Here is a 72,089-nt window from a genome sequence, read left to right on the forward strand (position 1 = left end):
TGTGTATCTTAGAAAGGCAGTGCGAGGCTAGGTAACAATGTATGCCCTAATCATTAGGCTACCAATATATCAAACATGCCATATATCGTCTTATGTACTTAAAGGATAATTCCAGTGTGATTTTGACCTAAAGTGTGTTGAAACATGATACCGAGTGTGAATGTATGTCTCATAGCTCACCTCGGCTTGTCCCCTGCACTCAGAAATCTGGCGCTAGTTAGCCAATGCTACCAACAGTGTTTCGTTGTGGTGCCTCGGGCATCGGCCTAGCCATGCAAATAAATCACTGTTTTACACCATTTACGAGGCTCAAAGTAGCTCCATACTTCATTGGTAGACTTCCGAGGGCCTTGACATTTAAAACGAGACATGGAGAACTTTGAAAAAGCACTGGTAGTTTATTTACAAGACGATTTATACAGACAGTACCTTAAGGAATTTTACCGTTCGACGCCATCTTGAATTTAGTCACGATAAGTCGAGCGACGAGTACGAACGAACAGGTGTAATAAGGGATCAGATTCCAAAAATAATTCCGTGGAAATGCATGAATTCCAGTTGGGGCTACTGGAAGCAACTGAATCCATGCATTTCCACTGAATTATGTTTGGAAGCCGAGGTGAGCTATGAGACATACGTTCACACTCGGTATCATGTTTCAACACACTTTAGGTCAATATCACACCGGAATTCTCCTTTAACATTGTGGTGAAAAATAAAGTACTTCTCAAGATTGTACATATGCTTCATTACACTGAAGCAGTTGAAAATATAAAATAAAGAGAGAGTCGGGCAGGCTCAAATAAGAATGTATAGCATAATAATGAAAATGCTGAGCAAGTTTACCTGGTTAACTACCTATCAAGCTTGACTTCCTTACAGAACCTTTACAATTGAAAACTGACTTTAACAAAAAGCTGCCATTTTGACTGCACACACAAGCATTCCAAAAGGACCCTAAAAAAAAAAAAGTAAAAAGATATCTAAATAAAGTTACCTCCATCATAACTGTTTAAGTGCTGCACAGTACTATGTTAATGTAAACAGCAATATCCATTATTTTCTTCCTTTTGAATAGTCTGATCAAGGCTGCTTTTTGTGGAAATGGTCTGTGCGCTCGTGACATGTGACTTCAACGCACCTGGAGTTCTGAAAGTGCAAACGTACTGAGGATGGAGACAGGGCAACGGACTAGTGCGTCCTTGATGGTGGCAGAACAGGTAGTGCTTCAGAAGACTGGGACTCTCAAATCCACACAGTTTACATTGCATTCCAAACCTGCAAACAGACACAAAAAATACAGTTAAAATGTATTTCATTCAATAATCCTGAAATAAGATAAAACACGAATTCAATAACCAAACACATCTTTGCAAAAAAAAAAAAAAATCTTACTGCAAGTCTGTGTAAAGTAACTTGTGAATGAAAACGCAGTCCTAGTATGTCCTGCTTACTATGCAATGGAATAATAAAATTAAAATGTAAGCATCTTTTGTAAAGTTTAGCCCCGTCTTTCTGGGACTGCTGCAAAATAGTCCTCTATATCAGTGGTTTTCAAAGTGGGGGCCTGGGGGACCGCGAGGGGGTGCGAGGGGGGCCTCAGCAAGTTGGAAGGAAAAATAAAAGCAACAAATAAATACATTTGAAAAATATAAAATATACCTTTTACTATGAGGGTTGTTATACAATGCCATTATAATAATGTGAGGCATATCTGAACATTATATTTCCCATGATAATGACTGGGAATAATAGTAGAGTGATAGCTCTCATATAACAGAAAGCCCCAAATACAATTTTTACACACTGTATGCTCCATAGCGAAGTGCTTGTGGCTAAAATAATTATTAGGATTAGCTTAATGTATTTTTACATTTGCCGTATTATGTCGATGGGTTTAATAACACATCAAGGGGGTCCTTGGCCAGAACCTAGTGGTATTTGGGGAGCCTTGTCATGGAAAAGTTTGGGAACCCCTGCTCTATATGATCATAATACACTTACAGTGAAAGTACTGTTTGATTTGTAAGAGAAATAACTTTCCTTGCTGGAGATTAGATGTTTGACTTGCTAAAGTCATGCTAATATTACTGACACAACTTTTTGCAAACCTTCCTAATGTTAAATGTTGCTATAGAAATTGCAACCTCTCAAGAAATACATTCATTTAACATCTCGAATACTTTTAGTAGGCCTACACGAAGTAAACACTTCATATACCGAATAACATCGCTATGTTTCCAGAAAATTCTGAAATACAGTGCTATCATTAGTTAGTTGACGTTAGCGTTAGCATTAGCGTTAACGTAACGTCATGCCTCCCGCCACTTTAAGGTCACTATTCTAAGATTTATTTAGCAACGTCGTTAAGGTAAACCAAACGTACACGCGTTGTTACCAATGTCAATTAGTTCATTCTAAGAAGACTTTTAACACCGAAATTACTAAAATGCTTATATTTTCATTTGGTAGTGAGCTAAACGGGAAGCAAAGACTGCAAGCTTGGCTAATATATAACGGCAGATGTTAGCAAGCATTGAGCATTTGACGCGAAGCTCCGGTTAGGAAAATCTAATTTATTCTCTAACTACAACTTTACATAGCAATAGTTTCTGTTCAAACTATCCAATATAAGGTCACATCAGTGGACAAAGGGCAAAAGTAGTGGTGTCTCTTACCTTTACGCTTAACCAACAGCCAATATTAGTAGCAGCACTGAAATTCAGCAGCCATTTCCATCCTTCGATTCGGCAAGAGAGGGAGAAGATTTGAGCATGCGCATTGACAAAGTACGGAATGTCAACTGTGTCAACGAAAACTGAAGAACGCAATTCAACACAACTTACTTTCCCAATGCTCTTGAACTTCAGATGAAGAAAAATAATTCAACCCATGTTTAGAAGTGATATGAACTTTTCCTAGGTATATTTGTTCATTCAACATTGCATCCTGATTTCAGTTTACAAAGTTCTGTTTTTTACAGTGTGAAAATGTTCCGACTGAGCGTATGCATGCAGCAGTTATTCCACCTTCTATCGCATTATCTGGGTGTGTTAGTCTAACTTAAATTCCATCTTGGGGCAGCCATGGCCTACTGGTTAGCACTTCGGACCTGTAACTGGAGGGTTGCCGGTTCGAACCCCGACCAGTAGGCACGGCTGAAGTGCCCTTGAGCAAGGCACCTAACCCCTCACTGCTCCCCGAGCGCCGCTGTTGATGCAGGTGCACATAGGCATACCTTGGCAAATAATGGTCTAAAGTACTCATATGTCATTCTATATTGATTTGCTTTTGAACACAATTTCACAAGACCTGGTGCTAGGGCTCAGTTGTGTTTCTAAGTCCGACCAAGTGACCTAGAGGGCCGAAATGTGGTCAGTTCAGAGATGCTTGTTATCCGGCAGAAAGAAAAAACAATATTCTAGCCTCTGTGTCAGAACATCACACAGTCCTTATGGTTGTTTTCCAAGAAACTACAATGTCTCAGCTTTCCAAAGACGTCAATAATTTGATTATAGGCCAAACTAGGTGGGAACAGTGGCCTCTGAAGCAGACGCTGTGCAATTTCAGGCAAAAACTTTAATTTGGTATTTTAAAGTCAGGTTTTGGACCTATACAAAAAAATTTCCAAGTGTTACTATCAAACATATTGATAGTAGAGAAGCATCATAAATGTATGTATTGGAAAATCTTTTTTTCTCTCACAAATTTCATGTATTAAGAACCCCACATACTGATAATAACTGGTGTCATTGTGGAGAAGCTTTTTTCAGAAATGTTGAAATCTTAAAAAATAATTACCTAATGTGGAGAGAAGAACATTCACTGACTCTGGCAGTTCTATATATTTCATAATTGAAATGTTAATATAAAAAAATTGTGAAGTTTTTATTATTGTTATTGTTTTTTTGTTTATTTTTTGCTTAATAAATGGTTTAACTAAGGATTCTGTTTCTTTGTCATTATTTCATTGTTGATATTTATTATGACCGCCACTAGTATAGGGATTGTCATATAGGGAGTTTTTTTTCTTTTCCTGTCATCTGTGTCCTGAATTTCTGGTCAACGATTGGCACACCGGGGCACATGAAACTTGGTGGTCATGTAGCCCCACTAGACTTTTACGGGAAAAGTGCGTCAAAAACACACACATTCTTCTTTGTTACATTGCTTCGCAACGCGAGATGAGACTACTATTGCATGACTGAGCAGAAGTGAGGCTACTATTGCATGACGGAGCAGAAGTGAAATGAGGCTTTCCAACGAGACTACGCACTTTTTTTTTAAAATCATTAAATTGCGCTCAATGGTGTTTTATGCCCTACACGTCGTCTTCCAGGCAGCGCTGCCACCGTCAACTTAAAGGCACCTTATCCTAAACCTAACCTTAACCCATGCCTATAGCGCCTTCCAGGCAGCGCTGCCTTGAAGACAACGTTGGGGGCTTAAAACACCAAGAAACTCAAAGCGTATCATATTTACAGTCTATACTGCTCTGCGTTCACCTGTGCACCCATTACTCTTGTTTGAATTACTTGCGAACCCGTGACCGGAGAGATATGCCACGTATGTCAGATGAAAGGGGAAACACAGAGCTATCAATTGATCCCAAGTACATCCTTCTAGGCTAGAAAATAGACAAAGTGACAACAAAATAATAATTTCATATAGCTTGACTTACCCATGTTTTTTGTGTTTTTGTGGCAAAGCATGTTCATAGTCCCCCAACTTTCTTGATATATGTGGTTTTAGAACATCTGTGATTTTAACTTGCATGGTAACTCTTCCAGGTATATCAGAACACCAAACTTTAATGCTGCAGAAGATTCATGGACATAATGATGAACTCAACCTGCAACATAAAGGACGTTTCTACCACTGCACAGTCTGCAGGAAGAGTTTCAGTGCCCTGAGTGAACTTAAGAAACACCAGCAAACACACACTGTTGACTTGAATTTAAAGCAGAACACTGCAAAAAGGCCTCATAAATGTCCGGAATGTGGAAAAGCATTTCCAACACAAACACGTCTTGAACTCCACATGAGAATGCACACTGGAGAGAAACCTCATAAATGTGCCCAGTGTGGAAAAGGTTTTTCACAAATTTCAAATCTTAAAACCCACATTCTAACACACACTGGAGAAAAGCCTCATGAATGTACCCAGTGTGGAAAAGGTTTTTTATACAGTTCAAGTCTTAAACGCCACATGCTTACACACACTAGAGAGAAGCAAAAGCCGAATACTAACAAAGGCATTCATCAGTCTGTCCAAAAGCTAACACACACTGGAGAAAAGCCTCATCAATGTGTCCAGTGTGAAAATGCATTTAAAACATCCTCAGAGCTTAAAACCCATATGCAAATACACACTGGAGAGACGCCTTATCAATGTGTCCAGTGTGGAAAAACATTTCCAACACAAACACGTCTTAAAGTCCATATGAAAACACATACCAGAGATAAACCTTTTAAATGTGCCCAGTGTGGAAAAGGTTTTTCATACAGTTCAACTCTTAAAACACATATGATAACACACACTGGAGAGAAGCCTCATCAATGTGTCCAGTGTGAAAAAACATTTCCAACACGAACACGTCTTAAAGTCCATATGAAAACACATACCAGAGATAAACCTTTTAAATGTGCCCACTGTGGAAAAGGTTTTTCATACAGTTCAACTCTTAAAACCCATATGCTAATACACACTGGAGAGAAGCCTCATCAATGTGCTCAGTGTGGAAAAGCATTTATAAAGTCCTCCGATCTTAAACGCCACATGCTTACACACACTAGAGAGAAGCAAAAGCAGAATACTAACAAAGGCATTCATCAGTGTGTCCACATTCTAACACACACTGGAGATGAGCCTCATCAATGTGGCCAGTGTGGAAAAGCATTTAAAACATCCTCAGAGCTTAAAACCCATATGGAAATACACACTGGAGAGACGCCTCATAAATGTGGAAAAGCTTTTACACAATTCTCCAGTGTTAAAAAGCACAGGCTAGTACACACTGGAGAGAAGCCTAATCAATGTAGACACTGTGGGAAAGCATTTAGAAGTTCTTCAATTCTTAAACGCCACATGCTAACACACAATGGAGAGAAGCCTCATAAATGTGCCCAGTGCGGAAAAGGTTTTTCACAAATTTCAAATCTTAAAACCCATATGTTAATACACACTGGAGAGAAGCCCCATAACTGTGTCCAGTGCGGAAAAGTTTTTTCACGATTTTCAACTCTTAAAAAACATATGCAAATACACACTGGAGAGAAGCCTCATCAATGTGCTCAGTGTGGAAAAGGTTTTTCACAAATTTTAAATCTTAAAACCCACATTCTAACACACACTGGAGAAAAGCCTCATAAATGTGTCCAGTGTGGAAATGCATTTAAAACATCCTCAGAGCTTAAAACCCATATGCAAATGCACACTGGAGAGAAGCCTCATCAATGTGCCCAGTGTGGAAAATCATTTAGAAGGTCTTCAACTCTTAAACGCCACAGGCTAACACACACTGCGGAGAAGCCCAAGCAGAACACTAACAAAGCCACTCATCAGTGTGACCAGTGTGGACGTGTTTTTGCCAATCTGCGAAACCTTAAAAACCACATGTTAATACACACTGGAGAGAAGCCCCATAACTGTGTCCAGTGCGGAAAAGCTTTTTCACAAATTTCAAATCTTAAAACCCATATGTTAATACACACTGGAGAGAAGCCCCATAACTGTCTCCAGTGCGGAAAAGCCTTTTCACGATTTTCAACTCTTAAAACCCACATGCTAATAATACACACTGGAGAGAAGCTTCATCAATGTGTCCAGTGCGGAAAAGCTTTTTCAGTATTTTCAATACTTAAACGCCACATGCTTACACACTCTGGAGAGAAGCCCCATAACTGTGTCCAGTGTGGAAAAGCTTTTTTTAAATTGTTATATCTTAAATCCCACATGCTAACACACACTGCTAAGAAGCTTCATAAATGTTTCCACTGTGGAATTTTTTTTTCACACGTTGAACATCTCAACACCCATATGCTTGTACACTCTGGAGAGACACCTCATAAATCTGTCCAGCGTGGAAATGCTTTTACACAAGTCTCCAGTGTTAAAAAGCGCAGGCTAGTACACACTGGAGAGAAGTCTCATCAATGTGCTCAGTGTGGAAAAGGTTTTCAAAAGTCCACAAATCTTAATCGCCACATGCTAACACACACTGGAGAGAAGCCCCATAAATGTGTCCAGTGTGGAAAAGGTTTTACACAAATGTCAAGTCTTAAAGTGCATATGCGAATACACACTGGTGAGAAGCCTCATAAATGTGTTCAGTGTGGGAAAGATTTCACACAAATTTCAAATCTTAATTCGCATATGCTGAGGCACACTGGAGAGAAACCATATAGATGTGCATACTGTGGAAAAGCGTTTTCATTCCATGTGAGGCTCAAAGCCCATATGCAAACACACTCAGGAGAGAAGCCTCCCGAATCTTCCAAATCCATTGTCACATCACACTCTGGAGAGAAGCCTCCAGAATCTTCCAAATCCATTGTGACATCACACTCTGGAGAGAAGCCTCCAGAATGTTCCAAATCTATTGTGACATCACACTCTGGAGAGAAGCCTCCAGAATGTTCTAAATCCATTGTAACAACACACTCTGGGGAGAAGCCTCCAGAATGTTCCAAATCAATTGTGACATCACATATAGGAGAAAAGCCTCATGACAAGGTCCAATGTGGAGAAAGACTTTCATGAGTTTCAAATCTTTGACACCACATGCTTGTGCACAGTCAGTACGTATACAGGCAGCTACAGCGCAACACTTTGGGGGCATGAACATGGGGGTGTAGTGCCATAGCTGCCTGGAAGATTTAACTGTTGGCTGCAGCGACTCAAGCCTGCTAAACCGTATAGACTATAAACAGTTATAGCTCGGCTAAGTGATTTGACCGGACTACTGTCCTTGTCCACGTATACATCCACTGGAGGGGAATCACTTTATTGACTGAAGCATGTATGTTTTACTCCACTGTGCTAGGTGGCAATATGCTCCCCTTATGTTCAAAAACATTCTATATTACCATATTTTCCGGACTATAAGTCACACTTTTTGTTCATAGTTTGGCTGGCCCTGCAACTTATAGTCAGGTGCGACTTATATACATAAATATATATAATTTAACATGTTTTTAAATGTTAGTATGAATAGAAATGAACCCTACATGAAACATTACCGTCTACAGCTGCGAGTGAGCGCTCTAGGCTTGTGGAATGAGATCTGGAGCTTGGTGAGCTACAGGTCAAACATTTTTTTCGTACTTAAGCCCAAAAGTTAGAGGGGGTTCGGGGGTGTCACTACTGGTAAAATGTATTAAATATTGTTATGTATATTAACAAGTTCTGCACACTTTCAGTCAGAAATTAGAGCTTGCACTATGCTTAAAACATGTGCATAAATCCTCAAATTTATGGACCGGGACTCTATTTATAAATAAAAGCTGGCCCCCAAATAGCCTACAAGACGGGGTAATAATTTCTGACATTGTCTCGATTTAACTCAATGAAATAAGAGCTCTTCTTAATATTCTATATTGTTGGTTGGTTTAATACTGTTGCCAATGAAATGTTTTTGTCCTACACTGGGTCTCCAACACGTCAATCTCAAGCTACCAAACTAGACTACATTTAAGCACAATTGTTACCACAAGGCATTCCAGTCTACGATCCAGTCTAATAAAAACGTAAATCATCCATAATTAAAAAAATAAACTCAATTTAGGCTACCTTAGGCCTACGCAATGCAGTTTCCATTACAGCGCACATTCAATGTTGGCTGTAGACTGTTTGACGCTTGAGGCTATAGTCTTTCTACATGGGTTTAGTTAATGATCGGACTATAATAAGACCACACTTTAATAGTGGTTGGCGTAAACTGGGACATTTTAGCGTTCTGATAGGCTTTTGTTGAGACTCAGGACACGCAACTCAAAATGTTATTTTAAATGCTCATATTTTTCTCTTTCGAGCTCTCTCAGAGGTAGCCTGTCGAGCATTTTAATCTGCTGGCGGTTTGTCCCTCCATTGCATTGCATTCTCCACATTTTTAGCTACATTTCCATGTACCACAGCATCAGCATTTTTGTTCTGTGAATCCTTTGTAAATTGCTTTACAATTACTGTAGGGCCCTTCTCCTTCATCATCGCCCAGCTTGCTTGCCACCATTCACTCCTTCTCTTCATTAAGATTCCTGGTAGAATTCTCAATCTTTTTGGACTCTGTGTCCAGTTATATAGTCTCTGTCTGTTCTTGGTCTTGGATTTTGTGAAATATATTTCTAAAGATGCAACCTATAGTCCTGTGCGCCTTATATATGTTTTTTACCCTCTTCATGAGGCATTTTTTGATTGATACGACTTATACTCCGGAGCGACTTACATTCCGGAAAATACGGTAGCTTGATTTGCTTGCTAGTTAGTGAACTTTTCATCATTAGTGCAACACAGTTAAGTAGTTGCAATTACTTGTTGAATGTTGTTGTATGACATTCTGGGGGATGTAAATTCCTTGTGATTATGTAACATTGTAGCATAAGGCTTATGTATTTATTTTTTTGCTAACCAAACTGAAAACGTTCCGACTGAGCGTATGCATGCAGCAGTTATTCCACCTTCTATCGCATTATCTGGGTGTGTTAGTCCAGCTAACTTTAATTCTGTCCTATTTCAGTCGGGCTAACATGTTAACATGCATTTAATCATTTTATCCAATATTAGTTGTGCAGATGTATAATCCATCTTATACACACCAATTGAATTGAAATAGATATATTTTTGTGTAATTATTCCATATTTAGTGTAGTCATTCTATATCAGAAACACTGACATACAATCCAAATGCAAGCATTAAACTTCAAAGTGTTACCTTTCATTTGAGACCAAGATTATGCTTCTACACATAGGGGTTCATAGGCAGTAAGCATTTGATTGTCAGTATGCATTTTGGATAACCCAAAGTCCTATGGGGAGTTTTCATAGGGCATTTTACAAAACACATAATAATAATATAATAATAATAAAGCTTTATTTGTATAGCACCTTTCATACACAGAATGCAGCTCAAAGTGCTTTACATTTGAAGCATGTAACACAATAATAGTCAGTCAGTCATTATCAATCACTTTTCTTTGCTGTTTATGTTATACTCAGCAACATATCAAAAATATAGAAAATGACGTCATAAGACTGGCAGCCTTAACCCTCTTACCCCCCACAAGCATGCCATATGGCAACTGTGGCAAGGAAAAACTCCCATATTCCAGGAAGAAACCTTGAGCAGAACCTGACTTAATAGGGGGAGCCCATCTGCTTCTGGCTGGCTGCGCCCTCCAATAGTAGCAGATGTAGAATAATCTGAAAATGTAGTCTACAGGATAAGATGAGTTAACTAAAAGCTTTCCTGTACAGGTATGTTTTCAGATCTTTTTTAAAAATATTTACTGAACTCGCCTGCTTGATGTACAGAGGCAGGGTGTTCCATAGTTTGGGGGCATAATAGATAAACGCAGCTTCTCCACTTTGTTTGTGGAGCACTTTGGGTACGATTAAAAGATTAGAATTGGATGATCTAAGTTTCCTTTGTGGTTGATAAGATATTAAAAGCTCAGAGATATATGAAGGTGCTATGCCATTCAGAGCTTTGTAAGTAATTAACATAACCTTAAAATCAATTCTATAGGAAATAGGGAGCCAGTGCAGTTCAGCCAACACAGGGGTGATGTGTTCTCTCTTCTTAGTCTTAGTTAAAAGTCTAGCCGCAGAGTTCTGTATGAGTGCCAATTTCTTTAGATGTTTTTTGGGAAGACCAGTGAAAAGTGCATTGCAGTAGTCTAACCTGCTAGTGATAAAGGCGTGAATTAGTTTTTCTGCATCTTGTTGAGTTAAAAAGGGCCGCACTTTGGCAATGTTTCTCAAGTGGAAATAGGCTGTCTGAGTAACTTTACTGATATGGGGCTTAAAACTTAACTCTGCATCTAAGATGACACCGAGGCTTGTTACTTTTGGCTTGACCTGGTGTGCCAAGTTCCCCAGATTACTAAGAATAATATCTCGCTTTAGTTTTGGTCCAACCAGAAGTACCTCTGTTTTGTCATCATTTAGTTTCAAAAAGTTTTTGCTCATCCACTGATTAATGGAGGTTAGGCATGCAGTGAGGGAGCAAAGGCCATCTGGGTTAGTTGGCTCCACAGAAAGATACAATTGGGTATCATCTGCGTAGCTGTGGAAGTTTACATTATGCTGACTTATGACGTTTCCCAATGGAAGCATATATAGAGAAAATAGCAGGGGACCATGGGCATACCTTGGCAAATAATGGTCTATAGTACTCATATGTCATTCTATATTGATTTACTGTACTTTTGAACACAGTTTCACAAGACCTGGTGCTAGGGCTCAGTTGTGTTTCTAAGTCAGATCAAGTGACCTAGAGGGCCGAAATGTGGTCAGTTCAGAGATGCTTGTTATCCGGCAGAAAGAAAAAACAATATTCTAGCCTCTGTGTCAGAACATCACACAGTCCTTATGGTTGTTTTCCAAGAAACTACAATGTCTCAGCTTTCCAAAGACGTCAATAATTTGATTATAGGCCAAACTAGGTGGGAACAGTGGCCTCTGAAGCAGACGCTGTGCAATTTCAGGCAAAAACTTTAATTTGGTATTTTAAAGTCAGGTTTTGGACCTATACAAAAAAAATTCCAAGTGTTACTATCAAACATATTGATAGTAGAGAAGCATCATAAATGTATGTATTGGAAAATCTTTTTTTCTCTCACAAATTTCATGTATTAAGAACCCCACATACTGATAATAACTGGTGTCATTGTGGAGAAGCTTTTTTCAGAAATGTTGAAATCTTAAAAAATAATTACCTAATGTGGAGAGAAGAACATTCACTGACTCTGGCAGTTCTATATATTTCATAATTGAAATGTTAATGTAAAAAAATTGTGAAGTTTTTATTATTGTTATTGGCAGGGGGGGTCATATTTATGCATTTTTTTGTTTATTTTTTGCTTAATAAATGGTTTAACTAAGGATTCTGTTTCTTTGTCATTATTTCATTGTTGATATTTATTATGACCGCCACTAGCGTAGGGATTGTCATATAGGGAGTTTTTTTTCTTTTCCTGTCATCTGTGTCCTGAATTTCTGGTCAACAATTGGCACACCGAAACACCGGGGCACATGAAACTTGGTGGTCATGTAGCCCCACTAGACTTTTACGGAAAAATTGTGTCAAAAACACACAGCCGTTCTTCTTTGTTATATTGCTCCGCAACTGTTAGTTGCAGCGAGATGAGACTACTATTGCATGACGGAGCAGAAGTGAGGCTTTCCAACGAGACTACGCACTTGTCTGTACAATCAAGAATGCAATTTTTTTTTTAAATTATCAAATTGCACTCAATGGTGTTTTATGCCCCCAACGTCGTCTTCTAGGCAGCGCTGCCACCGTCAACTTAAAGGCACCTTATCCTAAACCTAACCTTAACCCATGCCCATAGCGCCTTCCAGGCAGCGCTGCCTTGAAGACAACGTTGGGGGCTTAAAACACCAAGAAACTCAAAGCGCATCATATTTAAAGTCTATACTGCTCTGCGTTCACCTGCGCACCCATTACTCTTGTTTGAATTACTTGCGAACCTGTGACCGGAGAGATATGCCACGTATGTCAGATGAAAGGGGAAACACAGAGCTATCAATTGATACCAAGTACATCCTTCTGGGCTATAAAATAGACAGTGACAACAAAATAATAATTTCATATAGCTTGACTTACCCATGTTTTTTGTGTTTTTGTGGCAAAGCATGTTCATAGTCCCCCGACTTTCTTGATATATGGGGTTTTAGAACATCTGTGATTTTAACTTGCATGGTAACTCTTCCAGGTATATCAGAACACCAAACTTTAATGCTGCAGAAGATCCATGGACATAATGATGAACTCATCCTGCAACATAAAGGACGTTTCTACCACTGCACAGTCTGCAGGAAGAGTTTCAGCGCCCTGAGTGAACTAGAGGAACACAGGCAAACACACACTGTTGACTTGAATTTAAAGCAGAACACTGCAAAAAGGCCTCATAAATGTCCGGAATGTGGAAAAGCATTTCCAACACGAACACGTCTTGAACTCCACATGAGAATGCACACTGGAGAGAAACCTCATAAATGTGCCCAGTGTGGAAAAGGTTTTTCACAAATTTCAAATCTTAAAACCCACATTCTAACACACACTGGAGATAAGCCTCATGAATGTACCCAGTGTGGAAAAGGTTTTTTATACAGTTCAAATCTTAAACGCCACATGCTTACACACACTAGAGAAAAGCCTCATCAATGTGTCCAGTGTGGAAATGCATTTAAAACATCCTCAGAGCTTAAAACCCATATGGAAATACACACTGGAGAAAAGCCTCATAAATGTACCCAGTGTGGAAAAACATTTCCAACACGAACACGTCTTAAAGTCCATATGAAAACACATACCAGAGATAAACCTTTTAAATGTGCCCAGTGTGGAAAAGGTTTTTCATACAGTTCAACTCTTAAAACCCATATGGTAACACACACTGGAGAGAAGCCTCATCAATGTGTCCAGTGTGGAAAAACATTTCCAACACGAACACGTCTTAAAGTCCATATGAAGACACATACCAGAGATAAACCTTTTAAATGTGCCCAGTGTAGAAAACGTTTTTCATACAGTTCAACTTTTAAAACCCATATGCTAATACACACTGGAGAGAAGCCTCATCGATGTGCTCAGTGTGGAAAAGCATTTATAAAGTCCTCTGATCTTAAACGCCACATGCTTACACACACTAGAGAGAAGCAAAAGCAGAATACTAACAAAGGCATTCATCAGTGTGTCCACATTCTAACACACACTGGAGACGAGCCTCATCAATGTGTCCAGTGTGGAAAAGCATTTAAAACATCCTCAGAGCTTAAAACCCATATGGAAATACACACTGGAGAGACGCCTCATCAATGTGCCCATTGTGGAAAAGCATTTAGAAGGTCTTCAACTCTTAAACGCCACATGCTAACACACACTGCGAAGAAGCCCAAGCAGAACACTAACAAAGCCACTCATCAGTGTGACCAGTGTGGACATGTTTTTGCCAATCTGCGAAACCTTAAAAACCACATGTTAATACACACTGGAGAGAAGCCCCATAACTGTGTCCAGTGCGGAAAAGGTTTTTCACAAATTTCAAATCTTAAAAGCCATATGCGCACACACACTGGAGAGAAGCCCCATAACTGTGTCCAGTGCGGAAAAGCTTTTTCACAATTTTCATCCCTTAAAACCCACATGCTAATAATACACACTGGAGAGAAGCTTCATCAATGTGTCCAATGCGGAAAAGCTTTTTCATACAGTTCAAATCTTAAATTCCACATGCTAACACACACTGCTAAGAAGCTTCATAAATGTTTCCACTGTGGAATTTTTTTTTCAGACGTTGAACATCTCAACACCCATATGCTAGCACACTCTGGAGAGACGCCTCATAAATCTGTCCAGCGTGGAAATGCTTTTACACAAGTCTCCAGTGTTAAAAAGCGCAGGCTAGTACACACTGGAGAGAAGTCTCATGAATGTGCTCAGTGTGGAAAAGGTTTTCAAAAGTCCACAAATCTTAATCGCCACATGCTAATACACACTGGAGAGAAGCCCCATAAATGTGTCCAGTGTGGAAAAGGTTTTACACAAATGTCAAGTCTTAAAGTGCATATGCGAATACACACTGGAGAGAAGCCTCATCAATGTGTCCAGTGTGGGAAAGATTTCACACGAATTTCAAATCTTAATTCGCATATGCTGATGCACACTGGAGAGAAACCATATAAATGTGCATACTGCGGAAAAGCTTTTTCATTCCATGTGAGGCTCAAAGCCCATATGCAAACACACTCAGGAGAGAACCCTCCAGAATGTTTCAAATCCATTGTGACATCACACTCTGGAGAGAAGCCTCCAGAATGTTCCAAATCCATTATGACATCACATATAGGAGAGAAGCCTCATGACGAGGTCCAGTGTGGAGAAAGACTTTGAGTTTGAAATCTTTGACACGACGTGTCTGTGCACAGGCAGCTACAGCGCAACACTCTGGGGGCATGAACATGGGGGTGTAGTGCCATAGCTGCCTGCAAGATCGAACTGTTGGCTGCAGCGTCTCAAGCTAGGTAAAACTGTATGGACTGTAAACAGTATTAGCTCGGCTAGGTGATTTGACCGGACTGTCCTTGTCCAAGTATACATCCACTGAAGAGGAATTGTTTTGTTGACTGAAGTATGTATGTCTTACTCCACTGTGTTAGGTGGAGATATTCTCCCCTCATGTTCACAAACAGCAAAACATTCCATATTAGCTTGATTAGCTTGCTAATTAGTGAACTTTTCATCAGTAGTGCAGCACAGTTAAGTAGTTTCAATTACTTCTTGGACATTGTTGTATGGACATTCTGGGAGATGTAAATTCATGTATGAGAATGAGCAACTTGTGATTATGTAGCGGTGTAGCATAAGGCTTAGGTATTTTAGCTTGCTAACCAAACTAAAAATGTTCTGACTAAGCGTACTGTATGCATGCAGGAGTTATTCCACTTTCTATTGCATTATCAGGGTGGGTTAGTCCAGCTAACTTAGATTTCAGACGGGCTACATGTTAACATGCATTTAAAAGGTCAGGTTTTGGACCTACACAATAAGTAGTTTTTTTTACAAGTGTTATATAAACATATTGAGGGTAGAGAAGCATCATAAATGTATGTAAAATGGAAAATCTTTTTTTCCATCACAAATTTCATACAGTAAAAACCCCACATACTGGTGTCTATTGTGGAGAAGCTTTTTTCAGAAATGTTTGAATCTTAAAAACCCATTTGCTAATGTGGACTAGAAAGAAGAACATGAACACTCACTGACATTTCAGAAGTAAAATGTTTATATTTAAGTTTGCAAAACATTTTAAGTTTTTATTATTGTAATTGGGAGGGGTTGTCATATTTGTGTATTTCTTTATTTTTTTTGCTTAAAATAAATGGTTTAACTAAGGATTCTGTTTCTCAGTCGTTCTTTCTTTGTTGAAATATATTATTATTTATATTATTATTGATATTATTTTGCTTAATATAGGTGTTTGAAATTATTGTTCACTAATAAAGTAGTGTTAATATACTGTAAGCTACTTTGGACAAAAGCCTCAACCAAATGTACTACAGTATTGGAAAGCCCCGTGGATGTAGAGGTTCCAAAAGACAAGAAAGTCAGATCAGTGGTATTGTTACAATATAGATATAGTTCACCAGCGCTATTGTTACAATATAGATATAATTCACCAGTGGTATTGTTACAATATAGATATAGTTCACATAGTCAGCGGTATTGTACAATCTAGATATAATTCACCAGTGGTATTGTTACAATATAGATATAGTTCACCAGCGCTATTGTTACAATATAGATATAGTTCACCAGTGGTATTGTTACAATATAGATATAATTCACCAGTGGTATTGTTACAATATAGATATAGTTCACCTAGTCAGTGGTATTGTACAATATAGATATAATTCACCAGTGGTATTGTTACAATATAGATATAGTTCACATAGTCAGCGGTTTTGTACAATCTAGATATAATTCACCAGTGGTATTGTTACAATATAGATATAGTTCACCTAGTCAGTGGTATTGTACAATATAGATATATTTCACCAGCGGAATTGTTACAATATAGATATAGTTCACCTAGTCAGCGGTATTGTACAATATAGATATAATTCACCAACGTGGTTGTGCCCCCAAAACCCAAATAAGGAAGCGGGTGCCGATTGCGCAGCCTGAGTCTCGTCGTAAGCAAGCGGGCTAGTTGAATGGCCTACTCCAGGGGGATATTCTATCAACCTCGCTAATGAAGGCGGCGCTTGACAGAAATAGCCTGGCTTGAACTAGTGTAGACTTTCACTTGGGGCTGAAGCTGTTCCATTAACTCAAGTTAGCGGCATCTTGGCCTCGTTTATTCAAGCGAGGTTTAAGTCAGCTTCATCTCTGCTCGTGCACGAGGTAGAACAGTAGACCAAAACAGTAGATTGACGAAAAGAGGATATATGTCGTAAAATTAAGACAATAGGCTACTAGACGATTTCTATTCGATTTGGCAAGCGCCATCTACAGGATTTTCATCGAAAGTCATCAAATTTAACATCGAGAGAAAAAAATAGATTGCCTACAGAAATTGGAGAATAACGAAAGCATAGGCCTACATTTAAAACAGCAATGCTAATGGTTTGAAATCAATTGCGAGTTTGATTGGCTTCACTGTTGAACACATAGACTATAGGCTACAGTCTATGCTTGAACAAAACGAGTGAATGAATAAATAGTATAAACTCAAAAACAACTTATAGATATGCATATGGATATTCAAAACTATATATAGCCTAGCTTAGGCCTACATTCTTAGATTAAAAGAGTTCACTCCAAATTATTGTCTAGGTGTAGGTGGTCATAAAAAGTTCAAGTGTTTGAAATAAAATGATCTGAAATGCAATGGCTTTCAATTTAATTTATGCCTGGTATTTAATCTGTGTAGCACACAGTTGATTTGACATTCATGAACAATCGTCGACACATGAAGAAGTTTTAATTATTAGCTGCCTAGGCTACAGAATTATCCTTTGGCTTGCATCAGATATAATATAGCCCACTGGCAAAGCTGTCACTGAACAGCCTACCAAATGTGCATGACCCTTTATCAGCAGTAGACATATGTCTTTCATCAAAGATTATAACTAAAAATGCCATTTTCAAGGTGATAAACTATGTAGCCTTATTATTTCGTATGGGAAGCGAACCTGCGAACACGCAAGAATGTAATTCCTTTACTATGCCATCTCGCTGCATGTTACACCACCACCGAACGTAAGTGACGCTGAGTAGCAAGAACCACACGCATGTGAAGTTAAAACATTTTTAATCGCATAATCTTCATACATTCTTTGGAGCTAGTGAATGTGTAAATCCATGCTTGTTGACACTGTCGGAAAAAACATTTCTAGGCCCAGAGGTGGGCACAAATACATCAAAAACTATTTTGTTACAAATTACAAATACTGGCTCATGAAATGTAACAAAATAAAATACAAAATACTGATGTGAAAAATGTATTTAATTAAAATACAAGTAATTAGTAATTTGGAAATACAAAAATACCCACACAATAATCATGGTATACTAACAAGACATATTATTGAAAATGTATCCCCAAGAGACAAGAAATACTATTTTTTGATTGGCTGGCAGGGGGCTATTAATTCTGTACATTGGGGCACCTATATAGTAGATCTGGTAAAAAATGTAATCTCCATCCCATATCAATGTAAACAATGATTGAACTGACAAGCAGGCTTCGCAACAGTGGAATCAACTGTAACAAAGCAAACTACCCACCATCATTTTCCGTAACCAATGAAAGTAGTACAACAAATTGAACAGGTAGATTAGTAAGTTAAAGTAATTAAATACGTATTTTAAATACATATAATTGAAATACTGCCCATGTCTGTCTAGGCCTACTTCTATTTTTGAAGTTGTAGGCTACAGGTGACGAGAGCAGGTTGACGGAACCATCTTTCTGGACTCGTTTTCCGACTGATTGGTTTTCTTTGCAACACAGCTTAATTTAGCTTGAAAGTAAACCTGCTACGGACCAGGTTAGTTCTGTGGCATAAATTCCCATAGTTACCAAGCTGGGATTCACGTTAACCACACTAATGGAACGTAATTCTCGCTAAAATTAGCGAGGTTTATCGAAATAAGCCAGGTTTGGCCTTTAGCGAGGTTGATGGAATACCCCCCAGAACTAGCTGTTGTGACATTGTTGGAAATTTAATTGATTAATACATCACATAAACTGTTATTGAGTGTTGTTGAAACATTGAACTTGTGTCCTCGGAACCAAATCAGACAGCAAGCAGCTTTGGAGTTTTGGAAGTAGGCTGCAGGCAGCTGGTGGATTCATAACTGGCATGCGTAAGGTAACGGTAAGGTAAAAGCAAAGACCGAAATGCACTGTTGAAACACGTGTATGAAACATATTAGCCTACATATGCAAACACAGATCCGGTATAAACACTGCCCCCCCTCCCCCTCCCTGAAAATAAATCTCCCGTTTTTGGAAAGCTAAATGTTGACATGCCTTAAAACAATGAATAAATAGTTTTACATACAGAATTCACAATGACAGTCAAATTCATGGTAGCACATACATCAAAACTAACTATTACAAAGTCCCCTCTATCTATTTATTCATTGTAAGGCTTTAAAACTTGCATGATACAATTCATGATCAGTGCTCTTCACAAGGCTGTATGGTTAAAATGACACCGAAATAATCACCAATAATACAGCATGGCGGCTACAATAAAAGGACTTACTTGGGATTAGCACAGCTTCCCTGACTCCCGAGTAAAGAAAAAGTTGTGAGTCTTCCGGACCACTTCTTACAGTAAACCTGCACTAACTAAGCCTGAGATACCAAAGTGCAGAAAATATGTAACCACCACCAGTATGAAAGACAGACAAGCATACATTAGTCCCACCTTGGAACGTCACAAATTGCAAAGACAAAATGTACTGAAGGCTATATGCTTATAATTACACAAGGCACATAATTATAGCTACATCCACCAAACAAAATGTACCATACAACTTGTGGTCATGTGGACCAATGGCAACAACATGTCTGGCATGCAACAATGCTTAAGCAAAAATTGCCGTATGAATGAGACAAGACTCCAGTAAACATTTTGCAATAAATATCAAAACAATTTGGGACTGCTGCTGACAGAAAGGTGTTATCTCAGGGTCAAGGTGGTTCAAACAAGATCTTGCAGAAAATGGGCCAGTTAAGGTGCTGCCACTGGATTTAAATTGAGCAGCCAAATAAGTAGCCATACAAGTGGTTGCCACTCTCACTAGACAAAATGGCTACCTACCGTGAACAGAACAGAACAAAATCAAACAAAAACAAACCTTGCTCAAGGGCACTTCAGCTGTGGCCTTGGTCAGAGTTCGAAACAGCAACCCTTCGGCTACAAGTCAGAAGCGCTAACCAGTAGGCCACGGCTGCCCCCAAATTTATTAAATATTGGATGATATTCACTCAAAATAGTTTGGCTGTCATGTAGGCTGCTTACTTCTTTAGACAACCAAAGTGAATTGAGACAGAGCTGTAGGCTAATGCACTATTTGGTCAACACAAACCAAACCAGAAAGCCAAGATCCACACGGTGGCAGTAGTGCACAGTTTTCAGGTTGCTTTGCCAACCACAAGAAATTTCTTTATCTGTTTAGTGGGCAGGAACATTTTTACTCATGTTGCTGCAGCCGGAATCCACTACAAAAAGACCGTTTCCACACTATATCAAACAGGTTTGTATCAGACACTTTTTTTGTTACTCCCTCCCGTCCATACCTACATTTAGCTTTCCAAAAACGGGAGATTTTTTTTCGGGGGGGGGGGGGGGGGGGTCGTCAGTGTTTATAAACACTGCTAGTTCTGGAGTAGGCCATTCAACTAGCCCGCTTGCTTACGACGAGACTCAGGCTGCGCAGTCGGCACCCGCTTCCTTATTTGGGTTTTGGGTTGCCAGGTTTTAGCCTATGACAAAACGGTTGAAATTGAAACTAAGTGATCTTGTATGTGTAGGGTGTATTTCATACACATTCTGGCAACCTGAATGGATCAATGATTTTAAAATGAAGTTTGATGGCCATGCAAATTACGGGAGTTTACCGGGAGAAATAACAAAACGGGAGGGTGCTGGGAGATGACCTTGAAATACGGGAGAAACCCGGGAAAAACGGGAGTGTTGACAGGTATGCATTATGTCCAATATTCCAATATGTGGTTTAATGTTCTGCATTTCTCATTAGTGGGCCACTTTGACACTAAAAGTAAGATTCTATGTAATGACTGTATGATATCTGTACTGTCCCTGTGTATATATCAAGGTAACCAGTTGTTTCAAAATATTCAGATAAACGGTGAATCATGGCCTACTGAGTGAAGACAGCGGCATGTCCTAAAAGTTATATAGGTGCTAATAGTATAGCGGAGAGCGCGGCGGCCTCGCATGGTGATACTTTTGCTGATGAGGGTTCGAATCCAGCGCGACACAGATAATCGAAATTAGGTTACTTTAAAAAAACATTTTTCGCGCTGGAAAATGTTATAGTAATGTAGTTCTCAGGTATTCAGTTCATTTCAGTGCAGTTTTTATTGAGTTGCGACATGCAAAGGCCAGTAAAATGTTTATGAATATGTAGCGAATCTGTCGACGTGGGTAGCCGTCAGTTGCTGTTGATAGGTATACATGACATCTAGACAGGCTCGGAAACCAGTAGGTGGAAAAACCAGAAGGGGCACAACGCAATCAGTCTGACACCTATTTCCCAATAGCCCAGTGTTAGATAAACATTACTACATACTTAGCTTGCTACATTATATAAATGTTTTCACATACCTTGGTTGCACAGGGGAATGCATATCCAAACCGTAACAAGGCTGTAGTTTTATCTGGACGCCAGGGAATCTCTCTTAGCCCGACGCTAAAACTATTTTATAGAAGCTGGCATAGCCGCCAATGAATCGTTAGCCACTCAGCAGCTAGCTGGGCACCATGACGTCAGGATGCTACCGTAGCTGCGGAGGGACAAACTTCACACAGACCGTTATCACTCTGCCGGTTACACAAATATAATAATGGCGATGGATGTGAGGAGTTGGCTGTAAGTTATGTTTCGTAGTTCCTGACCGCCAGGGCAGCCACTTTGTAGTGGATATATCTCTGTTGCACCAGCCACAGACCGAGAGTTGTATACCAAAAACGTCACTCCGTGACACGGCGTGTGACGTCACCGAGATTATATCAGCTTTTGTCACACGCCAGTCTTCCTCTTATCTCTTCTCGCCGCTTATCAGACGATTGTTGTTCTATGCAGCCCGGTGACTTCGTCGGAGCTACGGAGCTTACTTCGTCCTCCACGGGCTGTTCAGACTACATTTTGGATAATAAGTTGGATTGACGATTGTACTGACGACCTACGTGTTTTAACCTGGAGCTTGCTTGGTTAAACGAACACTTGTTTGGCATAAAACAACGCAGCCTCAACTTGAGCCACGCTCGGTGACTGGCTAACGTTAGCCTACTGTCCACAAGCACGGCAGCCTCGCCTTGAGCCCAGCTCGGCGTTGTGTCAAACACAAACACGGATCGGTTTACCTTGAGCCCAGCTCAGTAACCGCTAGTCCCAGTCAAACACAATCACAGCAGCCTTGCCTTAAGCCCCGCTCGGTAACTGGCTAGCTCACATCAAGACACCAGCATACCGCCTCGCCTTAAGCCCCGCTCGGTAGGCTAGCTAGTAGCTAACTTTCCATTCCATAACTAACATTGCCTTGAGCGTAGCTCGGTAAGTTAGAGACATCCTGTCGACTGTAAGATTTTTAATTAGCAGTGTTTTGGTAAGTATTGAAGGTTTACAGGTTTATAGATTGGCTAACACTCAACTGTAGCTGAAGGAATATTTCTTAGATTAACGTGGACTTCATTGCGCGGTTCTCACCACTGCATTAGCGTTACCTGTACTTATCAGCCTTGAGCATAACGTCAACTTGGCGCTTGTATTGCGACCATGTTTGAATCAGTACAGTGTACCCAGTGTCCCACTACACTGAAACCTTATGATGGCCATGATCTCTGCCCATCCTGTCTTGGGCTGGACCACCTCCGTGAAGCTCTCATTAACCCGTGCATGAATTGTGCAATAATGTCGGTTGCAAATAGGCAGGCTAGGCTGGCAGGCTTGAGTGCAGGGTGTGAAGCAACAGTGTGCAGGGTGTGAAGCTGCCCTTGATAGAAAGACTACTAAGCGCCACTCTGCATCTGATCTTTCATCTGATATGGAGCAAATAAAATCTATGTTAATGTCACTGACTAAAAGTGCAGCCCCTTTTGACACCTCACCTGACATGCCTGAACATTCCCCATCTGAAGCAGATGATGATTATGATATCCTGTCTACAGCTGCATCAAATGCTGTGTTTCAACACAGCCCTGCACGCACTGAGAATTCAGCACTCTCTGTGCAATTGGCGCCCCCAGCTGGCATGGAACCTGCCACACGGTACCAAGACCTTAGTGATGACTCTCTAACGTCTGCAAACATTGGGGGTGGCCCCATAGCTCCCCTGCAGAGCACTATGAAGCTGGCTTTAGCCAGATTGGCCCTGGACACATGCAGGGCCACAATTCGGGCACTGCCGCTGGTCCCTGGCCATGTCTTTGGACCTGCTGTAAAGGACGCACTGGATCGCCGCGCTTCCCTATCTGAATCGCGTCAGCATGTGAGCACGCACAGGCCCTTTCGTTTTCGTGCCCCCACCCTGGTACCTCGTTCGGCCCCCAGGAGCGCATAGCGAGACCAGGCACCAGCAGCACCCTGGTACCTCGTTCGGCCCCCAGGAGCGCAGAGCGAGACCACCTGCTCAGGCGCAACGTAGACGCTCTGCGCAGCGCCCCACTTTTGATGCTAGGCCAAGAAAAGCTGACAGGGCTTTTGTCAGTCCAGCAGCTGTCATACTAGGAAAAGTCCGCAAAATACCTATGGGTCGTGCGCACAATGACAGAAGGGTACAGGCTGCAGTTCCGTCGCCGGCCACCCCTCAGTTCACAGACCAGGGTCACTGTTGTTCGAGACCCAAGGCGTGCATTAGTCCACTCCAAGGAGATTTCCTCCCTCTTGGACAGGGACGCAATAGAAGTTGTTCACCCTCATGTTCACGAAGAGGGCTTTTATTCAATTTATTTCATAGTTCCAAAAAAAGATGGTGGCCAGAGACCAATCCTGGACCTCCGGAGGTTGAATATGTTCTTAAAAGTTCTTCCCTTTCGCATGTTGCGTACCGCAGACGTTCTCTGCAGCATTTGCAAAGGAGAGTGGTTCACACTAGTGGACATAGTGAAGGCAGCCCTGTCACCACTCATGATCCAGGGCCTCAAAATCCTACCTTACCTGGATGACTGGCTCGTGTGCGCCCCCACCAGGGAGCAGGCAGTCATGGACACACGCAGACTGCTCACTCACATCCAGGCATTGGGGCCTCACTGTGAACGGGGAAAAGAGCAACTTGACGCCGACACAGTTGGTGAAGTTCATTAGGATGGGGTTGGATTCCCGCACGATGATGGCCTATCTACCCCAAGACCGAGTCCAAGCGATCCTTGCTTTCGTCGGGCACTTGAGATTGGGAACACAGGTGCCTTACCTGACATTACTGCAGCTTCAGGGCCTACTGACAGCCGCAGCACAGGTAATTGCACTAGGGAAGCTGCATGTCAGACCTCTTCAGATGTGGCTAAGGGATCTGGGGCTGGACCCTGTACGCCAGAGACGCACACCGGTACGTATATCACAAGAATGCTTGACAGCTCTACAGAAATGGCAGTCAAATGGAGTAGCCATGGGGCAGCTTCTATCACGCAGGGAAGTATTAACAACCGATGCATCCAAAACTGGGTGGGGCACAGTCTGGCGCCACAGGGGAGTGCGGGGCATGTGGTCATCGCCCATGGCACAAGAACACATCAACCTCGAATTGCGGGCAGTCCAACTGGCATTGGAACATTTTCTGCCAGTGCTGAAGGGCAGACACGTGCTAGTTTGCTCCGACAACCTGTCCACTGTGTTCCATGTGAACCACTACGGAGTCACCAGGTCACGAGATCTCCTGAAACTAACACAGGAATTGTGGTCGTGGGCTCACCCCAGGTTCCTCTCTCTCTAACACGCTAGTTACGAATGTAACTGTGGTTATGTGAGTAGTGGATGACCGTGTGGGATAATTTTTATTTTTCTCATTGAATGTTTAGTATACCTTATATACATGTAGTGAAATCTAATTGTCATCTCCTTACTCTGACCCTTGTTTTCTGAAACTCCTACGTTAGAATGTTTAGTTAAATTAACCCTTGTGTCAGCGAATTGTGGGTAACCCTCAGGATGGGGGGTCATAAACATTTCTTATCTTTGTCAAAACACCAGATGGTTAAGTGGGGTTGTAAACATTTCTTATCTCTGTTAAAATACCAGATGGTTAAGTGATTAATGGAGGGTGACAAGTTGTGATTTTCCATGGGTGTGGGGTAAGGTATAAGAGTTGGCTTCACCCACAGATGTGTGGGCTTGTTACTTTGACATTTCATGTGTGTAACATGCTCCCGGTGTCGTGAATAAAGCTGCAGTCTCACACCAGTTGTCTTGCATTAATTTTGACCACAACCGCCAGGGTTTCTGGTCACTCAGAGTATGCGAGAAGAGACCAGTTACCTGAGGAAGACTGGCGTGTAACAAAAGCTGATATAATCTCGGTGACGTCACACGGTGTGTCACAGAGTGACGTTTTTGGTATACAACTCTCGGTCTGTGGCTGGTGCAACAGAGATATATCCACTACAAAGAAACTGCCCTGGCGGTCATCCAGTACTCACATAACGACAGTTACATTCGTAACTAGCGTTTAGCCTAGGCTATTTATCCTATGTAGCCATAAGTCTCTTCTGCGCTGACTACTTCTCAGTTTCATTCTCTTCTCGTTTTCTGACCATAGCTGTCAACATTGAGCAACGAAAATAAGGAAGATTTTCCAGGTTACTCACCCAAAATACAGGGAAATGTCAACATTCGTCTTTCTGTTGCTATCCCTCTGCTGAGAGCAAGAGTTCGTAGGCCTACTACAAAACTGCTGCACTAATTAAACGAGGTGTGAAGCTAGGTCTAATGAGACTTTGCTTGAAAGATTGGCGTCAAATCGTGCTCTCTCCCACACTGTTCTGATCACTCTAAGGTCGCCTTCAGGCAAGCAAAACGATGCTTTAAAAACATATTTTCACTGGAAGGGCAGAGGGTAACGTTACAGGACAACAGTACAGAAACGGCTAAGTCCGATGGGGCTAATGTTATGAAAGTAATAAAATATGGGATATTTTACGGGAAAATATTAAAACAGGAAGACAGCTGGAAAAGAGTTGACAGGTATGTTTCTGACAATGGGTGACTCTAGGGCTCTTTGCTGTTGTTAGAACGGCCTGTATTGCTGTTGTTAGAACGGCCTATAGCCTAGGCCTATTGCACAACATATGGTGCTGTCGCGCTTGTCAATTGACAGCTGCATTAAATAGACCACCTATGCATTTTCTATATCAACAAAATGGCCGCTGCGAATGTTATTATCTGATTATTACGTAGATCGAATATGCCTAATACTAGCCTAGCTGACCGTGGTACAGTGTAGCCTACTGCCACAGCTCTGCAAAGCCAAACTGTCACAGTCACAGCATGTTCACTGAAAACACTATTGTGCAAACTGTAAAGATGTAGGCTAGCTTATGGTGTAACGATCAGATTTTTAAATTCTAACTATTACCATTAAACACGGGTACAAATTGAATTGGCTCTAGATAAATAATAATGCTTTTCACTGACATCGGAATAGACACCACACATACAGTTAACAGGTAGACTTTATGTGAGCAGAAATACGCTTGAAAACAAACACTTATTTCCACACAGTTCATATCGCAAACAACGCAACCAAAATGTCCACGCAGCCTACGCACTTCATGCGCTCTCACAGTCCATCCAAACGAAAATTAACAGAGACTCCAAGAGACTCCGACATAAATCCACCGCACAGAAGAAAACAGTCTGAATAATCCACGTCCAGTGCAACCCATGTAATCCACAAAGAAAACGTTCAATCCGACGAGGCTTTCGGATAGATGCTAAACAAAAAATAGGATCCTTCTTACCGGATCCCAGCGACTCGACAACGGCGATCTCCAAGCTCAGTCCTGTCTCTCCGGTATGTCTGTGGTTCCGACCTAGAACCACCTTTCGTTGGGATATATTATTTCCACACAAAGTTTGTCCAGGTCTCACGTAGACTCCCTGGGTAGGCCTACTGTCCAAAGAAAAAAAACCCTGGCCCTCGCGCGTTTTAAACTTGAATCATATCAGCTGACGCTTGACAGGTCGCTTGTGTCATCTGACAGTTACCATCAGCTGATCAGAGCTAAGACGTACAACAGAATTCAAATGGTGTTCACGATAGGGCTACAGACTTATAACATGGAAAAATATAACGGAGAACACTTTTATGTTGGTTATTATTTCATAACACAGACTTAAGAAAAGTGAATCCTAAAATTATGTGGCAGTGCTACAATGGGACAAAGCCTAAAAGATGTAGGCTAGCCTATGGGACAAAGCCTAAAAAGATGTAGGCAAGCCTATGGGACAAAACAGGACTGAACGTATCGTACATGCATCCCTACATAGCCTAGCCTCGACAAAGCCTGGCATTATAATCGGAATTCCTATAAAGTAGCATCTATTGCGCCCATCCCAGATAGCAAAATTAGACTGGCAGACAGCGGACCGCTGGTGGTATGCCACCGGTGGCGTGCCACTTGGACCACCATCTCTTTAAATTTAACTTGTCATGAATATTAAGAAAAGTTAATAAAATTATATATGTAGTATAACTGAACAAATGAAAAAGATTTTAGACCAATAGAGGCAAAATATTGGGCAATTTGTCTGCAACCCGCTAGCAGACAGAGAACCGATGAGCAAAATGCCAGCGGACAGCCAGCTATGCCCCCAATTGACCGACAGTGGTCCGCCAGCCTCGTGCATGTAGTAAACATGGCAAACATCCCCCCCTCACCCCACAGTTTGCAGATTTTATCTGATGGTTAATTCTTGCCTCGTACCCATACTTGTAGACTGAGGCTTCTCACCTGTGTGTGTACGCATGATCTTTACATTTTCCAGACGTTGCAAATCCTTTGCCACACTGTACACATTTATGAGGCTTCTCTCCAGTATGTCCAAGCGTGTGGACTTTAACATTATCGGGCGTTGCAAATGCTTTTCCACACTGGACACATATACTGTATGAGGCTTCTCTCCTGTGTGTGCTCGAACGTGGACTTTTAAGTTGGTGATTTCGTGGAAAACCTTTTCCACAATGGGCACATTTATGAGGTTTCTCTCCTGTGTGTGTGAGCATGTGGACTTGAAGATGGTGAATAAGTGAAAAACCTTTTCCACACTGGGCACAAAGATGAAGTCTCTTTCCATTGTGAATTAGCATATGGATTTTAAGAGTTGAAACATATTTAAATGTTTTTCCACAGTTGGCACATTTATGAGCCTTTTTTGTCTGTGTCCTGCTTTTGATTAACACTAATGGTGTGTGTTTGCTGGTGTTTCTCGAGTTCTCTCAGGACCGTGAAACTCTTCCTGCAGATGGTACAGTGGTGGAGACTTCCTTTCTGTTGTAGGTTGAGTTCATCATTCTGTCCATGGGTCTTCTGTTGTTGTGAGTGTTCTGGTAAACCTAGAAGAGTCACCATAGAGACTTAAAATAACAAATAGATGTTCCACATTAAGTAATTAAGTACTGATGAGGAAATATCTAACTTAAAATAGAATTCAAATGCAGAAGTTTAATCACTAGTTATGACTTAGACATTACAAGGAAGAGTTACCATGAGAGTTAGAATCAGAGACAGATGGTTTAAAACCCCAGTAGAAATTTGAAATGTGAGTTTTCTGATACACTTAGAAAAGTAAGCGAATGGATTTAGAAATTCAATATTTCCTAATGAGGAAATAAAATAAAAAACAAACATAATTGAAAACAAATGCTCACCTATGTCATTATATTGTCAACAAATATAGCAGCTAACTATGACTTGGGCATTACAAGACAAGAGAGTGCCGGTAAGGAGAAAGATGTGTGAATTAACGCTAATTTTAACTTACCTACCAAAGTTTAAGCCAAAGTGAACTTTACTATCCCCAAGAAGGGAAATCCAGGTGGTCAAGGTGCTGAGATACACCCACATAAACATATAGAAATCTACAGATACACAATATGCAGATTCCGCACCACGCATGCACGCACACACCATTTTCATCATGCACTGCCCTGATCCAGCGTGGCATGTTACCAAAAACACAAATCAAACCATTAAATGTAACCTCTTATTATTATTATTATTATTATTATTATTATTATAATCAGGGCTTGAAAACGAAATTATTTTTCAAACGTTCCGTTCCGAACGGTTCAGATAGGCTTATGTTTAACGTTTTCGTTCTTGCATGCGTTCCGCCACCAACATATCGGTCCTGAACCGGTTCAGAACGCAAAATATCGTTCGTTCTTAAAGTTCCGGCAGTGTTTGGCGGGCCTATCAAGTCTATTTTTGTGGACTTTACCTTAGAATAGACGTACTCATTATGTCCCCTTGATTTAGCCTATACCGTAGCTATGCCCAAAAATAATAAATCACAGGCGGCATCCAAAAACATTCAGATGGGCTATCCATCCCATAGCCTACAGACTTACTGTAGGCCTAACCTATGCCTATAAATAATTTCTTATCAAAAATATTTCTGGATACGTGCTAAACTCCTTACCTGGTTGTAGCCTAAGTTTTATCCATATGGAGATCTTCAAATGCTTGCGCTATAATTCCAACCCTGTTAATAAACGAACCTGTCTGTTACTGACAAGGCCTATCTCAAATTTCCCGTTTAACTCTTCTACATAGAATAGGCTATAATTGCGCAAACATTTCAAATCCCAACTTTAAAACGACAAGGCGTGGACAGGCAAAATAGGCTATTACGCATAGGCTACAAACAATTTCCAAATCAGTTTCAGTAGCCTACGCTACGAGCTGGCCTAAGATCCGAAGTGGCAGACGGATAGGTTACATTACAACAGCAAGACAAAATATACACATTTGGACCAAACCCATATTTATTCTTTTTTTTTTTTTTTTTCAAACTGCAGAAATCTAATTATTAGGCTGTTCGCCTACAATCAAACGAGTAGATCACTTAGGATATGCTTTTGTGAAATTTTATAAAATATATAGAGAACGAAAAAAAAACGTTATTAACCGGTTTTGTGGATTTCAGAATAACGTTTCTGTTCCGGAACAGTTGAAGACCATTTTGTTTTCGTTTCCGTTTCCGCTCCTCGTAAAATTCCGTTTGTTTTCGGTTTTCGTTTTCGTTCCTTGAACCGGTTCGGAGCCCTGATTATAATACATTCCACATTGGGGAGAAGTTCACCTCAGTTAATTTCGTCATGAGCAGCATACTTGATATTTCAGTACTGTCGAATAATAACAAAACAATTGGTTAAAGCAGCCAGGCAGCTACAGCGCTACACATCGGGGGGCATGAACATGGGGACTGTTTTTTCACACCACCAACTACAGTAGGTGACCTCGAGAAATGGAGATCTATAGGATTTCTACTGTAAGGTGCGGATCGCCAATATGTAACACAGTCCTTTAGATAGATAGATTCTTTATTGATCCCCAGGGGAAATTCAAGACCCATTTATTTAAATGTACCCATTTATACTTAAGGTATTTACAGAATATGAGCTTAAAGATATTAAGGGTTAAAGTAGGTGGGGTTACAATTTTTTGGTCATTTTCATAGGACAAAAATTGTATGACAGGTAGCTTTTATAACTTTATGACATTTTTATTTCCACAGTAAGGCTTCAACACCCGTTGACCCAACACAAGTAACATAAATTTTAATAACAAAAGATTACATTAGTGTACATTACTTAACATATTTACATACATGTTATGTAAAAAATATATAACTTTTACGTACATTTTAAATTTTTTCCACAAACAATATTTTTTTTCTCTTGTTTATTTCTTGCAAATGTTTTCCAACAATGTGAAATTAACCCCTTGGAGGCCTACACTACTTTTAGTGGAATTTATTTTACTACCTTTACTTATAAGCACTTATCTTGGTCATTGTAAGGGGCCTGCTATACATGCTTTCATTTAATAAACCTTTTCATCAGGACAGTCTAGGCTACACATATATCTGGGAAATATTATTTGTGTTATGAGCATTAATATTTTCATGTTTTTGCATTCCGGTCAACAGGAAGCATGCCAGTAGAAATATCTTTTCATATTTGTGTAGATGGGATTGTCTGAAATATGGCACTATAAGAACCTTGATGGCGGGATGCTCTATGGCTTAGAAATTTGCAAACATATATGTACAGACATAAATATCTTATCTTAGTTTCCTTCAGTGAAAACTCCCTAGAATTGGAGATACATACATATACACATATTTAAGTTTTAAGTGGAAATTAAAAGCTTTCCCACACTGGGCACATAAAAAAGGCTTCCCTCCCATGTGTAACAACATGTGAAGTTTAAGTTGTGAGGATGTTGTACAAGCTTTTCCACACTGGGCACATTTATAACGCTTCTCTCCAGTGTGTGTAAGCATGTGAAGTTAAAGTTGTGAGGGTATTGTAAAAGTCATTCCACACTGGGCACATTAATACGGGTTTTGCCAGTATGCTGTAAGCATGTGGCATTTAAGATATGTGGATAACTTAAACACTTTTCCACACTGGGCACATGTTTCAGGCTTATGTGCATTGTGCAATAGCATGTGTGTTTTAAGAGTTGAAATGTGTAAAAAACATTTTTCACACTGGACACATTTATGAGGCTTATCTCCAGTGTGTGTAAGCATGTGGCGTTTAAGTTCTGGGGATGTTAAAAACGCTTTTCCACACTGGACACATTTATGAGGCTTATCTCCAGTGTGTGTAAGCATGTGGCGTTTAAGTTCTGGGGATGTTAAAAAGCTTTTTCACACTGGACAAATGTATGAGGCTTCTCTCCAGTGTGTCTAAGCATGTGGCGTTTAAGTTTTGGGGATGTTGAAAAGACTTTTCCACACTGGACACATTTATGAGGGTTCTCTTCAGTGTGTATTGCCAGATGTCTTTTAAAGGAACCGTATGTAAGAAATGTAATTCAATTAATCATAAAATGGCCCTGATTTGTCACTAGACATTAGGAAATCATGCTAATTTCAAATACTTATATCACAGACAATAGTAGTCCAGCCAGGATATCATCATTTAAAAAAGTGAAGTTGCAGCCCTCAACTGATGTTGATGTTTACATATTTGTGTTTTAGCTTGATCCGCCACCCTCCACCTATCTAGTAATCACAAAGTCAGTAGTGTTTCGGCATATGGGTTGCCAGCTCTGCTCTAGTTACCACATCTGCGGTGTACACCGCTCTACAGTATTTTGAAAGTGATTGTAGTTCCAGTTTTGGCCAAAATCCTACATACGGTTCCTTTAAGATTTGAAAATACTGAGAAACCTTTTCCACACTCAACACATTTATGAGGCTTCTCTCCAGTATGTGTAAGTATGTGGCAATTAAGTTCTGGGGATGTTGAAAAGGCTTTTCCACACTATGCACATTTATGAGGCTTCTCTCTAGTGTGTATTACCAGATGTCTTTTAAGATTTGAAAATAGTGAGAAACCTTTTCCACACTGGTCACATTTATGTGGCTTCTCTCTAGTGTGTGTAAGCATGTGTCTTTTAAGTTCTGAGGATGTTGAAAATGCTTTTTCACACTGGGCACATTTATGAGGGTTCTCTCCAGTGTGTATTAGAATGTGAAGTTTAAGTTGTGAGGGTCTTGCAAATGCTTTTCCACACTGGGCACATGTATGAGGTTTCTGTAGAGTATGTGTTTGCATATGGGATTTAAGGTTTGAAACTTGTGAAAAACTTCTCCCACACTGGGCACACGTATGAGGCTTCTCTCCAGTGTGTGTTAGCATATGGGTTTTAAGAGTTGGAAGAAGGGAGAAACCTTTTCCACACTGGTTACATTTATGAGGCTTCTCTCCAGTATGTGTAAGCATGTGTCTTTTAAGTTTTGAGGATGCTGAAAAGGCTTTTTCACACTGGGCACATTTATTAGACTTCTCTCCAGTGTGTATTAGCACGTGCTGTTTAAGATTTGACTTGCAAGTAAAACTTTTTCCACAGTGGGTACATTGATGAGACTTTTTGGCTGTCGCCTGCTTTGACTTAATTCTAAGAGTGTGTGTCTGCTGGTGTTTCTCGTAATCTCTCTGAGCTGTGAAACTCTTGCTGCAGATGGTGCAGTAGTATGGTCCTTCATTCAGTTGCAGGTTGAGTTGATCATTCTGTCCATGGAACTGGTGTTGCATTATGTGTGGGTGTTCTAATGCACCTGGAAGAGTTACCATAGAGACTTAGAATTACAATGAAGAGTTACCATAGAGACTTAGAATGAGAGAATTATATATGGGTGTTCTGATACACCTGGAAGAGTACCCGCATGCATTTAGAATGATAGACAGATGTTCTACTGTATATCCGGTAATTTACAACCCCCAATGCAGAGTATACGTTAGCCGGCTACAACCGGAAATCGGTTGATTTCACATGTAGTTGTCCGGGAGAAAACATATAGCCATCAAGCATTGAGTAGGCTATGGCCTTGATGACATCAACATGTTCGTTAATGCTTAGGTAGCCTTGTTATTGTAGGCTAACTATCTATTCAGTATAGACCCTTTCAAGAGAGTTCCATTATCAGCATCATAGTTGGCCCCACAAGACTTCCTTCCTTATATGGATAACATTCCATATGTTATCTTAATGCAGAGGACCGAGAGTGAGGGCCGTGGACCTATATTCTGTACAGGAGCGTGTGCTTCCTGCTGAAAAGGTCTCACACACAGAGGTTAGAAGGAGGAGGGGGCAGGGGATAGCTACACACCTCCCTACTGGTTTTAGCCTTTGGAACAACCAACAGTCTTCCTAGATCTGGCCGCTCAGCCAAACTGAGGATGAAGGGCCTTAGTCAGACAGGTAACCAAAGACCCAATGGTCACTATGAATGAGATCCAGAGTTCCTTTGAGAGGATGAGAGAAGCTTTAAGAAGGACAAACATCAGTGCAGCTCAGTGCCTGGTTTCTTTCATACATACCGTTTGGAATTGAGGCCAAACAGTTCAGTCTTCCTTTCATCAGACCAGATGATTTTACTTCTCATGGTCTGAGAGTAGTTGAGGTGCTTTTTGGGAAAACTCCGGCAGAAAATGGCTTCTATCTGTCCAGTCTACCAGAAAGGCCTAATTGGTAGAGTGATGCACTGATGTTTGTCCTTCTTTATGCTTCTCTCATCCTCTTTAAGGAACTCTGGATCTCATTCATAGTGACCACTTTGTGGAGTGTTGGAGTATTGTATGTAGATTAATGAGAAAAAATATTAATTGAATCCATTTTAAGATGAGTCTGAAGCATAACAAAATGTGGAAAACTTGAAAGGGTCTGAAAGATTTCCAGTTGCATTCACTATATATACAGTGTATAGAGATGCATCGTAAATATTAATATTAGGCAAAATTTGAGCATTAAATATTCAAATATAATTTGATTATTAAAAATAATAATGAATGAAATTCGAATTGGATTATGGAAGAAGATTGACAGCCCTAGTATGTAACAGCTTACAATGGCTTAGTAGTAGTGCTTCGACGAAAGATTCCCTTCACTAAGCCAAGCGAAGACAATGCATGCAAGGGGACACTTATCTAACTCTCTTGGGGAGATGGTGAAAAGGCTAACCCAATTTCATACCACACTGGTACAAGTTCACAATCCAGTGAAGCACAGCTACTTGGGCAAAGTGGCTTGCAGGCAGCACCTGCTCTGATGTTACTTCTCATCAAACCCCAAGAAACATTGATTTCCCTGAATGAAAACATGGTATAAGTAAAGTATAAGTATATTTACTCTTTTGATCCCGTGAGGGAAATTTGGTCTCTGCATTTATCCCAATCCGTGAATTAGTGAAAGACACTCAGCACACATTGAACACACAATGAGGTGAAGCACACACTCATCCCGACGCAGTAGGATGCCTGCTACAATGGCGCTCGGGGAGCAGTGAGGGGTTAGGTGCCTTGCTCAAGGGCACTTCAGCCGTGGATGTGGGCATGGGAGAGCAGTGCTCAACCATTTCCCCCGCCCACGAAGCTGCGTTATTAGCCTACATTGCAGTGACATTACGTGTTACATTCTTACATGCTCCTTAGCCTACGGTAGGCCCAGGGACGGATCATGGCTTGTGCCAAGTGTGCACGTGCACAGGGGCCCTCAGCCAATGGGGGCCCTCGGATTTAAAAAAAAATTGCAATGAATTTAGGCTAGATTATGCCCGGTGCTTCTGTCTTTTAATTTGCGGCACAACTGAATGGTGTTATGGAACCGCGGACCGAAAGAAAAATAAACTAAATGTTTTCCTGATCAATAAATACTTCTTAATTCATAAAATATAGAGGCATAACATTAGGTGGAAGTGGTAGGCTATGAGTGCTCATTCAATGTGTATGCGTGTTTGCGAAAGTGAAACTGACCCACTCGTGGGTAGGTGAATGAAGTGGATTCTTGCAATGTTCATGAAAACAGCATAGCGATTGGATAGCCTAATTAATCGCGACTTGTTGTAGGCCTAACAGTAGCTTATATCGTAGCAAATAGCCTATGGCGATACCGATGACAGATAGGCCTACACTTATTTCACTCATCTCGCTGGAGTGAGCGCATAATGTGGGCTGTTGCGCAAAGAAATTAATTAGGGAGATGATCTGCATCTCCATTTACCAAACGCTATAGTTTTGCTAACATCTCCACTGTTAACGTGAAATATGTCTCCATGCAAGGTAGTGTCAAGCAGCAGTGAAGTGAAAACCTTATCATGCAGGTAGCCAATGTTCACGTCACCCGAGTCAGACAGAAAACGGGCCCTGCAGTTTGTATGCCCCTTCCAAACTGCGTTAAAAGGGTATATTTAACAGCCAGAATTTAGAAAATTTCCAGGGGGAGACACCCCGAACCCCCCGTAATATGATCAGCACCACCTCTCACAAAATACTATCAACGTCCCTGCTATCGGTCCGTCAGATATGACAACTGTGTCCGGTCCGTTTAGTGAAAAATGTTGCTGTAGACTGTTTGGACAGCAAAGGGAGATTACAGCCTAATAATAAAAACAGCTGCTGGAATTCATTTCTGTGTGGGCCTGAGTTATAATATATGACATAATGTACTACATTTTCATTGTGTGCAATTGTGCACCAGCCTGCACAGCGACAGCAAAGAGAGAAGCGCTGGCTGCACGTCGGGGTCAGGGGGAGGGGGGGCCTTTTTTGAAATTGTGCACAGGGGCCCATATTTGTTTAATCCGTCCCTGGGTAGGCCTACAGTACGCATAGTGGCCGAGTATGCAGTTGTGTGGAGGACGTCCTCCAGTACGCAATGTGTGCGAGAGGGAGAGAGCGAGACAGCGTGCATATGATTCTGTCACAAGTGTCCCTCATCCAGATTTACATGGGCTGTAGGCTAGGTTAGGCTACATCATGTTGTGCTGCAATTAAATACAGTACATCTCACTTTGCTTCCTCAAAAATTTTCCAAACACCTCGCTGATATTCTGAAAGGACTTACTTTTCACCAGAGAATCGCTGATTAACGCATGATATTCTGAAAGGACTTACTTTGCACCAGAGAATCGTTATCCTGCGCATCATCTTCTTTCTTCACTTCAATCTCCGCGGCTGTCTGTAGTGTTTCACTGTAGGTAGGGCCGCTGTATGACTCTGCGACGTCTGTTTGAATGTCCGTTTCAGTTTTACAGTGAAGCTCTGCAACGGGCTTATCTTCCTCATCATGAAATGAAATCACATGATCATATTCCTCCTCGTTTACATTTTCTTCTTTCACCACCACCCTCAGGTTTTCAGTCACGCAAACGCTGCCGTTAGGTCTCAAGTCCTAATCTCGGCAGTCCAAGATCCATGTTCCCAGCAGACCAAGGTTGATCCCATCAGAAGTTATCTAGGCTACAGGTCTAGCCTAGGCTACTACAGTAAGAGCAACAACAACAACAAAAAAACACTGCCTGTTTTTAAATACCCTACTAGAAAACAACATTAATTGTAACATGAAACGGCCCTAATGCAGCTCTTATCCATCATTTGTCTACAGTGAATATAGGCTATAGCTAGGCTACATGAGTTAACTTTGTAGACAAGAAGTCGGCTTAACGTTAGCCTACTGTTAGTTAGACTTTTCAGGTTGCTTACCTCAAGCAAGTCAGCTGCTCCCCACACTGAGATATTTTAATATAGTGTTTGTTTAGATATTATCAGATCTAGATCCGACATGACTCGCTTTAATTGTAGTAGCCTAGCCTATCTTTTTTTTTTTCAGTGTGCCCACACTCCACACACTCACTAGGCCTACATTAAGATGTTCTCTTACACAATATGTTTTTCCACATCTCTGAGACCAGTTGGAGCAGTTTTATTTATCTGTCGGCAAAATCAGTCGTCAGCTGTTATAGGGCTGGGTCCAAGTTTGAAATTGCAGTCGGACTGCCTGAAGTTATTTGGATACAGAGCCAAGATACATAGAACACAACTATTTAAACGGAGTGCATTACCTCCACCATCTGCTGGACTTAGGTGTAATGGCAAGTGTACCCTTTAGCCTTGCTCTGGCCGCTGGGTGAACAATTATAGGCAAATTATTTCAGACATGGTGAGTGACAGATTATTGTAGTATAACAGTTTATGTCTTTATGTAAGCGGGCAGGTCACACCTTTACTCGAGGCCATGCGGGTGTGTTAGTTCAGGGCAATGTTACTGTCAATCAAGAAAAAAACTCGCACACCATTATTTGCCGTTGAAAAAATAGACAAAGTGTTTAATCCATCAAGCCAAGGTTCTACCAAGTGAGGTGATGTACAAACGTTTCGGTCCTCAGACCTTCATCAGTGTGTGTGTGTTTGTGTGTGTGAGTGAGTGAGTGAGTGAGAGAGGGAGAGAGAGAGAGAAAGCCCAGGGCTCCATTTTCAGGGCCCGAGCACCGAAGGGCGCAAGGCCCTATGGTAAGGATTATTATCATTACGAGTGTTTTAACTTTGTCTCAGAGCGTTTTCCTTTTTTGAGGTGGTTAACATGGGTGAAAAGTCTCGAAATTTGGCACACACATCAGGTGTCACGCAAAGCAGTTAGGCACAAGAGCTTGGCCCCGGGCGTGGCCCAGGGACTCAGTAGCGCCCCCTTAGGTGATTGATGCAGTGGTTGGCACATACTTTCAGCTAGACACATCAAATTTGGTAGGTGTGTGTATCTCCCCAAGATGAACAACTTTCGTATGTACAATGCATTAGCCACGCCCAACAGGAAGTGAGGTATTTGGGATTTTGTGCGGACTAAAATGTGATGAATTGTGATGCTAAAAGAGGTGCTTCCCATCAGTGAAAACGCATGAAATTTGGCACACACGTCAAGAGGTACCATGAATACACAGGGGAAAAGCCTTGGCACTGGGCTTGGCCCAGGAACTCCATAGCGCCCCCTTATGTCACTGTGACTTGTGGTTGGCATATAGTTTTAGATACACACACCAAATTTGGTGGGTGTATGTAACTCCCAAAAACAATCAACTTTTGTATTAACATGCCATTAGCCAACCCACAGGAAGTGAGTTTTTGCATTGTGGATATGATCAATTTTAACATACCCCTCCTAGACGATTGATCCGATTCATGTAAAAGTTGGTATACATGATGCCAATATGCTTCTGATTCTAAATTGTGAAGCTTTTTTTGATATGTTGTAATTTGGCGAAATTGCGAAACTATGAATTTTAATACCCTTCCACATAAACAATAAATGTGTCTTAATTCACCATGCATGGCTTGAAATGCCATGGTAGTGATGATATTCACATGCCCATAATGCATATTTGGCATAGCGCCGCCACCTGGCAACAGAAAGAATGGCAATTACACTGATGTTGCATGATCAATTTTAACATACTCCTCCTAGACAGTTTGTCAGATTCATGTGAAATTTGGCAAATATGATGCCAAGATGTTGCTGATGTTAAATTGCAAAGGGATTTTTGATATGTTGTAATATGTCACGATTTTAATAATTCGCCATATAAACAGGAAATGTGTCATAAAGTCACAGTGCATTGAATGAATGGTTTGAAACTTCTCAGGTTAATAGATATTACGATTATGTTGATATCCAGACATCCAATGGGCCTGCCTGGCACAGCGCCACCACCTGGCCAAGTAGGAAATGTGCCAGAAATGGACAATGCCTTAAGTGATTGATCTGAAACGTTATAAAATATTGGATATCATTATTGTGGTGATATTCACACATATATACATGCCTAGCATAGCGCCACCATCTGGCCAAACAGGAAATATGCCAGAAATGCTCTATGCTTTGAATGAATGGTCTGAAACTTCTCAGGTTAATAGATATTATAATTATGATGATATCCAGAGACCCTATGGACCTGCCTGGCATAGCGCCACCACCTGGCCACGCAGGAAAATGTGCCAGAATTTGGTAATGTCTATATTGGTTGATCTGAAAGTTTACACAAATTTTGGATATCATTATTGTGATGATATTCACATGTGTAATTTCAATGCCTAACATATCACCACCATCTGGCCAAAAAGTGTATCAGAAATGTTCTTTGCTGAAAATGAATGGTCTGAAATTTCTCAGGTTAATATATTATGATTATGATGACACCAAATGGGCCTGCCTTGCATTACGCCCCCACCTGGCCAAGCGAGTAAATGTGGCAGAAAATAAAATACAAAAGCAAATAGCACACGCATCAAATATGTACATTTCACAAACGCACCACGTGGGTATTTTGTTGGATTCCGACATGTCACGGGTTGCGGCCCGCAGGTGCTCGGGCCCGCCATCGCCGCTTGCGGCTATATTCTATATTTTTTTATTAGTATTATTTCATTTGAGCTACATTTTACACTGATATGGCATGATTGCAATATAAACACAGCTAACAATGGTATTAAATTGCAGCCTAATGGAATGGAATATTCAACTAAGGTAGACTGCTGTTGTTCACAGCACTAAGCTATTTATGGTTACTAATATACTCCGAGTCTCTGGCCCTCTCTTAGAGCCAGGCATAGTGAGCTGGCCCTCAGAAGAAAAAGTTTGGGGACCACTGGCCTATACAATTAATTCTAATTAACAATTGTTAACTTTACTTTGTAATTATTTCGGCAAGGGATTATTTCGGACAGTGGTGACTGATATGCTATTGTAGCAGAACAATTTATGTCTTCATATTGGAGGGGTGGGGTGGGGTGCAGCAGCTTCCCTTTCACAATGTTTTCCTTACAATTGTGTGTGTGTGTCAGCCAGAGAGAGAGAAAGAGAGATGGTGAGAGGGAGGGAGAGTGTTGTGAGCATTGTGAGCGTAGTTGAATGTTTGAAAGGGCATGTTATAATTAAGCAATAAGCCAAGAGAGGCCGTAGGTTACACTCATTCTACAACAGATATGGGGTGCTGTTACAAATCTTGTACAAATCAACAATCTTTCACTAGATACGTTTCCGATAGCAAACTATTCTATAGAATCTTGCATGACATTCTGTGGTGTTAAAGTATCGCGCTAATGCGGTTACCATCCCAGCCCTATCAGGGATTTAAGATTCGAAATGAATTAAAACCCTTTTCCACACTTCATACACTTATGAGACTTCTCTCCACTATGCATTAGCATGTGGCTTTTAAGATCTGTGAACGTCGCAAAAGCTTTTCCACACTGTGCACACGTATAAGGCTTCTCTCCAGCGTGTACTAGCATGTGTCTTTTAAGATTTGTGGTCGTTGCAAAAGCTTTTTCACATTTTTTACGTTTGTGTGCATTTTTGTTGTCTGCACCATGTGAAAGCACATGGGATAGAAGATGCTGAATTTGTGAAAAAGCTTTTCCACACTGGACACATTAGCTTCTCTACGGTGTGACTTGGAGTGCGCTTTTTTACGGCAGACCTCGTGCACGCTTTCCCATGCGGAGCACCTTTCCGAGGCTTTGCTACAGTGTGAATGCTCATATGCTTCTGAAGAAGTGAGAAACATCTGAACACTTTTGCACACTGGGAACAGTTATGAGACTTCTCAACAGTGTGCGTTAGCAAATGGGATTTAAGATTTCGAAATTGTGAAAATGCTCTACCACACTGGATACATTTATGGGGCTTATTGCTAATGTTCAGGTCTTGTTTAATGCTAGGAGAGTGTGTTTGCTGGTGTTTCTTAAGTTCTCTCAAGACAGTGAATCTCCTCCTGCAAATGGTGCAGTGATGCAGCCTTCCTCCATGGATCTTCTGTTGCTTCACATGTGGGTGTTCTGACACACCTGGAAGAGTTACCATATGGACTTAGCATGACGGAAATATGTTCTACATCCAGAAATTCAAAAATACCCGAGATATCATTCAAATGCAGAATTATACATATGTGAGACAATATATCATCACCATGGTAATACATAACCAGGCAGAGAAGGTCAGTGAACAAAAATATTTTTTTATTCATTTATTTTTTAATTTGGAAAAGCATGTTTCATTCAAAGCATTTACATACATCTAGGTAAAATATAGAAGATTATTCAAGAAAAAAAAAAAAACAAGGTCAAACAAGTTCTTGGCTTGTATTGATATTTCAAAATAAGGAATACACCACAAAAATAGCCCTCCAAATATAGGAAGTGATTGCAAACCTAGGCATCCTTGTACTGAAAATACACAAATGATTGCAAACCTAGGCATCCTTGTACTGAAAATACACACATTTGACTGCCAGTGTTGGCTGCAAATTTGTCTTGATAAAACGGCTTAAAATAGCTGCCCACTAAATCAAGTCAAAATTATTTTACTGAAAAAGCACAAGGCAAGTCTCTTTATATTCAAAACAATACCAACTACTTTTTTATCTTAAAGATTAATAACACTTGGTTAGATCAGCACATCTGCAGTGTAAATAAAGACATGAAGAAAATTGGTTCACATCACATCCAGGCCTACACAATAATTCAACAACAATAACACTACATTACCAACTATAATAACAACAATTATTGTTATTATTATTATTATTATTATTATAGTAACAATACTTAAAGAAACAATAGGGATTTCCATAGCTCGTTTGCCAAGAATTCTAGAAGGAGCTAGGAAAATAATTCACTCCTCAACAGGTTAAATGTTCAAGGGCACAACAGTGGAAGTCTGGTCATTGAACCCACAAGTTTCTAGCTACTGCAGGCTAGTCAGGTTCCTATCACTATGCTACCACCGACCAACAAGGTAAGAAACTGGCACAGTACATATTTAAGAGTCACAGTTTCTGAAAAGGTTTTTCCACACTGGACACATCATGAGGTTTCTCTCCAGTGTGTGTAAGCATTTGGCTTTTAAGATCTGCGCCCTTTACAAATGTTTATTCACAATGGGCACAATTATGATGCATTTCTGTGGTCTAGGTTGTAGCAGATGGGACGTAATCATATTTGAAGTTTGTGGAGAAGCTTTTCCACACTGGTCACATTTATGTGCCTTCTCTCCAGTGTGAGTTAGTATATGGGATTTAAAATTTGAAATGAATTTTCCACACTGGACACATTTATTAGGCTTCTCTCCAGTGTGACTTAAAATATGACTTTGAAGAACTGAAAGCAGTGTAAAAGCTTTTCCACACCATTCGCATTGATGAGGCTTCTCTCTTGAGTGCAGTAGCATATGGTACTGAAGAGTTGAAACGTGTGCATATGCTTTTCCACAAAGGTCACATTTATGAGGTTTCTCTCCCGTATGTGTTAGCATATGGTTTTTAAGAGTTAAAACACGTGCAAATGCTTTTCCACACTGCAAACATTTATGAGGCTTCTCTCCTGTATGCGTTAGTAAATGGATTTTAAGAATTGCAGGGCGTGAAAATGCTTTTCCACACTGGTCACATTTATGACGTTTCTCTCTATGTGTTAGCATATGTTTTTTAAGAATTGCAGGGTGTGAAAATGCTTTCCCACACTGGTCACATGTAGGAGGTTTCTCTCCCATATGTGTTAGCATATGTTTTTTAAACGTTGATATTAGCAAAAAAACTCTTCCACACTGGAAACATTTATGAGGCTTCTCTCCTCTATGTGTTAGCACATGTTTTTTAAGAATTGCAGGGCGTGAAAATGGTTTTCCACACTGGTCACATTTATGACGCCTCTCATCTCTGTGAATTAGCATATGGGCTTGAAGAGCTGCAAATATTGAGAATTTTTTTCCACACTGGGCACATTTATGATACTTAATTGTGTGAAACAGCATATGGGTTTCAAGATTTGAAACGAGTGAAAACCTTAACCCACACTGCACACATTTATGAGGCTTTTCTGTATGGCGTGTTAGCTGATGGATGTTAAGAGCTGACATTTGTGAAAAAGCCTTCCCACATTTGAGGCACTTATGAAGCTTCTCTATAGGCTTCTTTTCTATTGGCTTCTGACTAGCCTTCTCTCTCAAATGTACTGGCATATGCCTTTTAAGATAGCAAACTTGTGTGAAGGCTTTCCCACACTGGGGGCATTGATGGGGCTTCTCTCCAGTATGTATTAGCATGTGGGATTTTAGAGTTGAATTATATTTGAAGCCTTTTCCACACTGGACACATTTATAAGTCTTCTCTACAGTGTGAGACAGCATATGTTTTTTAAGAGTTGAAATATATGGGAAACCTTTTCCACATTGTATGCATTTATGAGGCTTCTCTCCAGCATGTTTATGCAGGTTGAGTTCATCATTCTGTCCATGAATCTTCTGTTGTGTTATATGTGGGTGTTCTGATACACCTGAAAGAGTTACCATAGAGACTTAGAATTAGAGTGAAGAGTTATCACATAGATTTAGAATGAGAGGCAGGTGTTTTTACATTCAGCAATTCAATTATTTGATAAGCTAGGGATAATGTGTAGAACGCCGGTCATTATTGGGAAAATAAGTCCCGACAGGGCGAACCGGACCCTGACGCGCAGCGGAGGGACTTATTTTCACACTAAATGACCGGCGTTCTATACATTATCCTGCTTATTATACGGCTACTTGCCAAAACGAAATAATAAACTCCCCACGATATGACTTTAGCCTACATAACCTAGCCTATTTGTTACCGTTCATCGTGGCATTTGCTGAGAAACAAATAGTTCGCAACAACACACGCTGCTTAACTTGAATCAAACATTCTTTAGAACAAAATTGATCAACCGTCTGCTTTCACGTTTGAATGAAGTTCCAATCCTTGCACAGTGATATGAAAGACGTATCAGAAGCACAAAACCCGTTGCCATTGACAGCGGGAATTATATGTTTGCAGCGGTAATTACATGAATTTATTTACCGCTAGAACTTTGGGAAATCCCATTCAAGTCAATGGAGCGTTCTACTAGCATTGTGAAGAGCCGTATAATAAGGACATAATATCCCACAGTTCAATACAATGAAGAGTTATCACGTAGATTTAGAATGAGAGGCAGATGTTCTACATCCAACAATAGAGTACCGAAGTGTGATGTTCCGTTTCCATGACTGCAGAATCACTGGATCTAAACAAACGTTCCAAGTGGCTGAAATAGCATTGAATGTAGATATGTGGCATCATTTCTAGCTTATAAATTGTTTTAAATGTAGGCTATAGCCATTTAAACATATTTTACCTGCTAGGCAGCAGCTTAGCCACATAACACAGATTACCTGGCAGGTCTAAGAGAAAGAAACTAAATTCCTGTGAATATTTCACGTTTTATCAAAGACTGGCAGCTGTTAAAAGAGTGAATGGTGATGGTGAATACTGTGTTTAGATTGATTTGTTTAGATCCAGTGAAATTGCTGCCTTGACAACGCTACGTCATTGCTGCCTTGACAACGCTACGTCAGTACTCTTTTCAATTAGCATAACATATAGATCTAACATATTTATTATAGCCAAAACAGAAGAATCCTGTCCAACAAGGCTTGGCGTTGGTTTCTACGTACAGCCCTATTGCAGAATCTTTAAAACATATAGTCAGAAAACACTGGCACATTCTAGAGACAGATCCCCAGATTGCAGCTTGCTTCACTAGTCCACCAAGACACTTTTAGTAAAAGTATTTTAGATCTCTGAACCTACGGAATGTTCTAGTAAAATTGGATCTCTCCACTACATGTTTACACATTTTTGGTCGCATATTCCTAGCGGCAATTTCCCGTGCCACAACTGTGTTCATCGTTATGCTATGATGAAAGGTGTCAATTTTAAGCACACCACTTTAGACAAAACTATTCGTGTTAGAGGCAGAATCACTTGCAACAGTAAGTATGTGATGTACAGTACTTGCTAAAATGTCCATGTAATTTATACTACGTTGGCAAAACAAAACGTGAACTGAAAACACGGATATGTGAACACAAGTCCTCCATGCGGAAGCAGGATGAGAAATCATCGGTGGTGAGACATTTTTACAGCGCTAAGCATGACGTCAGAGAGTTAATTTTCATGTTATTGAGGTGGTGCAAATGCCACACAGGGGTGGGGATAGAGACAAACTGTAACTACAGAGAGAAGCGTTTTGGATTCACTATCTGGGTACAATTATTCCTTTTGGCATGAATGAAGAATTGGTCCTTAACTGTTTTTTTGTAACTTGGGTATAACTTTATGCAAACATGACATAGTCTAAGTAATGTTGTTCTTGATGTCATGCTTTTCCTTCTTTGAATTTTATAAATATATATTAGTTTATGTTTATTTTGAGAAATGTTTTTTGTGAGGAAATGTTGTAATTGGGTTGTCTATGTTTTGAGCTCCCCCTGTTGAAAGAAGTGTGTATGTGCAGGTCAAAGGTGAACACCCTATTTTGGGAACACCTAATGGGTGAAATCGTCATTGCATGCTGAAGAGGGGCGCACAGCCCGAAACGTCCGTTGTTGGTGATTAAAAGTTTGAAAGAGAACTGAGAGTGCCTTGCTTACATCATGTATTATATGGGATGAAATCATATAAGAAGTATCCCTACACTAACATTAGAATACTGTTGGGCTAGAGTATGGCTTTGGAGGAGTATCTCTACACTAACATTAGAATACTGTTGGGCTAGATTATGGTTTAGGAGGAGTATCACTACACTAACGTTATTATAATGTTGGGCTAGATTATGGCTTTGGAGGAGTCTCCCTAGCCTGACGTTGTCATACTCAAATTCTAGTCAGAATATGAGTCTGATACTGCTCCATTGGAACGTAATTATGGGGCATGTTTCAACTGATACAGGGAGTATGCCTCTGCACACAATTGGATAGACCTAACCCATCAGAGCAACGAAACAGCTTACCGTGAGATGTAGGAATAACACACAAACCATCGTTCTTCTCCACAAATGCCTTAACATTGTTTTCTGGTCTTTTGTAAAAGTTATTGTGCCGTCAACATCTCCGACAACATTCGTCAGCGAAATCTAAGAGATACGTAGCAGGGTAGGCTATTAGGAAAAACTGATATTTCCCCTCCGTTTTTAAAAATAATTCCGTTGAACACAGATATGCTACAAACATGTTATAAACAGCTGGGGAAGACTGTCACAAATCCCTCGAACAGGTGGTCAACCAGAGATTTCAAACAAACGAGGGAACAACATGTCACAATGCTTAGAAGCCATCTGTCTCCTAGCCACAGCACAACAAAATCAACCTAAGCCTGCTCAGATAACGTGATAGACGAGGCGCTGTTGCTCACCTGTCCATCATTGTAAAGCCCGATTTGATTGGTCCGAACAGCTCTGGTTCGAGCATAGTTGCTCCACAACGGAGCAATGCCAGACTGAACTTCCTGACCTCAAATATTGTGGGCGGGGCTAAATTCGGCTGGCACCCAGGCTAGAGTATCCCTTGGCTAACGTTAGAATACTGTTGGGCTAGATTATCCCAAACTTTTTTTTTTGCGTACCACCACCTACATCCCAACTCGGCTCGCGCCCCCCCACCCTCCGACACATAAAAACGTAACACATTCTATTGACGCATTCCAGGCATCATGTCTATAGATAACAAAATCAAAATGTGCAACTGGTCTATGAGCTCTCATAATAAAAAATAGTGTAGAGAACAGCATTATGAAAGACAAACAAAGAGAACATAGGCTTAAGATTAAAAAAAAAAAAAAAAAAAAATGTAACACCTTTCCGACATTGCCATCTCGCGTACCGCCTAGTGGAAGCTTGTGTACTTGTGGGAATCCCTGGGCTAGGTTATGGCTGTGGAGGGCGCACAGTTTTCCCCATTTCAAGTTAGTTTATCAAAATGACTTCCTAGCCATTACATTTACATACATTTATTCATTAAGTACATTTACAGATCAATTACATCACAAGGGACATTGTCGCCATAGCAACTCAGGGTTAAGGGCGAGACACTACAGGTGAATAGGGTAAAATAATAGACATCACCATGAAACTTCCTCAGTTGATTACTTATACAAGTATGAACAAAAAATGTATTACATGTTTTTGAAATTCGAATGTTTAATTATGCAAATTAATCATTAAATATGCGCAAATTTGCGGTAGATTTTCGGTTGATAGATCTGAACATATGATAAAGCCAGGTACAAAATTATTTTTTCATTTTGTTTGCATACAAGATGAAAATAAAATTAGAGGGATTTCAGGATATCTGCTTTTATTGCCTAGGAAATCAGAATATACTGTCCATAGCCCAAAATATTTTTGCCATATATTTTTGATTAAAATGTCACATAAATCAGGCCAGAAATGATTTATTAACAAATCCCTCTGTAAATATCTTCAGAATACTGCTAAGTGTATATCTGGAAAGTTTGGTGTACATAGGTGCTACATAGGTTGAGATGTTTCTACTGGAAAATGAGAAAAACTCAATTTGAGGAAACAGCCTTGGAACATAGCCAAGAGATTCCGTTCTCAGCCTAGACTCGCCTTTGAACTTTCGCGATTGGTTGCGGTTACAAAGAAAGTGTCCATATTTCGATAGCACAAAGTCATGCAGGAAAAACAGAGCTTTCCAATGGTACTACACATGTTATGTTTTGTATCACGGTCGCGGTAGAGCAGGAAACGTTAGAAGACTAACTTCTGGTGAATTTAGGAGAAATATACAGGCGCGAGTAGAAAAAATGTAATGAAATAAACACCTAAATGTGTAAATTGGGCTTTGTTGTTGTAGTAGTGTGAAAGAATACATGCTAAGGTAGCAAATTAGCCCAAAATCTTGAAATTGACCAGTGCATGACAAAACAATGTTTTCACCTGCCGTGTCTCGCCTTAAAGGAGAATTCCGGTGTGATATTGACCTAAAGTGTATTGAAACATGATACCGAGTGTGAACGTATGTCTCATAGCCCATCTCGGCTTGTCCCCTGCACTCCAAAATCTGGCGCTAGTTAGCCGATGCTACCAACAGCTTTTTCAATAGTGGTGCTTCGGCATCGGGCTAGCCATGCAAATAAATCACTGTTTTACACCCATTTACGAGGCTCAATGTATCTCCACACTTCATTGGTAGACTTCCGAGGGCCCTGACATTTAAAACGAGACATTGAGAACTTTGAAAAAGCACTGGTAGTTTACTTACAAGACGATTTATACAGACAGTATCTTCACGAAGTTTAGCGTTTGCAGCCATCTTGAATTTAGTCACGATAAGTCGAGCAACGAGTAAGAATGAACTGGTATGATAAGGGATCAGATTCCAAAAATAATTCAGTGGAAATGCATGGATTCCAGTTGCTGCTACTGGAAGAAACTGGACACAGGACACTTTAACCAGTCAGTTTCTGAAAAGGATTTTCCAAAGGGACATATCATGCGCTTTTTCCAGTGTGTATAAGCATGTGGCTTTTAAGATCTGTGCCCTTTAATGCTTTTTTACAATGGGCACAATTATGATGCATTTCTGTGGTCTAGGTTGTAGCAGATGGGACGTAATCATATTTGAAGTTTGTGGAGAAGCTTTTCCACACTGGTCACATTTATGAGACTTCTCTCCAGTGTGAATTAGTATATGGGATTTAAAATTTGAAATGAATTTTCCACACTGGACACATTTATGAGGCTTCTCTCCAGTGTGACTTAGAATATGACTTTGAAGAACTGAAAGCAGTGTAAAAGCTCTTCCACACCATTCGCATTGATGAGGCTTCTCTCTTGAGTGCAGTAGCATATGGTACCGAAGAGTTGAAACATGTGAATATGCTTTTCCACAAAGGTCACATTTATGAGGCTTCTCTCCAGTATGTGTTAGCATATGGGTTTTAAGAGTTAAAACACGTGTAAAAGCTTTTCCACACTGGTCACATTTATGAGGTTTCTCTCCCGTATGTGATAGTAAATGGGTTTTAAGAATTGCAGGGCGTGAAAATGCTTTTCCACACTGGTCACATTCATGACATTTCTCTCCTCTATGTGATGGCATATGGTTTTTCAGAATTGCAGGGTGTGAAAAAGCTATTCTACACTGCAAACATTCATGAGGCTTCTCTACCGTATGCGTTAGCATGTGGTTTTTCAGAGCTGACATTTGTGGAAAAGCTTTTCCACATTTGAGGCACTTATGAAGCTTCTCTATAGGCTTCTTTTCTATTGGCTTCTGTCTAGCCTTCTCTCTCAAATGTACTGGCATATGCCTTTTAAGAGAGCTACGTTGGGGACATATATGGGACTTCTCTCCGGTATGTATAAGCATATGAGATTTTAGAGTTGAATTATATGAGAAACATTTTCCACACTGTATGCATTTATGAGGCTTCTCTCCAGTATGTGTAAGCAGGTTGAGTTCATCATTCTGTCCATGAATCTTCTGTTGTGTTATATGTGGGTGTTCTGATACACCTGAAAGAGTTACCATAGAGACTTAGAATTAGAGTGAAGAGTTATCACATAGATTTAGAATGAGAGGCAGGTGTTTTTACATTCAGCAATTCAATTATCTGATTAGGACATAAGGACATAATATCCCACAGTTCATATTAAATGTTTCAAAGACAATTACAGCGTTTTTTCCACATATTTCATTAAACAAAGTGCTCCATTACAATATGGCAACGTAAGGTTATTTTATTCTAATATGCCACTTTAATTCTTAGCCTAAATTCCACAGTTGCAGTGTTGTCGCTAAGTAGGGGTGCGCAAAATATCGTAGGCCAATACATAATATATAGACATATGTATGTATATAATATCATTATCGTTATTAGGCCATAGGCTAATAAAATACGCTATTAGTCAGACACAAACCAGAATATTGAAAGAAGGGGGCACCAAGGCCACAGTGGCCTGTAAACCTCTGATTTTCAAAGGGGCATCACGGTCAACGCAAGGGGCATCGACGGCCATGGCCGTTGTAAAATTCCTACCCTGGTTGACAGTGCCTCGTTCTTGTTCTTCTGAAGCACTTTCTGTTGAGTGCACCATTGGTGTTACTTTGTTTTGGTTCCGGGCGAGTTGCTTTAATCTGTCTATGGTACCGGATGTATGTTTTTATGAGTGTCAACGGAAAGGCGGTGTAGGAGAGACTTCAAGATTTATTAACTGTGACTTTGGTGGTTAATAGTAAAACCAGTTTACCGTGACATCCCTACAGTACAGCACACATTCAGTGAATGAATGAAAGCTGATGCCTTGTCTCGCAATAAGGGGCTGGAAAAATACTTGCAACAGGTGGAAATCCTGACACTCTTTCAACTACATGAAACTTAGGGCCCGTCCCAATACCTCCTACCCCTAGATTTTTGCCCTAACCCTCGTTTTTGCGCGTGCACGTGTAGGGCTAGGGTGTCCCATTACTTTAGGGAGCAAGGGGAAGTGCTACTTTCCCCTTAAAATAAACCCTCAAAATATAGCCAGGACCGATGCAGGCTTAAAAGGAAGTGGGAGATGAAATTACCCAGGATACCATGCGAGCTCAGCGATCCGGCCAAATTTTTCATATATTTTCGCAAATAAGCATATTCAAATTTTGAAATATGTTGGAATATGTTAGTTTGATGCACATCTGATGGACTGTTGAGTTTTGAACACTAATGTTAGAAAATATCTCACGAAGCTATCTGACGATGTTCATGATATCTGCTGAGTGCTTTGAGAGAGTCTGCCCATCAAATAACGTTATATATCTGATCTGGGTAGTTTCGTCAAGATTTGACGTAGGTGAGCACGTTTGCTAAGCTAATTTGCATATAGTGGTGTCCCAATGCATAGGGAAAGATCTTCACCTCCACTTCCCTTGTCGAGGGGGCTTTAATGTTGAGGGCAATCAAAACCAAGTGGAAGTTTTAAGGGGGGAGAAATGGGACGGGCCCTTAGATAGATAGATACTTTATTGATCCCCAAGGGGAAATTCAAGATACCATAGTGAACCATCAAACCGCCCAGATTTCAGTGCCCATCAGTCCCAACATTTAGCAATGTAATCAAACAATCCAAAAGCCTGACTCAAATACAAGCCTGCCCCAAATAAAGATTACCGTTGGGCCCTCCTCTATTGCCCAGCTCGCCTCAGCTTGCTGCCATTCACTCCTTCATCTTCATTAACATTCTCAGTAGAATTCTCAATCTTTTTAGCCTCTATGTGTCCAGTTACATAGTCTGTCTGTTCTTGGTCTTGGATTTTGTCAAATATATTTCTAAATAAATGTGACTTATATATATATATTTTTCCCTCTTCATGATGCATATTTTGATTTGCTTTTGGTTATTTACTCTGTACATCAATGCTATACAAAACACGGCATTATAATTTAACACTATAATTTTGTTCTGACTTGATCACCTGAGAGTACCTGAGCAGGGGTGGGTATATCCTTTTCAATTTCAGTGAATTCAGTGGCACCCATGGTTACTCTATACAAAACATAATGATCTCAATGGTGCATTTTGCCAATGTTCAGGGTGGAAAATAAAACAGAAAGATTTACATAAGACAAGTCAAATTGGTGTTTTAAAAAGACGGAATCATGGAGAATAATAAAAAAAAATATTGAAAAAAAGAAATTCCATGCAGTTCCGGCCCTTGATTGTGATTGGCTGAATCGCGTCCGATGCTGTTGTAAAATGCAGCATAAAAATACACCTTGACCGCATTTCCTCCTATATTACTGCGCTACCATAACTTCTATCTATAAATTGCAGGAATCGCATATCTCTCGAACTGATGGTCCGATTAATTTCAAACTTGACTTGATTGGGTAACACTTTACTTGACAGTATCGACATAAGAGTGACATGACTGTCATGAACACATGACACTGTCATGACACAGCAGAAGTGTTACGTCATAAACGTTTATGACTTGTTTATGACACGTGTCATGTCACTCTTATGTCGATACTGTCAAGTAAAGTGTAACCAAATATGGTTTAATTTCTACATGGAGTTAGGTAGAGGGGTTTTGTGCACATCCTACCTTTATTCCAGGTGCTGGATGTAAGTGAAAGAGAAATTGTCTGCACACTGGAGTTTAGCTCCCAATTTTTTTAATTAAACAACAGCGACCCATCTGTGTCTTTTTCAGGTTGAAACGTTGCTGTTTTTTTAATTAAACGTTTGGGAGCTGAACCCCTGTGTGCGGACATTTCCTCTTTCTACATGATTAATACATGGTAATTGTGTCTGAAAGGACTTACTTCCCAGCAGATGATCTTGCTCATGTTCCTCCTCTTCAATTTGCACTTCAATCTCCACTGTTGTCTGTTGTGTTTCATTGTAGGTAACGCAAGACTCTAACGTGCTGTCTGTCACAGTCTTACAGTGATGCTCTGCAAAGGGCTTTTCTTCTTCATCTTGACATGCAATCATATGCTCATGTTCCTCTGCAAAGGGCTTTTCTTCTTCATCTTGACATGCAATCATATGCTCATGTTCCTCTGCAAAGGGCCTTTCTTCTTCATCTTGACATGCAATCATATGCTCATGTTGCTCCTCCTTTACATCTTCTTCTTTCACCAGCAGTCTCTTGTCAGCCCGGTGTGTTTCAGCCACATTACAGCCAGAGCTCAATGCCAGATCCAGGTTCCCTGTAGACAAAAGATGATCCCAGTTAACGTGTTCTACTATGGTCAGAACACAAAAAACAGGATAGAACAGAACAGAATAGAATAGTTTTACAAGATCCTTTCTCATTCTAGGAAATAACAGTGCCAACACTGCTGTTACTTGAATAGTGAAGTGCTACTCAGCCATCACTTGTAGATACTACCGATTAACTTGAAATGAATCTACAAAAGATTGGCTGTTTTTGTGTCTGAATGTTGTTGTATCGTTATTGCATTTTGCCAGTAAACTCTAACTCTATATATTAGTGGTTTCTTGTTAGCTGCAGAACCTCCTATACGAGTCGTTACCACCTTGATACCCACTAGCATTCTAGCTTAGCTTCATATGATATAGGGATGTCCCGATCCGATATTTGGATCGGATCGGCCGCCGATATTAGCAAAAAATGTGGGATCGGCCTGCACGGGAAATTCCCGATCCGGACTCCCGATCCCTTTGTTTTCAAAACTCCGGTCTGTGTTTTCCAGCGCACCGATGTAGGTAATCCATTCCAGTTTTTTTCAGCTTTTCCCTCAAAATCCGGTCCGCGTTTTTCAGCACACCTAGCGACCTGTCCAGCATCCCACTTGTCTGTGCATGTCCCACTAAGAATTTAAAGTTATCGAGCAAACATTTCATGTCACAGTTGAATTAATATAGCCTAATGTTAACCGCGACCGTCCGCGAGACCCTCTTACTATTAAGGCTCTTATGCATGTTGCTGCTGACAGCTTTGCCTGTCTAACGAATGTTATCTTCGCGATTTAAGATTGTTTGTGTAATGTATAGGCACAGCACGCACTTTAATTTCCCTATTTTTACAATCGGCTAGCCTAACAAACGCATTTCATTTCAAAAAGCAACCTGGTCAATCGCTAACAACTAAGTGCACCTAGGCTTACAACTCTACACATCCAAAAGGGTAGAAGCTTCCAGTAGGCTATCATAACTTTTTTTACCGTTTAGTCTGTGCATCGGCGCAGCCTACAGTACGACGATGTGAATTAGTGACAGCTGTTGTCGCGGTAAACTTAAGCTCCTGTCTATAAATAGTGTAGATAGGCCTACGTGCTATGTTGCTTGATTTTCTGTAATAAATGCAGCCTGTAGCCTAGGTTACTTCAGCAAACCCAGACCAGTTGTGGCATCAGTTTCGCTTTTAAAACGCAACAGTGAGAGGCTTTTTAGCGCAGTCTCACGTATCATTGATGAGCACAGGAGCAGGCTGACACCTGAGCATGTTGAAATTATCACCTTTGTGAAGAAGAATCTCCCCATCATGCTCAGACTGCAGCCGGGGCAAACAGTAGAAATTGAAGGGAGTATGGAGATGGAACAGTAAAGTGTGGAGGAGATAGCAATACTGTAGAAGGCGTGACAGTTATTTGGGTTGTTATAGCCAATTCAGTGTGTGTGTGGTAATTTGACTATTTTCTACTCAGGTTTTGTGTGTGTTGCTTTTATATATCATTTTATATTGTTTACACTGATGGCTTTTTTAAGCCTTGGTTTACACTCTTGAGCAGAGCACTGATGCCAATTCAGTTTGTGTGGTTAGGGTTAGGGTTGACTATTTATTTTCTACTCAGCTTTTCTGTGTGTTTTGCTTTTTTATACAGTTTACAATATTGTTTGCACTGATGGCTTTTTAAGCCTTGGTTTACACTCTTGTTGTTCAAGAGCAGAGCACTGATGCCAATTCAGTTTGTGTGGTTAATTGACTATTTGTTATTTTGTGTTTATTTAACCCTGTTAAGAATAAACAGGTCAGCTTCTCATTACCAACCACTGTGGATTATTCAAACTAACCTAATTAAGTTGGCTAGTTGTTCTTAAGAGTAAAACCCTTTTCAACATGAGTATAACAACAAAATAAGTAAATATCTTTAATCTTTAATACATGCTTGGATCGGCCGGTATCAGTATCGGCCGATGCTAAAAGCTACAATATCGGTATCGGATCGGATGTGCAAAAAGCTGGATCGGGACATCCCTAATATGATACAGCCTGTTCATCAAATTAATGTATGAAAATAAAGTTGTGCATCACTAAAACCTAGTAACATTGCTATAGCCTGAAGATATGTCAGATGTAGGCTACAGTTAAGTTATGTTGGTCATTCATCTACAATAGCTTTTCTTATGGATGCCAGAAACTGCATATTACTAGCGTGGGTTTTCCCATGCTGCCTTGCGCGCGCGATTTAATTCACGCTGCTAGGCAGCCTGGATACCATGGAGCAAATTTTCGCCTCAGTTAGGGGACCAATCACAGAACGGAGGGAGGGCAGCAAGACGATGACGACACACCGAAGCCGTTATGAGCTACGTACAGACGCATTTGATAGACATTCGTAGCGCCCAAAAAACGGCTCTGGGCATTCGTAAACCACGTTTCAAAAACGAGAAAATGAATGCCAACCCCGTCTCATTTGAGATGAGGGTATGACGTTAGCCAGGCTAGCATATTACAGTATACTGACAGTTTGCAAGGGCAAAGCTTGCTATTGTACCAACATGAAGTTTATTATTAACGTGAAATGCTTGCTTTCTTAAGTCAGTGGCGTTAGTTTGAGCACATTTTCGAAGTATCATTTTGTTTTTTTTAAATGGGTCTCAATGAGAGCCGTAAATCTCAAATCTCGTAAATCTAAACATGGCCAAAGAATATTTTGTATTAGTAATGGGCGATAGAAGCCATACTCGATACAAAATTGGCCTACAATAGAGATTTTAATTCTATCGCGATTATGCATGTTGATAATGCAATCTACCCACGAGATTTAGAGCCACAAACGGCAACTGGCTGCAAAGCATCTTGTGCAAACATGGCTGAAAGTGAAACAGAGGAGCTGGTGAAAAAGACCAGTGCAACGTCCATTATTTATTTTTAAGTATAAGTATATATACTCTTTTGATCCTGTGAGGGAAATTTGGTCTCTGCATTTATCCCAATTCGTGAATTAGTGAAACATACTCAGCACACAGTGAACACACAGTGAGGTGAAGCACACACTAATCACGGCGCAGTGAGCTGCCTGCAACAGTGGCGCTCGGAGAGCAGTAAGGGGCACGAGCAGCAGCAAACTATACCCTGTAGAGCAGAAGTAGAAAAACCAAACCCCCCCTCTAGGCTTTGGGAACCTAAATAAGGTATACAAAATGAAATATTCATTTCTTCATGAGATTTTCCTTTTTCTCAAAAGAGCTTCCCTTAAAGGTTGGATTTTTCCTATTTATTCCATTGTGAGATTACAATCAATCACCACAGATAATTTTTATACCAGTTCTTAGTTAACTTTAGCAGAGGTGCCAATCATTCTGGAGGCTTCTGTTTTTGTGACGTAGGCAGCCGCTACATCTCGTCAAACTCTAGGACCACGCACATTGCATCCAGGACATCTAGCTCAGATATCGTTCTGTAGGCTATTGTGTACGTCAACAAACAGTTTAGTTGATGCATGCATTCACACGGGATTTTGGGTTCTGAAGGACTTACTTCCAGTTCCCAAATGCTCTCCATCGCCATCTGCTTTTTTCACTTTAATCTCCGCTGTTGATTGTAGTATTCCATGCTCTGAAAAAGGCCTTTCTTCATCACTCTGACATGATATCAGACGACCATATTCCTCCTCTTTTATGTCTTCTTCTTTCACCAGCAGTCTGATGTCAACCTCGTGTGTTTCACTCACGCTACAGCCAGAACTCGACGTTGGCTGTCCGAGATCCATCTTCCCTGTGGATGAAAGGAGCCCGTTCAGAGTGTTATGACTAGGCTACAGCCGGAGCAACAAACCTTGAGTGTCTTTCCGAAATATTTGGTCATATTTTAGAAAATAACATTGCATAATGGTAGGCCTACACTAACGTTACTCAGCCATCACTTCATGGTTGATAGGCTAAAATCGATTAACTTCCAACAATCGTGTCCGAACACCTACCTCAAGCAGGTACACTGCTCTACACACCGAGATATGTTAGTCTCGTGATGATGTCTGACGAGAATTGAAACAATGTTTAACTCCGCAAAATTTAGCACTCTTGTTCAAACATATTTAACAGTTCCATGGAGTTTCGCTAGAAAATGGAATTTGTTCGTAGCGTAGGAGGCAAAGTCAAAGCAACCAGACAGCTAAGCCATGCCTTACTGACACCTTCTGGAATGGAGGTTGACTGCAGGTGATTTGTGAATAGCCTCACTTTTAGCGCCTAGGCCCTATAGATTCAACTTTATTGTCATTGTGAAGAGTATAAGTATCCTACAAAGACAACGAAATGCAGTTTGCGTCTAACCAGAAGTGCAAAAAAAAAGCAGAAAAGTGCAATGTGATATAAAAAGAACAGACAGGTGGTGCATATAGACAGGTCAAGAAATGTAGTGCAGTGTAGATAGTAGTATACAATTGAAAAGGTGGATTAGAGTACTATAAATTAAATATGAATATGTGCAGTGTATTAGCAGTTACCTTATAACAGCAGAATAAATATGGCTATGTAATATGAACCATGTACTGTATGAACAATGTGCACAGATATATGCAATATAGTAGTAACCATTTAGAGTAATAGCTACAGATGCAGTGTATTAACAGAATGTAATATAAGACAACAAAATAAATGGATATTCAGTATGAAAAATATAGACAGAAATGTACAGGTATGTGCAGTGTGGTAACAGTAGCATTGTAGTGCAGAAACAGTAGCATTATAAGAGTAGTAAGAATAAGTGTATGTGCAGGATGAATAGTATGAAGAACAGTATATGGCTATTAGCAGTATATAGTATGAAGAACAGTAGGGTCAGAAAACAGAAATCTGTGTGAAAAATTGCTGGACCCTAGTGACCTCTAACATGACTCTACCATGGTAACCTTTTGTTGTTCTGTTTGACTCTACCATGGCAAAATCAGCATAGAGGAGACTGGACTGACCCCAAGCATCTAAAACTCTAGCCATGAATAGGCTACTGTTTTAATGTACCTCCTACTTTAAATGCAATTTAATTAGGCTTTTGATGTAAACAGGTTTGGCAACCTTTTGTTGTTCTGTTTGAGGGGTTCATCCATCTTTTCAGCTACTGCCATCTGGCAGAAGATTGATGGTCCCAATGGCCAGGAAAAATGGGTACAAGAAGTCATCTCCTCCCTCTACTGTGTCCATCCGGAAGCAAGGCACACTAAAATAACTCCCCTCCTCACTCACTCATCCACCACCCAGCCCGGGTGATGATGAGAATGATCAGTACTGAGAACGTATTTATTCAGTCATGTTTTTAAGCACTTAGTTTATATTTTATGTAAACAACTTCACTGATATTGTCTGTGTGTGCTGTGTTTTATGCTGCCAAAGATGAGTGCCTATCTCAAACAAGGACTTGAAACGAGGTTTTTAGGATGCAGACGCTCAAGGCGTTACTTTACTTAAACAAATCAAAAGGCCACAGTGGGCAAGCACGACAAAATGTATTTTCTTTTCACAGAGCTTCACGCTGAATCCACAAATAATAATGGACAACACACACTGAGAGTCCAGGGTTTAAATAGGAACTTAATTAGGATTGGAAACAGGTGGGCACTGAACAAGGCGGGTAACTAATGAAGGCAAACTAAAATTCTGGGGAGGATGAACGGATTGGATCTGCATATGCTGGTTGGGCAGGAAGCCGGACTGGAGTAGCTGCAGGGACTGGAGCTGGAACAGAGGGCTGGGATAGCGTGGATGTGACAGTGCCAAAGATGAATTTCCAGTATATATAAATTCAGTGGACAATAAAGTTTCTATTTATCTATCTATCTATCTATCTGTCCCCCTTGCCTGGGATGGGTCTCCGTGCCCAGAGTTCTTCAACGTTAACGTTAGTCTGCTCAATCCAGACTCCAGGCAGTTGGCATGGCAGCTCACTGGTCAGAAACAGCTCGGCAGCCTCAGCAGATCTTTCTCAGAGTAGCTTCAGCTGCTGTCCCGAGAAATCCCCTCGACCAGACAGTGAAGTGCAGCACCGGCTCACAGATGGATGGGAAGGATGTAAGAGGCCCAGGGCAAAAGCTAGCCATAGCAAGCTCCCAATGGGCAGACGTTAACAACATCAGCCGACTTGAAAGCAGTAAAAAGGACTAAGAGAATAACACGAAAACTATCAAAAATAACGTAAATAAAGAGAGAAAACATTCAACTAGACAAATCAATACAAAAAATAAACGTGACATTACATAAAATTACGAACATTACATAAAAACAAACAAAAACATGATGCCAGACGGAGCGGTGTGAAGAGGTGTGAAGCAGCACAGTGGTAAACAGGCTCCCATCCCAACTTTTTTGAGACCTGTTGCTAACATCAAATTCAAAATTAACCTATATTTTTCATGAAATAGTCCAAATGTTCATTTTCAACATTTGATATGTTGTCTATGTCCTTTTTGCTGCTAAATATGTGATTACGCGACTTGCATATTATCACATTCTGTTTTTATTTGCATTTTATACAATATCCCAACTTCTTCTGTTTTGGGGTTGTAAATAAATCCTTAATAGTCAATCCCAAAATATTCATACCCCTGGAAAATGTCAATTGAATGTTGTGATTGAAAATGACACTGCCACATGCCTACAGGATATGTGGTAGAAACATGCAACCAAAAACAAAAAGTGTTTCAATCTTTTTCAACATTTTTATAGAAAATAAATAGCATATCACAATGTTTTGTACCGTTTTAAATAATCAGTAGAAACATCTGTATTGGTCATAGACTGTATATATAGAACTGGACAGTGTGGCTGCATTCTGCAGTGTTCTATGGAATTGAAGCCGCCGAGGCGACGCCATCTTGGAAAATTTGGAGCCAATTTGAAGTGCGGCTGCGCAGCAAAAGTTGAAGCATGCGCAGTGAAGAGGAGTCGCGGTCAGGCACGCCCACTCAGTTGCCACTCAGCGAGTTAAACACGCCCATTGTCAAGTGAAACCCACCCCCTTCTCCTTTTCACAACGCAGGTCGACTCGGCGCCGAAGGCTAGCTGGCTGGATGAATTTTTGCGGCTGTGAGTTAGCTAAACAGTACAAACAATAATCGGTTTGTTCTTGTCTGGTAAGTGTTCCGTATCAACTGAAAAGTTTTTTTTGTCTATTGGTGTTCTTAAATACGTCTAAGAGAGCTTATTATGTTGATTATAGACTGTGACAAGTTAGTATGGTGAATACTAATGAGCTAACAACAGAAATACGGACAGCGAATTACATGCTAACGTTAGCAGCTACATTAACGTTACCGTTAACGGGAGGCGTTGAAGTGAAGATTAGCACACAGCTCCCGTAACAGTCGATGCATGATATACTTGGTTTTATTAGTTGTTGCTGTTTTCAAATATCTCAATGTATGCCATCTCAACATGGAGTAACCATTGACTGTACATGGGGATTAATAACACTAGCAGCTAGACAGTCAGTACAGTATATAATGTGATAAAGCAACGGTATGATGTGATAAAGCAACGCAAATTAACGTAATGTGAAGCATGGACCTCATCAACCTCATGTTAATGTAACTACTAGCCAGTTTGCCAGCGTTGCATTTTTTCTAACGTTAACGACAGACACCTCTGTTAGAGCTACTTCTAGGTCGGTAGCATAGATAGACTGTAAAAAATAGATCGGTAGGTCTGTAGTTGTAGACCGCATAAGTGAATGATCGATAAATGAAACGCCTGCATTAAATACTACGGCAAAAACCAGTCACTTCCCAGGGACATCGGTGAACATTTGAGAAAGACCTTAGTTTGTCATCTAACGTCCATGATCAGTCATACTGATAACGTTATTTTTCAAGCTGACGCAAGTTAATAACATTCACACCGCATATTTAAATGTGTAGGCCTAGTTAACATTAGGTAGGCTGTGAAGTTTATTGCACACATTTATTTAATTAATTGGTATTACTAGTGGTGTTGAGTGCCTGATTAGATGCTTTGTAATGTTGTAAAATTGTCTGACTAACTTTATTGTAACTTTCCTTTTTGCAGGTAAGAAATGGGTGATTGCTGAATGTACTGGAGGTGGCGGCAAGGTGGTCTCCATGGTCTACATTAGTCTGCAAGCAAGGGAATGCCTACGTGAAGTGGTTTGGCTGGGGTGGTCTGAGGTGGCATGTCCTCCCCCTTTCTCCAAGTCCCCTGACATCCATCTCCCTGACATCATCACCCACCGTCACTGGATCAACCTGAAGCCCCTTATATATGGGACATGGCACAGCACCACTACGTTCTGAAAACACATGACTTTCAATAACTTGCGTGGCACCAAGAAAGGTCTGCCGCTGCTCTGAACCTTCTGTTAATGTGACATCATTCCTACTTGAAGCTGTACACATCCCTTTGTTTCTATTTTCTTTATTGATGTCACCCAAACTTCAACTTTCTGTATGCCCCTGAACTCACACAAATTGTAAATTGCAATGCGCCATTTAACCAGTGGTGTAGTCTAGTTAGTTAGTTGTAGTGGTGGGTATACTGTGAGCAACCCCAAATGTTATTAAATACGTATCCTTGCCTATTTTAAAAGGGTATACTGAGATGATGATGCTTTTTAAATGGGTTTACTGTGTAGTCCTGTGTATCACGTAGACTATACCATACCACGGTCATTTAACTGCCTTGGTATTTAAGTCAGAGGCCATTGCTTAGTATTTAACTGTAGCCTACACAAAGATGTAGACATTACAAGAATATTAATATCAGAATAATTATTGGTTGATACTAAATCAATATTGAATGTTTTTTTTTAATTTCTTTTGTGTGATATATCATTCAGAATGCTCCAACATGACTGGTCTTCAATCAGCCAAAGAGGACGCATCGTAACTCCTCTCCTAGTTACTCTCCATTGGCTCCCTACAGTAGACAGAATTAAATTTAAATCTCTCACTTTGGCCTATAGGACACTGACTGGATCTGCTCCTTGTTATTTTAATTCAATGATCAAGATATACATCCCCAACCGCCCACTGCGGTCTTCTGATGAACGTCTGTTGTGTCGGCCAGTCTTAGGTCAAATTCAAGACTCTTTTTCTCAGTGGTTCCATGTTGGTGGAATGAGTTGCCCAGTGCTCTTCGTTCTTGTGATAGTTTTTGGTCTTTTAAGCACTTCTTATACATTATAGGCTGTTGATTAATTTGACATTGTTTATTATTGATATTCTCCTTAATGTAGTCTTACCATGTTTTTGTTATTATATTATTGATTTAATGGGCATTATCATTTATTATTGCTTTCCCCCCTCATTTTCATTGTTTATTTCATTAGGCTATTGATTGATCCCTGTTTTAAGTATTATATTGTTTTGTATTTGTTAAGGGTAACCATAACCATCATCATCATAATGTGGTATTTACTTATGCACTTGAAACAAATAATAAAAATGTTTCTTTAAACGTAGTACCACTTTAAAAGGTGCCATGTGTAAGAATTGAGGTAAAAATATCCAAAAAAATGAGCTACACGCATCAAAAGAATGAGAAGAAATAAGGGTGATGGTGCCATTAAAAAAATGACAAGGTATAGTGCTGCAGAGATATCAACCTGAATTAGCATGCTAAATTACTAGCCACAGCCCGACAAGTGTCATAATACCAGTTTCGGCCATGGGAGGCGGTATGCGGGCAACATAAACGCCAGCTAAACTGCAATACACGTGTCTCGGTTGTTACTCTAGGGTAGACCAACTCACTGCCCCATCTTTTATGGAATGAATTGATTTTTTGGCAGACATTACACATGGCACCTTTAAACACATCACACACTGAACAGCAAAGTAGCTTCCTGATAATGTGTAAAATGTTTACAGAGTATCCTGATGTAGTAGGTCCATGTTCTCATATTTTTACAGCTGACATGAAGGCTGCAGTATTACATTTTTGATTTATAATGGAACACCCGATCTCTGGTGAAAGACTAGCAAGCATGTGGTAGAGGCATACGATTACAGACATATTGAGAGAGCCTATCAATGAGTTGTCACAGTTTTCAATTTAGACGTATTATTTTGAAATGATGTACGTCTACGGGAGGATTTACACATCACTGGCAAGACCTGATCAAATCATACCAATGCAAAATGCTTCTCCAGCAGTGCAATCGCAGGTAACAATGATACCTTAACGCATTTTCAGATACCGCTGTTCTGAGCATACTAAGCAAATTGGCCATTTGTAACTTTGAATCCCTCCTCACGTTAAGCTATGGTCCAATAATGTGTTCACTAAAACACAAGTAACGTTATTTGTTGGGCTGATTCATGAATGGGCATACCAAGGTTGTCAACCTAGCAGGCTAGGTGGCGTTTATTGCCATTCGCAAAACTAAGCAAGAGTTAACGTTAATGAAACTTAACATCGCCTTCTCCAGTGACAAAGTGTATTCAAATGAAGTTGCAACGATGATGGCGGCAATCACTGGTTACGTTATACCATTTGAAACAAGTAGGACTGTAAATGATGGTGACTATGGCTAATGTCACTTCGGATCAATATAGCAGAGCCCTTTTACTTTACCTATCAACTGGCTAATGCTAGCATGATGTAGCATGCTATGAGCTAATATACTTAGCATCTACGAAAGAACAGCACATATCTTTTTTCACAAAGAATTGGTCACAACTAACAACGATGTCTCTTACAAACAACTACACAATGTATGACTATCAATATGTATTTAGTCAGACTGTGATAAGATATAGCCTAATGATAATAACAGCAACACTTATTTAGGTTAGATTATGTGTCGAAATCAGGTGTCGTTAAAATAAGTGAGCGATGACGTGGTAGTGTCTGCAGCCTAGACGGTAAAACATAATGGACAAAGCGTCGTGTCTGCAGCCAGGCAGCTGTCAATCATAGGTGTAAACACGCCCTTTTTAGATTTGTTAATATAACATTAAAAAACAATATTTCAGCGAGAAAAGAAAAATTGTGTGTATTGAAGCATCTTGAAAACTATTTTTTCTAATAAAAAGTTGTTGATACAAAAATAGTTTTAGGTGAGAAAAGTGACACAGAAAGTTGGCTACTTGGCCATTGAAATACATGGGGATGGGCGGAGTTACACATTGTACTGCAGCCAGCCACCAGGGGGCTCTGGACTAACGCTCGCATCACTCTTAACAGACGGCACACTGTCCAGTTCTATATATACAGTCTATGGTATTTGTACAACACTCAACATGGTTCTTATAGATAACTAACCTCTCCACAATATCCCAACTTCTGTGCTGGGGTTGTATTACGGTTCTTCTCCCCTCATTGTACTTCTATGCAAATATAATTTAGTCAACATGGCTCATATTTCACCATAGTAATGTTGTTTTATAGCCTGGGTTTTCCCATGCTGCCTTACGCGCGCAATTTTATTCACGCTGCTAGGCAGCCTGGATTGCATAGAGCAAATTTTCGCCTCAGTTAGGGGACCAATCACAGAATGGAGGGAGGGCAGCAAGATGATGACACACCGAAGCCGTTATGAGCTACGTACTGACGCATTTGATAGACATTCGTAGCGCCCAATAAACGGCTCTGGGCATTCATAAACCACGTTTCAAATACGAGAAAATGAATGTCTAGTTCCCAGACCCCATCTCAATGAGATGAGGTCTGACGTTAGCCAGGCTAGTTGTTTTAACCAAATCACATTTAAATGAATTAAATCAAACAGTTTTTTGACAATTAATTAAATTTGTGAATTCAAATGTTTACCTCACCATTTTGACTTTGAACATAATCATCATCTCCTCTTTAATCTCTTTCAGTGTGTAATAATAACATATGCCGTTTAAGACTATACGTTACTGAAAAAGCTCTTCCACACTGGACACATTTATGAGGCTTCTCTCCAGTGTGACTTAACATATGGGTTTTAAGCTTTGAAGGGGCCGGAAATGCTTTTCCACACTGGACACATTTATGAAGACTCTTGTCAGTATGTTTAATTATGTGCCATCGATGGTTTTTGGATGTTCTGAATGCTTTTCCACAATGGCCACATTTATGAGGCTTCTCTCCCGTGTGTATTAGCAAATGATGTTGGAGAGTTTGGAGGTGTCTAAATGCTTCTCCACACTGGTTACATTCATGAGGCTTCTCTCCAGTGTGTATTACCATATGGCGTTTAAGACTAGACATTATTGAATACGTTTTTCCACACTGGACACATTTATGAGACTTTTCTTCAGTGTGAGTTAGCATATGGGTTTCCAGCTTTGAAGGGTGCGGAAAAGCTTTTCCACACTGAACACATCTATAAGGCTTCTCTTCAGTGTGTGTTAATATGTGGGTTTTAAGGGTTTCCATTTGTGTAAATACTTTCCCACACTGGCTACATTCATTAGGCTTATCTCCAATGTGTATTAACATGTGATCTTTAAGATTTGAACTTTTTGAAAAAGCTTTTCCACACTTGACACACTCATGAGGCTTCTCTCCAGTGTGTATTTGCATGTGCCTTTTAAGATTTGAAAATTGTGCAAAACCTTTTCCACACTGGACACATTTATAAGGCTTCTCTCCGGTATGTGTAAGCATGTGGCGTTGAAAATCTTGGGATGTTCTAAATGATTTTCCACATAGGCGACATTTATGACGTCTCTCTCCATTGTGTACAGACATGTGAAGTTTAAGGTAAATGGACATTGTAAAAGCTTTTCCACACTGGGTACATTTATGAGCCTTCTCTAAAGAATGTGTGAGCATGTGGCGTTGAAGATATTGCGATGTTCTAAAAGCTTTTCCACACTGGGAACATTTATAAGGCGTCTCCTCTGTGTGAATTAGCATGTGATTTTTAAGAGTTGCTGTATATGTAAAACCTCTTCCACACTGGGAACATTTATGAGGCTTCTCTCCAGTGTGTGTAAGCATATGGTGATTAACTAGTGAGGCTGTTGTAAATGCTTTTTTACGATGAGAGTATTTATGTGGCTTTTTGCGAGACTTCTTTTCATTCACCCCAACAGAGTGTGTTTGCTGGTGTTTCTCAAGTTCTCTCAGGGCCGTGAAACTCTTCCTGCAGACTGTACAGCGGTGCAGCTTTCCTTTGAGTCGCAGGTTGAGTTCATCATTCTGTCCATGGATCTTCTGTTGCGTTACATGTGTGTGTTCTGATACACCTGGAAGAGTTACCATAGAGACTTACAATTAAAATGACAAATAGATCAGCAATTAAATATTGATTAGGAAATATCTAACTTCAAATAGAATTCAAATGCAGAAGTATAATCACTAGTTACACTAGTGCAGGGGTGTCCAAACTACTGCCCGCGGGCCAACTGCGGCTCGCCATGCACTTTAATCCGGCCAGCCGAGCATTTATTAGTTTATCATAGATCCGGCCCGCCATGCACTTTAATCCGGCCTGCCGTGCATTTAATTAAGGGAAAGGCTATTTGCACCCCTGGTACAATTAGCAGTGTATGCTATTCGTACCCTGGTGCAATAAGAAGTGAATTCTATTCGTACCCCGGTGCACACAGCAATGTGTTCTATTACTACCTCATCTGGTACAAATATCAGTGTATGCTATTTGCACCCCTGTGCATTTAATCTGGCATATTGATCACACAATGTAATATTTTTTTTTTTAAAACAAGCAACATGTTTTTTTGTTGTTACATAACAGAGTGTGAATAGCTCAGCTGTGTAATAGACACTCTGAATAAGGTATGTTGTTTGCATCAATGTACAGTTAGAAGTGGATGCTATTCGTACCCTGGTGTTTATAGTACTGCATGCTATTTACACCCTGGTGCATGAACTAGCTAATTGTTGCAATCAAAATGTTTGAGAACCGATTTCTTGTTCAAATTGCGCGTCCTTTCTCCAGAGACGTTGGTACACTTGCACACTCACTCTGCCAAAATGCATCGCGTGGGAATTGAACCCCGGTCTCCCGCGTGCCAGCCATTGCCTGTGACCACTGCACTATCTGCTTCCACAAGGATAAGAGGTTTGCAAGTGAATGTCATTCACGAAATTTCTGTTAGCTAACAAACTGACGGTTGTATGTGTTCACTGAAGAAAGATTATGAAAATAAAACACAACTTTTCCATCTCAAATTTAATTTGAACAGATATATTAGTGCTGAAACCGTTCAGAATTCTTCACTTTCTGCTGACGAAAAAACGAATGTCGGCCATGTTTTTTGGGCATGCGAGCAACATGTTTTTGTTGTTATGTAACAGGGTGTGAATAGCCCAGTTGTGTGGCCAAGGCTATTCGTACCAGGGGTACGAATAGGGGTACGAATTGACACTCCGTTTAATTAATTAGGTTATCATAGGAAGCTCGCTATTTTTTTCCAGCATAAACAACGTTGTGATTAACTAGGCTACTGCAAACTGCTTTACACTCCTCTTAGAGAGCGTTTACCATGTCAATCTCAAAACAGCTTATTACATTGTTGATTTTTACCTTTCTCCAGTTCATCCAGCTGTTCTCTGAATCTGGTGATACCACTTTTAGCTCCATCAGCCTAGAAAATTGCCACATTTCATTTTCTGTTGGTCTTATTGCACTTTCTAACTTGGAGACAAGTTTTTAATAGGAAAATTACCAGAAATCTTAGTCACTTTTAAACATTGCTAGCAGGCGAGAAGCTAATGGTCTAATCAGATTCAATGATCTAAGCTAGACTGGAGCTAAAAGTGGTATTGCCCGACTCAGATAACGGCTGGATGAACTGGAGAAAGGTAAAAATCAATTCTTTAACTCAAGGGGAGGTGGAAAATGAGTGTAATTCCCCAAATGGTGGAATATCCCTTATATTAATGCAGCTTCAACCGCTTAACGTAGAAACTATGTTAGGTCTTACTTAGGACATGTGTGCTTTGTGTTTTTCATCTTTGTAACTTTTATACTTTTTAAACTATTGATTAAAAACAATTAAAAATGTCCCCATAGACTTAACATTGGAGATTATGACATCACAGTAGGGCCATTAAGCAATTAGAATCCTGTGCCAGGGGTTCAGGCCATCTGCAGCAACTGGCACTCTCAGGCTTTAAGCATACAATCTGGCTCTCTTAAGACTACAGATCCTGTTCCACTAGCAGTGAACTTTGTGTCGTTGGAATTGTCAGTGTGAACACCCCCGCAGACTCAAATTAGGTATTGTAAGTGCAGAAGTATGCGATGGCTTAGAAATAGTAGATAATCAGTGCAAATGTTAATTTGATATTTTATTATCTGTTTGTTATTTGAACTATGCAATAGCATAGAATACACACACACACACACAAACACATTGAACCATAGTGCTACTAAAAAGGTTAACAGTGCCACCAATGCAAACGCATGTATTCTTACCATGGCTTGTAGCAAAAGAAAATGCTGAAGAATGCAAAAAATTGCCCTTTCCAGCTGTTATATGATGCAGCACAGGTGTGGTTGATAAGAACACTGGTGATTCGGAGTCTGTTATTGTATGAAGGAAAATAGTGCCAGTCCTAGCCACCACCATGACAGGACATCAAAAAGACGACGTATGAAGATGGCCTTTGAGGACTTGACCAATGAATGATGGAACATGAAAGGGTATCCCCAGCTAAGGCCTATTCTAGGTCAATGGGTAAAATATAACTTCTAGGACATAATTCAATATATTTGGCAAACTTTTTCATTTTCAAGATATTAGGAATGTCTTATCCTGTTTCAAATATGTGAAGTAAAATATAGGCATTTTATTACATTCAAGTATCAGAGTTAATACCTTAATACCAGAGTTAATACCTCATTGAGATGGGGTCTGGGAACCACACATTCATTTTCTTGTATTTGAGACGTGGTTTACGAATGCCCATAGCTGTTTATTGGACGCTACGAATGTCTATCAAATGTATGTTACGTAGCTCATAACCGCTTTGGTGTAGTCATCTTGCTGTTGCCCCCCCCCCCCCCCCATTCTGTGATTGGTTCCTTCGTTGAGGTGAAAATCAGATCCATGGAATCCAGGCTGCCTAGCCGCATGGGAAATCCCAGGATAACTAAAGTATATTTTTTATTGTAAATGTTTATTTTGGTGTTCCCAAAACACCTGTAACTACATGCATTTATTCTGTGAATGGGACTTGGGACAATATTGGTACTTTACACACTAAATGTCCATATGTTATTTCCACAGATTTTTATGGTCCTACTAGCTACCCCACATACCATTTCAGTTGCATGAAAATGACAAAGATACAAATACACCTTGTTTTATCCTTATTATGGTCATGACCTTTTGTTTTGGACACTTCACATTTTGGGACAACATTAACAAAGGATTATATTTCTAGAGAAAATACTGAATGATGGCAGGTGTGTCACAATAAAGGACCGTCAATAGCACTTTTGAGACCGTCAATATCACTTTTTTGCATGTTTTATTTTCTGAAACTAGGGACTTCTATAAAACCAATGAGACTGTGGTACAAACTTTTAATGGTTGAATCGTACTGCGAACATGTATTTCATTCTACAAAGTTTGGTCAGGAATAATACTTTTTTTATGATATGAATGTCCAAACATGCCCTCCAAAATAAGACCTTTAGAGTGTAAACAATCAAGGGCAAAAAGACTATGAAAACAATAGAATTTAACAAACATTTTTACAGGTTTTAGTTATGAAACCTAAACATTGTGTAGACAAACTTTGAGGAAAATCGAGTCGGTGCTGCAACCATTTTCCTGGATTTTCTCTGATTTGACACGGAATGACACAGATATTCTCCTTTTAAAATGAGAATAGTTGAATAACCTAAGACTTCATCACAAGTAAACTTTTTTCCCCCCCAACATCTGGTGTATTTCTGCTTCAATATGAGCAAAACTATGGCCTACATTGCTTCCGTGTCATTACAAACCGTTAATCCGTACACCTCAGACGACACGTTTCATGCTGTCAAAATAGAGCTTTTTCCTCACAATTCTTTGGCCTCTTCATTTGGGGCCAGTGTGAACCACCATGCGCTTCTGAAGATTTGAGGAATGTTTATATGCTTTTTCACACTTAGTGTAGAACATGAGGCTTCTCTACAGTGTGTACACATGTACAGTTTAATATCTGTGGACCCGTCAAATGCTTTAGTATAAGTATAAGTATATAAACTCTTTTGATCCAGTGATGGAAATTTGGTCTCCGCATTTATCCCAATCCATGAATTAGTGAAACACACTCAGCACACAGTGAACACACCGTGAGGTGAAGCACATGCTAATCCCGACGCAGTGAGCTGCCTGCTACAGCGGCGCTTGGGGAGCAGTGAGGGGAGAGTTGACATTTGTGAAAAAGCTTTTCCGCATTGGACACATTTATAAGGCTTTTATCCAGTATGTGTAAGCATGTGGCGATTGAGATCTGTGGAGGTTAAATGCTTTTCCACACTGGGCACATTTATGAGGCTTCTATCTAATGTGTATGAGCATGTGTTTTTTAAGAGTTGAGAAGCGCGTAAAAGCTTTTCCACACTGGGCACATACATGAGGCTTCTCTCCAGTGTGTATTAGCATATGGGTTTTAAGATTTGAAATTTGTGCAAAAGGTTTTTCACACCGGTCACATTTATAAAGCTTTTCTCCAGTATGTGTAAGCATGTGGCGATTGAGATCTGTGGTCGTTATAAATGCTTTTCCACACCGAGCACATTTATGAGGCTTCTCTCCAGTGTGTATGAGCATGTGTTTTTTATGAGTTGAGTAGTGTGTAAAAGCTTTTTCACACTGGGTACATTTATGAGGCTTTTCTCTAGTGTGTATTAGCATGTGGGTTTTAAGATTTGAAATTTGTGCAAAAGCTTTTCCACACCTGACACATTTATAAAGCTTTTCTCCAGTATGTATAAGCATGTGGCGATTGAGATTTGTGGGGGTTATAAATGCTTTTCCACACTGAGCACATTTATGAGGCTTCTCTCCTGCGTGTGTGAGCATGTGTCTTTTAAGAGTGGAGAAGTGTGTAAAAGCTTTTTCACAGTGGGTACATTGATGAGGCCTTTCTCCAGTGTGTGTTAGCATGTGGGTTTTAAGAGATGAACACTGAGAAAAGGTTTTTCCACACTGGTCACATTTATGAAGCTTTTCTCCAGTATGTGTAAGCATGTGGCGATTGAGACCTGTGGAGGTTATAAATGCTTTTCCACACTGGGCACATTCATGAGGCCTTTCTCCAGTGTGTTTTAGCATGTGGGTTTTAAGAGATGAACTCTGAGAAAAGGTTTTTTCACACTGGACACATTTATGACGTTTCTCTCCTGTATGTATTAGCATGTGGTTTTTAAGAGCTGCTTTTTGTGTGAATGCTTTTCCACACTGGGTACATTTATGAGGCCTTTCTCCAGTGTGTTTTAGCATGTGGGTTTTAAGAGATGAACTATGAAAAAAGGTTTTTTCACACTGGACGCATTTATGACGTTTCTCTCCTGTATGTATTGGCATGTGGTTTTTAAGAGCTGCTTTTTGTGTGAATGCTTTTCCACACTGGCTACATTTATGAGGCGTTTCTCCAGTGTGTTTTAGCATGTGGGTTTTAAGAGATGAACTATGAAAAAAGGTTTTTTCACACTGGACGCATTTATGACGTTTCTCTCCTGTATGTATTGGCATGTGGTTTTTAAGAGCTGCTTTTTGTGTGAATGCTTTTCCACACTGGGTACATTTATGAGGCGTTTCTCCAGTGTGTTTTAGCATGTGGGTTTTAAGAGATGAACTATGAAAAAAGGTTTTTTCACACTGGACGCATTTATGACGTTTCTCTCCTGTATGTATTAGCATGTGGTTTTTAAGAGCTGCTTTTTGTGTGAATGCTTTTCCACACTGGTTACATGTATGGCTAAGCATGTAGCGGTTGACTAGTGAGGGTGTTGTGAATGCTTTTTCACAATGAGAATATTTATGTGGCTTTTTGCAAGACCGCTCTTGTTCGTTCACTCTAACTGAGTGTGTTTGCTGGTGTTTGTCAAGTTCTCTCAGGGCTGTGAAACTCTTCCTGCA

At 40.2% G+C, this 72,089-nt stretch overlaps 4 protein-coding genes, 1 long non-coding RNA gene and 1 pseudogene across 5 annotated transcripts in view; 2 read left to right on the forward strand and 4 right to left on the reverse strand.

The window, feature by feature from the left end:
* The first annotated feature begins 5,164 nt into the window (after positions 1–5,164).
* On the forward strand, positions 5,165–15,134 carry LOC121718519 (zinc finger protein 135-like). Its single transcript, XM_042103527.1, has 4 exons — positions 5,165–5,177; positions 13,174–13,270; positions 13,607–14,454; positions 14,995–15,134. The coding sequence occupies exons 2-4, from the start codon at positions 13,206–13,208 to the stop codon at positions 15,132–15,134; spliced, it is 1,053 nt and encodes a 350-aa protein (XP_041959461.1). The 5' UTR covers positions 5,165–5,177; positions 13,174–13,205.
* Positions 15,135–32,418: 17,284 nt separating this feature from the next.
* On the reverse strand, positions 32,419–37,412 carry LOC121718977 (annotated as a pseudogene).
* A 4,094-nt stretch (positions 37,413–41,506) lies between these two features.
* Positions 41,507–57,282, reverse strand: LOC121718862 (zinc finger protein 431-like). The gene is made up of 4 exons (XM_042104215.1): positions 57,024–57,282; positions 56,582–56,818; positions 52,674–53,063; positions 41,507–43,836 (listed from the first exon to the last, which is right to left on the reverse strand). Exons 2-4 carry the CDS (start codon positions 56,811–56,813, stop codon positions 42,425–42,427), a joined length of 2,034 nt encoding a protein of 677 aa, XP_041960149.1. The 5' UTR covers positions 56,814–56,818; positions 57,024–57,282; the 3' UTR covers positions 41,507–42,424.
* LOC121719112 lies at positions 42,904–49,409 on the forward strand. The gene is made up of 3 exons (XR_006034174.1): positions 42,904–42,960; positions 43,126–43,182; positions 49,330–49,409. It is a non-coding gene; the product is annotated as an uncharacterized LOC121719112 (long non-coding RNA).
* Positions 57,283–64,632: 7,350 nt separating the features above from the next.
* Positions 64,633–72,089, reverse strand: part of LOC121718891 (gastrula zinc finger protein XlCGF57.1-like) — an 18,447-nt gene continuing 10,990 nt past the window's right edge. Inside the window, exon 3 of the mRNA XM_042104305.1 lies at positions 64,633–66,230. Within this exon, the coding sequence (XP_041960239.1) occupies positions 64,861–66,230 (1,370 nt within the window). The 3' untranslated portion in view covers positions 64,633–64,860. The remainder of the gene's footprint in view (positions 66,231–72,089) is intronic.
* LOC121718892 (zinc finger protein 99-like) overlaps positions 70,324–72,089 on the reverse strand; it is a 3,481-nt gene continuing 1,715 nt past the window's right edge. The window contains exon 1 of the mRNA XM_042104306.1: positions 70,324–72,089. This exon is cut by the window's right edge and continues 1,715 nt beyond it. Coding sequence (XP_041960240.1) covers positions 70,506–72,089 — 1,584 coding nt within the window. The 3' untranslated portion in view covers positions 70,324–70,505.

The sequence above is a fragment of the Alosa sapidissima genome, chromosome 9, assembly GCF_018492685.1.
Source record: "Alosa sapidissima isolate fAloSap1 chromosome 9, fAloSap1.pri, whole genome shotgun sequence".
NCBI classification, from domain to species: Eukaryota; Metazoa; Chordata; class Actinopteri; order Clupeiformes; family Clupeidae; genus Alosa; species Alosa sapidissima.

Excerpts from the sequence above, each read along its gene's own strand:
- LOC121718862 (XM_042104215.1), bottom strand. The coding sequence starts at position 56,813 with ATGGATCTCGGACAGCCAACGTCGAGTTCTGGCTGTAGCGTGAGTGAA. Across the intron at positions 53,064-56,581 it reads AGAGCATTTGGGAACTGGAA|GGAACCTGGATCTGGCATTG; the intron begins GTAAGTCCTTCA and ends TTTTGTCTACAG. Across the intron at positions 43,837-52,673 it reads GCAAGATCATCTGCTGGGAA|GTGTATCAGAACACCCACAT; the intron begins GTAAGTCCTTTC and ends TAACTCTTTCAG.
- LOC121718519 (XM_042103527.1), top strand. The coding sequence starts at position 13,206 with ATGAGAATGCACACTGGAGAGAAACCTCATAAATGTGCCCAGTGTGGA. Across the intron at positions 13,271-13,606 it reads GGAAAAGGTTTTTCACAAAT|TTCAACTCTTAAAACCCATA; the intron begins TTCAAATCTTAA and ends TTTTTCATACAG. Across the intron at positions 14,455-14,994 it reads CGGAAAAGCTTTTTCATACA|GAGAGAACCCTCCAGAATGT; the intron begins GTTCAAATCTTA and ends AAACACACTCAG.